Here is a 72,089-nt window from a genome sequence, read left to right as displayed (position 1 = left end):
CTGAGCAATGAAATAGGTATAATTCTCTAATATCTAGAACTACCTCTCCTTGCAGGTACCGTGATGTTAATGCTATGAATAGACTAGGAATAGATGAACATGTGATTAGGTTGTTGAATAGACTTCATAACCTTGTGCTTAGGTACCTTGAAAGAGTTTTGACTTGCACCATATGGGGTAGAAAAGAGGTAGGAATGATGAGGACTGTTGAGCTGTTTATGTTTGGGATATGCTTTATAACCACCATGGTAAAATTTGCTATTATTTGCTTTTATTATCTTGTTTCAATTGCTATAAAGAAACCGGATATGAAGGTGATGTAGTGGTAGGTGGAATCATCACTTTCATTGTTAGGAAATTTGAGGTAAATATGAACAAAGGGATAAATAGGATTGAGGGAAACTACTATCTAGACTTAGATACCCTCACTACCATGTTTTTTTTCTTAGAATCCATGCCCTTCTCACAATTACCAATATGAGTGGAGAGTCAATAATGCTAATTGCTTGATTATTCTACCTAATTCGGATATTACTAATCCGGTGGTGGTAGAAAACTTTCTTCGCCTGTTTTGGTGTTTTCTACAATGTAAGAGGCCCCTTGAATCTTCAATCTTCGTCTTCCCAAGGACCACATAAATTTTCGAATGTCTTACTTTGCCGATTTGCATGATCTTTTCGTGAATTACATCAAGAACACCCTAAAATTGCCATGTTTCAGGAAAACTCTGATTACAGACTCAAATATAGAAAACATTACAAATTTCCCAAAATCATAGGTAAATTCTCTAATACTCCTCTGTTTTGCTGGTAAAAGCTACTAAAAAAAATTCAAAAACATGCTAAGAATAACGTAAGATGACCTGTCGTCATAAACCCCTTTTTATTGGCAAGGTAATGAAATCTTTTGGACAAATAAGCCATCTCTTTAGCACCTAAATGCTTGTCATAACCTCCGTAAAAAGTTTCTTGTTTTGACTTAGTAGCTTGAAGAGCTTTAACTTATTTTCCCATAGAAGTCAAAGCAATGGACTTAGAATTCTTAGCAGGTTCATCTCAAACAAGCTCAATCTCATGACTCTTGAGAGAGCTTATCATATTCTCGAAGGTCATCTTATTCAAATCCTTTTCTTCCTTAATGGTTGTAACCTTTACTCTGAATTTGGCAGGAAGACTCCTAAGAATCTTCTTGGCATGTCATGAACATTATATATTTTTCTCTGAACCTGAAGGCTTGATACAAGAGTCTGAAACTTTGAATACATGGTTTCAATATCTTCATCTTCCTTCGTTTTAAAAAGCTCAAACTAATGTACCAGATGGTTAGCATTAGCCTCCTTTACTTGTTGGTTTCCCTTATAGGTAAAGCATTGAGACTCAGTTATGGCTTTATCAGTGGACTTATCCAATATCATGTTATATTTTGAATGAAGCAGAGCATCTACCAGAATCCCTCATACTATGTGATGCTTCCTGTATATTTTCCTTTCAGCCTAAATCAGACCCTTTCTATCTACCATAATTTCTTCTGTGTCAACAATAAATTTGATACCTTCTTTAAAGATGTCCCACAATTCATCATCAACACCTATGATGTTACTGTACATCTTTCTATTCGACCATGAGAAATGAATAGCATCTCCACTGAAGGATGGAGGTCTCACATAAAAATTGTGCTTTTCAGTAATGGAAGTATTATAATCATTGATGACATCAACATTGTTGTTTTTTGCCTTAAATAGTGAGTCCAATATCACTCTCATCAACATACATATTTTTCTCTCTGGATCTTTAAATATGGCACGATTAAATGATCAAAGATCGTGCTATGATACCAATTAAGGGTGAGAAAAATACAAGAAGGCGGGCTTGATTATGTTGTCTTTTTTTTATTTTTCTAAGTGTTTTAGCACTTGTCAGAGTCTGATGAGCTGAGAGTCTGACACATAGTATGATAGTAGCTGATATAATCAAACACACACACACACATAGAGGGAGAGAGAGATAGAGAGAGAGAGAGAGAGAGAAGGAGAGAGATAGAGAGATAGAGAGAGAGAAACTAGCAAATTAATTGCTCTAATACTCCTCTTTGTTGCTGGTAAAACCTACTGAAAAACATGCTAAGACTAACATAAAAAGACCTGTCATCACAACCCCAAACTTAAACGGTTGCTTGTCCTCAAGTAACAAAAGAAAAACATAAGTTATTCATTGCATTTTTTTCCAGGAAAACATAACTTTTCAGGAATTGTGCTAAGGACGTCTTTCATCACATCTATAACTGAGCAGCAACTAACTTACCACGTTACATTTGATGACATGTCATCTTACATTATTCTTAGCATGTTTTTAAGTTTATTTTAGTAGGATTTAGCAGCAAAAAGGAGGAGTATTAAAATGATTGCCTATGATTTCGGGACTCTTTTAATGTTTTCTATATTTTAGTCTGTAATTCTAGTTTTTCCGAAACATAGAAATTTTAGGGGATTTTTGAAGTAATTCACGAAGAAATCATGCAAATCGGAAAATCAAGAACATCCGAAGAATTGTGAAGATTCAAGAAACAAGAATAAAGATCCAAGAGGCCTTAATAGACTTAAAAATGGGAGGAATTTTGTTCCCAAAGTATTGAGGCAAGTTATTTGAAGACGAAGACCTTAAAAACGACGGAAAATCGGAGATTGGGCCCGAAAGGAAGACATAATGTGCCTAAGGAATTTGAAAAATGCTTAGGGAATGAATTGACAAGCCATGCTCATAGGGCATTTCCTATGAGCCTAGAACATGCTTTTGGCTTGTCTCTCATGCGCTTAGGGCATTTCATATGCACCCCGTGCATGCAAAAAGTCGGGGCACAACTTTTAGCCCAAACTCAGGTAGAAACTCTCACTATAAATACCAGCCTTCCTCATTCAGAACTGTGGCAGTTCAAGAAGAAGGCGACTTTGGAGCTTCGGGAGAGTTTCTATATTATACTTGATTTTCTAGGTTATGTTTTTATGATTTTCTAGGTTATGTTTTTATCTTTAGTAATTTGTTTTTAGTTACCATATGTAACTAAACCTTTTTAGGTTAGAGTTCTAAGATGAACCTTTGTATATTTTTGTTGGATATTTATTTAATTTAATATGCCGTTTATTTTATTTTATTTATTCTTTTGTTCGCTATTAAGTTTTATTAGGAAGTAGCTTTATTTCTGTGAGAGGTGCAACCCTAGATTAGGTACTTAGGTTGTGATAAGGCCTAATATTGTTATCACTAACTGGATGCTTATATCTTGATATTTATATCCTTTTACTGATAACTATTAGTCTAGGAATTAAGTGATTATTAATTAGCCAAAGATGCTATAAGAATTGTTGACCTTAGGTGTAGGTACTTAGTGGATAGATCCCATTAAGTCGGGTGGTGCCTTACCCAACCTAGGAATTAATTGGTTAGTAATTAGGGAAACAAGCACTTAGATGTCCGATTTAAGTTAAAATCTAACAAGACCATTCTCTTTAAACCCTTTGTAAGGTAGACATAGATTAGGGCTGTCTGTTTGTAGAACTACTAAGAAAGTGTAGAGATAGTGTGCTATGAGTGTCCTAAGATTCATAGATGGGCAGACTTAAGGGAACCTTGGCTTTTATTTTCTTGGGAAACACTAGAAAGCCAATATAAAGTTTATGTTTCAATTACCTTTGAATTATAAAGACCCCGCACGTAAGGATCATTGTGCGATTAATAGGCCCAGTTAGCCATCGGAGGGAAAACCCTAACTAGGTACTCAGTGTTAAATCCCATTTGGTCAAGTGTTGTCTTACCTAATTAGGAACATCACAACGGCCTCATCACTTGTATAGTCTACCTAAGATAAATAAATGGGACATATCCTTTGCTTATTATCCAACGATGAATATATAGAGGGGATTTGAAGAATCCTAACAGCTGCTTACTTTTCTGCAACCAAAACAGGTAAACTTGCTCTGTTGCAAATATATAAAAATGGCAAGTCTTTTTAACCGTTAACTTTAATACCATCAACTTAATAAAATTAAGTAACGCGAATTTTTTGGACGAAAGGACAATCCCTTAGGATATGATACTCTACTAATCACTTTATTACTTGGTCAACGATTGGTACACTTGTCATTTTGCAACTACATCATACGTTTGAGCATCAACCACACATAGGAGTTTGACATCACATCATTACCCAAAGTCTTAAGGAAATAGGTTTATGAATCACCTCACTTATATGTTTCTCAACATCTTTATCCAATTTTGAACTTTAACTAACACTTGATACATCATGATATTCTCTCTTGGAAGCATGAACAAATTTTGGCTCGTGCTTGGCACTGGGTACATATTAGTTATAAATAAAACACTTCCTTATTTTATTTCATTGTCATCATATTAGACTACATAATTATAACTTCATGGTGCATAAAATTAAGGTAAAAATACAATTGTTTGGTGCATAAACAAAAACTAAATGATGACTTATGGAATATTCTAACATAAGGTATATTGTACAATTATTTTTCTAGCGCAAGAACTCATTAGTTTCACTAAAAATGTTTGAACTCTACACAAAAGCCTTTACGACATGTAACACTAAAACCTTTTCTTCGTGTACAATCTTTATCTGTCAGACAAGGAAAAGGCGTGGGGGAATAATTAGAACCATATGACATCAAGACAAGAAGTATGGAAAGAAATAGAATCGGAACATTAACATATTTCATAATTTTAGCCATGATTTTAACTCTTTTCATGTAATTGATATTATATGATTTTATCTCTTTATAGTAAAAAACAAAATAAGCTCTCATCAAAATAATTAATTGGTTTAAGAATTTCTGAAGTTTCAAAAACCATTCATAAAATTATAATAATCAATAAATGACTCTAAAATATGCCAGTGGGTTGTGTTTGTTCCTTCACAATTAGAAAGGGAGTAATATCATAAACTTGATAATCATAATAATATTTGAATATTACTTAACTAACTTATCATTGCTTTTTTCTTTTCAAATCATTATTTTTTTGACCCTTTGTGATAGTAAAACGCAAAATATATATATATTTTTGGACATTTTTAAAGTTTGTTAGAACCATGTCGATTCAAAAAAAGATATTCCCATTGATGACAGGTTATCTTACGTAATTCTTAGCATGTTTTTCAGTCATTTTTAGTAGGTTTACCAGCAAAGAAGAGGAGAATTAGATCAATTGCCTATGATTTCAGGAAATTTGTAATGTTTTCTTTATTCGAGTCGGTAATTACATTCTTCCCGAAACATACCAATTCTAGGATGTGTTTTTGATGTAATTCACGAAGAAATCATGCAAATTGGCAAAGCAAGAACATCCGAAGATTAGTGAAGACCTTCAGAAGATCAAGAATGAAGATTCAAGAAACCTCAATAGAATTTACAGAGGGAGGAATTTTGTTCCTAGGTCTCAAGACATCTTATATGGAAGCAAACACACAAAATGACAGAAAAATTGAAAATTAGAGCCTAAAAAGCACACTCATGCGCCTAGGGCATAAGCAATTCGCCTAGGGCATGGTTTGTGCTACACTCACATGCACCTAGGGTATCGAGTGTGCGCACCATGCACTCAAAAAGTGCGGGGCCAAAATGAATATATGTTGCATTCGTCATTCACAATTTCTCGTTCAGAACTAGAGCAATTCCAGAGGAAGGCGATTCTAAGAGCTTCATGAGGTGTTTCTCTCTCTTCCTTTTTGTAATTTGTCTTTATTTACCATGTGTAACTAAATCTTTTTAGGCTAGGGTTCTAAAATGAACCTCTATTTTACTTTGTTGGATATTTATTTAATTTAAAATCTTTATTTAGTTTTTATTTAATTTAAAGTCCTTACTTAGGTAATGACATGGCCGAATATTAATATTTATATCTTGATATTTGTATATGTTTATCTAGGAAGTAATTAATTATTAACTAGGAGAAACAAACTGAAAGTAAGTGTCCACAGATAGTAAGTACTCATGAGGTGACATAACTAAGATTGAGTAACATCTACTGAAATCAGGAAATAAGTAGTTAGTAATTAAGGAAAATAAGACTTCAGAACTTAAATCAGCCCAATAACTCCATTCTTTCCCTTAGTTAGGTAGACGCGGATAGGGTTGTCTGTTTGTAGAACTATTAAGAGAAATATTGTGATATGTACTTCTAAGATTCAGAGATAAGAGAACCTTCAGGAACACTAGCCTTCATACCTTTGGAAATCTAGGAACTCTACCCTAAGTTTATGTTGCAATTACGCTTGAGTGAGATAAACCCCACACGTAAGGATCACCTTGTGATCAACAGGTACAACTCAACATGTGGAGGAATAGACCTAAATCGACCGAGATAGTATGGATCCCGCATGTAATGATCATCGTGCGATCAACATGTGCAACTTGACAACTGATTAGGATTTCATGTCCCAAAAACTCATCACTTAAATAGCCCTTATGTGAATTAACTTGAATAAGACTTAACTGTTATGTAAATTCGATAAATGAATAGAGGGGATTTAAAGAATCTTAACCGCTGCTTACATTTTCTACAACCAAAACAGGTAACTCGATTTGTTGCAAACAGATAAAAAAGGCAATCTCTAACCCTCAACTCCTTTATTTTATTTTATTGTTTAAAAATAAGTAACGTGAATTATTTAGACGAAAAGACAATTCCTATGGATACGATACTCTAGTTATCACTTTATTACTTTTTAAAGAATTTGATACACTTGCCTAATCCAACCATCAACAACTGGTTACTTTTCTTTTTTATTAGTCTGATTCTCACTATATTTCAGCCTTAGAATCTCATGTTCATGTTCCTTAAGCTTTCCAAAGAAACATTAAAAATAAAGGTGGTTCGACAAATCTTTTACATACGGTTTGAATAACTATTTTCTCTCGCTCTGGTACTTCGAGTGTTGTAGAATTTCTATAAGTGATTTACGACTTGTTTTCCCTATGGAAAATTACTATTTATACATAGCAAAATTACTGAACAAGCATAATCCCACGATCAGAAATCCTTCCATGTAAACAACCGCTTTTCTCCCACGTTTCCATTGAGGAAACCGCTTCTCTTTGAGATACGAAATCTTCCTGCCTCAATAGGAATTGCTTGGCTTTGACGACATTGCATCTGTGATTCACATCTTGTCGAACTCTAAGGTTTTTAGACCTGTTTATGCTAACTCCATATCTTATCGAACTCCTCAAGTTTAAAGGAAAAGACTTCGATTCCTGCAAAGATAAAAGTCAACTAATGTTGACCACATTAAATGAGCCTTTTGGAAATATAGGCTAACAAATTGCCTCCCAAAAATGTCATTTTCGACTGAATACATTCGAAGGAGATAATTGGTAATTTTGAAAAACTATAAGTATTTCAAAGCATGATGTCATATTAATCATGACTTTCAAGGGTAGTCTTTTCAGGTTTTCTTTCACTACACGATCTCAAGATTTTGTGGGCCACTACTTCTGAAATTGAAAAGTTAATGCAACCTTTCCATTCCCCCCAAAACGCCACGCGTCCTTCGCTATCTTTTCATCTTCATTTTCACATATTTTCCCATCTTTCTCATCATTATTGCGCCCCCATCTTGTCGATCGGTTGCTCTCGAGATTCTCAGCTTTTCCACTAAGTCAAGAAAATAACTTCACGTTCAAGACACGCGCCAGTTTTTGAACAAAGAGATGAAGAGCATCAATGTCTCAATTACTTCCATTATCTATAAGAACCCTCTTTCTTGACATAAAAAACCATTCCACTATTGTCCTTCAGACTTTATTACCGTAAAGATAGCTGTTTTTTGGGGTCTGAGATCTCTTCACCTTCAAAGAAACGTCTCGTTGTCATCGCCGACTTGTCGACAAGAAAACAACATTCAGATTGCTTCGAACAAATTATCTGAGGTTTTTAGCTCATGATTATCCTAGTGCAACAAAGGACATGTTCATGCAAAGGCTAGCCTACAACGGACATGCATCAATCTGTGTGGCATTGGCGGCTTGCTTAATTTTCCAACCTCAACCTAAGATGGAAATTATCAGAAATATTTTGGCGAAGGCAGTGAAGCATAAATCCGATGGGACCAAGTTCCTTGAGATTATGCTAGAAGTGTAAGCCACTAAGGGATTTTTTTAAGACATAGTTTTCTCAGCCTTTTATGACCTTTTCTCTCGCAAGCAACTTGCTAACTACAGGTGTACCATTATGAATCCAGATGGCCTTCATTTTCCTCGTGAGGATCTTCAGTTAAGGTCCATGCCCTTTGGTTGAGTGTACAAGTTTACTTGTTCTTCTGTCGTCACTTGTAATGGAAGTCGAAGATTTAGGAACACTACCTCGCCACTTCATGGTGTAGATGAAGATTATCCTCTAGACAACTTATGTCTCTCTTGTTGCCTCAACATTGAAATCGCTTGGTTCATTTTTGTAATGTGTCGAAAGGAACACACTTTAGTTAATCATCAAGCCTTCAACTTAATGTATTTTGGCCCAGTAGCTGGATTTTTGTTTTAATCAATGCTATTTCGGCTACTTTTATTTGGCATTTGTCTTTAATCTAATTTTGATCCAATTTTTGTACGTGATGACTTCATAAAAGCATAATTCCATTGAAAGACATTGACTAAAAAACAAAAAAAAAAAAATTTTGTTTCCAACGAAAATAAACGGACTCGTATGGAATAACCTGAACAAGTAAGTGCGATTTAATTATGACTTCTGATTGTTCCACTTTCTCCATTATCTCCCATCATGGGGCACATGGCACATTTTTAGAGGGTACAAACTTGAAAAGTTTCCTTGGCCTTTTCCCATTCCAGGTATTAAAAAAATACAACTTACTTAGAAATGGATTTTACATCCTCTAAGATCTGTTTTCAGATCATCTCAAAAACCCTCCTTCGTATCATGCCCTCAGTCCCACCCTTATGCATTTTCATGAGTAATGAAAAAAAAATTGGAACTGAAAGCTAAAGATCGTCCTATGGCCTTGAGGCTCATTATAGAGATTAACATACCTTCCTCTTTTCCTTCTTCGGCAAATGTCCAGGATAAAAACAATTAAGATACAAAAAGATGTTGTAAAATCTCCAGGATAAAAATAATTAAGATACAAAAAGGGCTCACTCAGATTTGAATTTAATTCTCCTTTTGCCCCCACAAGTTTTGGTATTAACCATTTTGTCGAAGGGCATCTAGTAGGAACCAATTTATCTTTGATCTCTATTGATTCTTGCAATCTCCATTTGGAAATCATACACCCTGAAACGACTTGCGCTGAAACATCGATAATGCAATCAAGTTTTTTGCTTGTTCCCATTATTTCTTTTGGTTTGTCACCAATTGTTTCGATTACATCCTTTTTAATGGTTCCTATGACCATCTTTTGTCATAATTTAGACTCTAAGGCTGTATTGATATTATTTTCGGCCAAGTAAGTTGTAATCTTGTTCCAAGCATCTTGGTCAAACATGATGCTCGTTTAATCATTCCGCCTAGATGGGGGAATTGCATCTTTTGCTAATGATTTTGTGTTAGGAATCTCCTTTTCCCACATGAAGCCATGGGTTAGATCGAGCCTTACATACTTCACATATATTTGGTCATTACAACCATCTTCAACAAAACATCATGGTGCTATTTTGCCAAGCTTTTCTCAAAGGTTTTTCTAGTGACGTGAGTAACTTCAGCAAGAAAGTAACTTTGATCTGCCTCGACATTTTCAACTGAGTCGTCATCCCTCCAGATTACAACTATCTGGTGCATAGGTGAAGGAACAAAACCTATTTCATGTATCCATTCTCTTCTTAAGATCACGTTGAAGTTTGTTTTGATGGTACCACCATGAACAATGTCGGTCTGCAACAGATTCACTTGGAGAGCACCAAGAGAAAAACCCAGATTTCCGCTCATAGTTTGACAGAACTATGTTGTGAGGTTTCAAATTTGTACCACATTTCCTAACCTTCTTAAGTAGAGATTGATGCATTAGATTAACATCAGCAATTTATCTACCAACACCTTGTTGACCCAAACATTATCAACTTTGGCTTGAATGAATAATGGTTTAAGATGGCCTTTCATAGAACCATTAGGTTTTTCAAATATGGCTTTTTGTTGATCACAACAGCCATAATCTGTTACGTATCAACACATGGATTTATATTTCTCCATGTCCTCTAGATTGTAATCATCTTCTGATTCTTCAACTTCAGACACTACGTCATATTCCACGGGAAAAATGGAAACCACATTGCATACAACATTGAAGTCTAGTTCTAATCCAAGAAGTCTAAATTCATTTCATCATCTCCAGCAGGGTTTTCCTCGATAAAAGGAAGACACAACCTTTCGTTCACTGGTCTTCTAACTAATTCGACCAGTTTTTCTTTTCCTTTAGGGTCAACCGCTTTATTATCAGATCTTGCAGCGATGCCCTTTTTGGACCTTTGATACCTTCTCCACTGAGATCGAGTCATAGGATATTGGCCATTGTAATTACTATGATAGGCGTACTTATTTGACTCATTTGGGCTTTCAGTATCAATAGTTACATTTTTAGTAACAGTGTTACTAGTACTGCCATTCACCACATTGTTCTTCCCATACTGAACATTCTTATGGGTCGAATGAACCCATTTCCGCACAGGTACCTTAGCATGCGGAACAAAAGTTTTCCCTTGACCATTCTTATTAACATAATTAGTGGTCGAATAGTTATTGATGAAAAAAATATAACTCTTAGTAAAAGAGAATTTGGGTCTATGATCAGCATACCATTTTCCTCTTTTCTTGGATTTTGAAATAAAACCCTCAAAGCTTTTGGTAGCCTCTTTGTCGAACACGAAGCTATACTTGGGGCACAAAATGATCTCCGAATTTTTTAACCTGCACCGATTGAGAAAATCGACTAGTTCCTCTTCAGCCATGGGATCGACCACTTTCTCCTTCTCATGAAATTGAGTTTATGAGATGACTTCGTAGGCACTTTTGGGGTCTCCAGAAGCTTCTACCATCTGGCATTCAGTGTAACAGCCCGTTTTTCGCTATAGATGTTTTAATTATTTATTATGTGTGTTTATATGCGCTTGTATGTGATTATTTATCTTTAAGTGTATTTTATTTAGGATTAGTGAATTTTTGGTCTAGAAGGGTATTTTAGTCATTATATTAGTAGGGTTATTTTTGGTGTAATAAATGGGAATAATTATTTTTACTAAGCTACCAGTGAGTTGGGGAAATTATTTAGAGACGGTAACTATTCATTATTTGACAGTTTAAATGAGTAATAACTTTTGAGAATTAGTTGGTAATAATCTTAAGCCGATTATGAAAATTAGAAAACCTAGACCAATTAGAAGGTGGTATATAAACATAACTCTTGTGAGAATTAGGTTAAGCCTTCATTTTTTTTCATTTCACAGAAACATAAGAGGTAGAGAGAAAGTGGATCAAGAGGATAAAAGAGGAAGCTAGAGAGAGAGTTTGGGGTTGAAGAGCTAGGAGCTAAAGTGAAGTCAAAGTTAGGATTCTTGAAGACTAGAGGTAAGGGGGATGGTTTCCTTTTCATAGTTAAGCTATAATCTCTTATTTTAAATTATGAGTTTAAGTGTTTTTGTGTTAATTCTGACTTTTGTGATTTTTGAATGATGAAATTTGTGCTCTCAATTCAAGTGATATTGTTGGTATGATAAACTTCATGAAATTGCAGTGTTTTGTGCTTAAACTTCATAGTTGTTATTGTTTATAAGTTGTTTTAATGACTTATGATTAATTGAGTGTAAATCATGAATTGGCGAGTGATTGTTGTTGAAACATGTTTGAATTCACTTCATGAATGTTTGTATGTTGATGGAGTTCGAATTGTTGTGGTTGTTGTGAGTTTTGGTGTTGTTGTTGATGGAGTTCGAATTGATATTATGATTCCATGTTTGTTGTTGTTTTGATGTAATATAAACTAATGTATAAGTTTTGGTGACGAATTTGGGTCAAAGGGGATCAAAAATAGGGATTTTGGATAAAAAGTTGGATCAGTTCCCAAGAGGAACCCAAAATCTGGGTTTCCCTGTACTGGTGAACTCGTTGTGGCGAGTTGCTCATTACTGCAACCCATGATTTTGGCGTTCCGGGTACTTCGGGGCCGATCCGGACTTTCCTAAATGATTCTTTTGATATAGTCAAGCTTTCTAAATCTTTGCAAACATCAAATGAATTGGATTGAGCTTGATTTTGTGAGTCGACTCTATAATTTTTGAAAAATATTCAAGAACTCATATTTTTCCGAAACTCATTTTTCTCAGGGGAAAAGGGTAAGGTTAGAGTTGTTTATTGTAACCTTGATTTATAAAAATGTTTTGGATGATATTGATGAGCTTTAACTTGGTTTTGTTTTGAAAATGGAATTCTTTTGAAAAATGATAAAATGAAACAAACTTAGGTGAATTTTGGAATTAATCAGAATTGGCCTATGATACGTATATGTATATGCTACTGCACTCATATGTGAATTGTGTATGTACTTAGTTGAGGCCTTTGAACTTGGTAGCTTTGATTTTGGTTGAATAATCGGAAAATGCTAGTTTTTATAAACATATACGAACTTTGTCAAATTAATACTTTATTGTCGGATAACTTGTAAAAGATTTTGAATTCATGTTAGTATGATAGATTGTGAATTAATTGATGATGAATATGATAAATTTCATTGTATGGATAGTTATCCGTCATTATGTGAAAGGTGACTTGAAACTTGTTGTTTTCCATAAGGTAATTGTGATTGATGATAATTACGATGATGATTTTCATGTTGGTGATTTATTATTGGTGATGAATTCTTACATGCAAATTGGTGATAATTTTGGTGGTGAATTCATGTAAGAGAAATGTTGGTGTTTATGTTGGTGATTCACTGTATGACCATATGCATTGTTGATTCATATGGTCATGCCTTCATAAGTGTCTAGAAGAGATGTTTAGAATACTTTGTATTCAAGAGACGATGTTTATGATACATTTGTATCTTGAGGTGATGACCTTGACGATGACCGATACCACATGAATATAGAGTCGTGTCTAGGCGCATTGCATAACTTGACAGGTGTCGTACTTGCTTACGTGTTTGGTGAATAATTGCATTGGTGAATTGTAAACTTGGTGAATTGTATACTTGGTGAAAATTGGTGAATATAAGATGTGCAAATGTACTTGCGTATTATTATACTTGTGTGTTTGATGATTATTATTGTTGTTGAGTTGCTTAATCATTTGAAATTAAATTATGTCGTTTATTTTCACTTGATTATGTTTTGATTATGAAATGTGAACTAACTGAAGGAAAATCGATTTTTAAAACAGAATAAGCAGCGGAAATAATTCGATTTTCTTTCCTTGGATCATTACGAATTACACATGAATCAGTGATTCGATTGTTACCTCGAAGTGTGAAACTGAAAACTGAAAGCTGGAACTGGAAACTGGAATCACGATCACAGCAAAGCCTCTAGCAAGTCCACACGAACAGTGCTCCTCCAAAACTCGGTGCTAGCCAAGGAATCAGAAGTCTCAGAGAGCTAGGGTTTCTTCAAAACGCGTAACCTCAAACTTTAGCGTTATAGAACTCCTTGTGTGCTATGCAAGTCAGAAGTCACTATTGGACTTCACTAAGCCCAATAACGAGTTTAGTAATTTTGCTAACTAATTAGCGTTATTTACTAAACGCACCCCTTATATAAGTCGTACTTATATATTTCTCTTTTGACTGTTCTTTGTGTGTGACCCTATAGGTTCTAGTCACGTTGGCAATAATATTAAATCTGATATTTATATTATAAACAATGAGCGGTATCTAGCAACACATCATTGCTACCCAAGTGACAAGAATGTCAAGTGATCTGACGAAACCTTTCATGATAATATTTATGTGTACAAGTACTCCTTTGTCTCGATACCTTTTATTGATCTCAAGGCATAGGTATTGTCACCCTTGTATAGATAAAAAATCATATTTCTTGATTCCGAAATATACTGAATAACGAATAAGTCCAATATCTCATATTGACTTAGTTCGGCATGGCCATGCAGTTTTACAGTCATATTTCATCAAGAGGCCAAAAGATATATCTCCTGTTTATGAGGAGGGACAAATCCCATCTAGGACACTCATGCCCCTTAGCATGATTCATCAAGTAGCCATCAACCAACGTTATGATTATCCTTTTATAGACAACGTTAGAATGGCAACAAAGCACTTGAGTCCACATCTAGGGATCATAGTGGTTTCAGGTCTAAGAGCGATATACATTATTATCATTGTGAGAATATCTTATGACAATTTCATAACTTACTATGTAGTATTCTCACGGTGGGTCAATCCAATAAAAATATTACTCCCAATATTTATATCTATGTATAGACTTGATATATCATATCTATGACCCATGAGATGCGGTCATCAGTCTACATACATAATAGTCTCGACGCTTTATTATTATCCTTTATTCATATTAAAGCTTTGACTACGGATACATTTAAGAATAGCGTTCTTTAAGATAATGTAATCTCATGATTAAGTCACACTTAATATATTATTACACGAACTGTCTATTCTAAGGACTTTATTAACATTATCTAAATATAATAAAGAGTGCCATATATTATTCAAAAATAAAAGTCATGATACATAAGATAGGTTTAACATAAACTATTGGCCTCTAGGGCTTACACCAACACTAACCCCTAGTGTTCGTTTGATTTACCGCCTACCTTATTCGTATGGATGGGTAGACGATGTATAGGAGTAGTTTTTCTTTGTTTGGTGAGTTGTTGGAGGATAGCTTTGGAGCTACCTCGTCTTTTATCTTGAGATTCTTAGTGTGTCGGCTCTGATTAGGGTGTTTATCTATCTACATTCTATGACTATTTGATAGTATATCATTCAGTTTGTTGAGATAAGATTTTATATTTGGTGATGTAGTATGATTATGTGACATGGCTACTTGGAGATATTTATTTAGCTATTAATGTGATGATATTATTATTCCACTACGATGTTTTGAGAAAATTATTTATGCATGTTGAACTTATAGAAGAAGTAGCATCTAAATCCTTTGCATGATTTGTATTATTTGCGTAATTTATTGTTTTAAGGGCTTAGGGTGTTACATTAAGCAATATCAAGTTTTGCTTCAACAGATATATTTTCGACAGCGTCCACAATCGCTTCCACTACGTTACAAGTTGCAACTTCAGTGTACATTGGATTGACGTCCTTTAAGGGATCTACATCCACTTGCATTTGAGGCTTTGTTTTATCTCTAAACTCCAGCTTGCCTTCATTCAGAACTCTTTGCACCAAGTCCCGAGAAAGTACACAATGTGAGGTCTTATGTCCTAAAACGTTATGATACTTACAAAACCCCATCTTTTTACGCTGCTCTAGTGGTGGAATTTTTAATCCAATAGGTACCGCCACTTGACCATCAGCAACTAAGAGATCAAAAATCTCATCTAATTTGGTTACGTTGAACGTATAAATTTTTGGAGTGTACTTATTATTTTGTGTCTCGATGGGATCTTTCCCATCTGACGGCCTCAATAGTTTGCATGTTTAAGGAGGTCTAGGTTTCTATTCAACAACATTAACCTCACCATCTTCGACGTCTTCATAAGCTATGTCGAATTCTTACTCGCTTTCATTTGTTTCCATGAAAGCAACCTTTTCTCTTATATATTTATGAGTTCTAGCCTTTTCATCCATCAGTCTTTCGACCTGTAAACTCTGTCGGCCAATTGGGAAATATCTCTCAAGTATTGAGTGTCTAATTTCTTCCTGATGGAATAATCTAGGCTACCAGCGGCCATTTCGGCTAACTCATGTTCACAGACTTAAGTAAAACATCTAACCTTTAACAATCTAAATCTGTTCAAATAATCATCAATAGATTCGGTAATTCCTTTAAACTTATCTTAGATTGGCCCATGTAAAATTGTTCATGAAATAGCCTATCTAATTGAGTCCAATGTTGAATGGAATGCGGTATAAGCGTGGTGAACCGCGTAAAGACATTCTTTGTTAGAGAATCTGTAAAGAGTTTTAATCTCAAATTTGAAGGTGAGAAAAACACAAGAAGGGGGGGGGGGGGGGGGGGGGGGGGTTGAGTTGTGTTTTCTTTTTCTCAATAAATTCTTCTTCTGGTATCACTTCAGAAACTGGTTGGGAATGCTTCTGATGTGATGTTCATAATCAGATATGCAGCGGAATAAAAACAGAGCAGAGAAAAGAAAGAGAGACACAAGCAATTATCCTCGTTCCTTCCACAAACCGGAAGTAGTCCAGTCCCCCTTGCACTTCCAAGGAGATTTCCACTAAGAAATAATCACACAGATTACAACTGCTCAATACTATCTAGTATGAGACTTCTCAAATGCTCAAGCACGCAGGCGAGAGACTTCCAATGCTCAAGCACTAAAGCAGGAGACTTCTAATGCTCAAGCACGCAGGCGAGAGACTTCTAATCAAACAGAATTACAGAAAATTGTTTGACTTGAACACTTGATATACAATCAGTGGTGTTCACAATACAATGCAATAAAGACTCTAGACTTAAGAATTTCTAAGATATATCAAATCAGTGCAGAAATTCAAAGTGCTTTTTAGAATCAAATTTGGCAGAGTTTTGGCGCTTTTAACTTGTGTTGATATCTCTTGCCAATCTTCAAGTCTTCACTCCTTTATATAGAGGTGAGTAGAGAGACGTTGAGATTTATAGCACGTCTAAAGAGTCGTTGAGTTCCTTTGATCATCCATCAGTAATCTTTTGCCTGATTTGAGTGTAGTCCTATAAAGGATCAAATTCAAATTCATTCCTATCTTGAAGGAACAATTCTGCAGGCAGAGCTGTTATATTGTCTTGTAGCGAGGACATGCTCAGGGTCGTGGAGGTAGTGGTTGTACACTTGTACTTTGTCAACTCTTCAATGAGGTACAAGCACTCAGTGCTTTTCAAATGAGCGTTGGCACTTCCCTTTTGATCCTTTGCTTTCGTAGACGAGGTTAACGTAAAGAATCAGCTCTTTGTGATTTCAGATTGAATCCTCTGATCAACTGTAGCTTCTGATGAAATCTTGCTTCTGATGGACTTCTGCTTCTGATAGACTTCTGCTTCTGATGACGTCATCACTTCAGATGCACTTGTTACTTCAGAAGCACTTCATAGCTTCAGACGCAGTTTTCTTCAGATGCTTTAGATTCCTTTGCTCTCTATTGTTCTTCCAAGACCTATTGAATTGATTAACTTTGCCTATGGTCCTGTACACTTGAACAATTATTAGCAATAACCAATTGACAATTTTTAATACCTTGTTATCATCAAAACTCATTAAGGTTTATTGTAAAACATATTTTGTTCCAACAAAATTCTCATTGTTTGCTATATCTCCAGCCTCAGTCAAATATTGTGTTATATCTTCGACCGTAGATTCACTGGTATCACCAACAAACGTTGTGAACTTAGGAATTTCACAAGCCCTGGGAAGTTCAGTTTGTAGAACATATTTTAACAGACGAGGTACAAAGTTTTCCCTATGTAAACCCATGTTTAAGCCATTCTGAGCCATAATATTTTCAACCAAATTGACTATGTTATTAAGTGCTATGATATTTTGTTATTGGAAGTTCCTAACAACTTTATCTGCATCGTTATTTCTCTTTACCAAAATTACCTCTGGCTCTGCTTGTATCATTGGTTCAACCGGTTAAGGTTGTGGCACATGTTGTTGTCCTTGATCCAAAGGGTCGAAAATTTTCAAATGTTGAGTATTTTGGATTTGTGGGATATTTTGGATCTAAGGGATCCGTTGATAGACAGTTTATGGAGGGACGAAGGAATATGTTATTCTCCCCATTTGAGTGGCTAAAGCTTGGTAACTTTGATTCATACTTTAAATCAAATGATTAAACACAATACCAATATGTTGTGTTAACAAATTAATGATCTCATGATTGCTCTCGTCCATTTGTTGCCTAAACAATATCATAGATTCTGTAGTTAAGGTTGCTGGACCATTTCTGCCAAAAAGGCAAGAACTTAAAGGACTATGCATATTTAACGGTTTAAATGGATTTGCATGTTATGTGAATTCAGGATTGTTATGCAAATTTTCCATCATTGAAGTTGGCATACCATACGGTTAGTCCTTAGAGAAGTTCTACATATTTACGACCCTATCATCAAATCTAGCCCTAACTTGAGGGTTAGGAGAGTCAGGGATACTTGTAGACACGGGTACACCAACGGTAAATGGTGACAGAAAGGTCACCATTTCTAGTTGCGTCCATGTAGCGGTTATAGTTGGAGCGGTTATGGAATCGGTACTCCTATTTCCGTCGAAACTGGCATGGCCATGGTTGCCCCCATGGTCTTTGATACACTAGCACCCACTAACAGGGCGGATGCCCATGTAAATTGTGCTTGTGAAGAGGATTATAATGATTGTAATGACATAGAAGCTCTAGTATTGGCGGATTTATTCATTATCTTCAAAGCTTTACCACTTCTTAAATGCATGCACAAAAATGCGAAAGATTCTTTAGAAAAAGTTTGCTACAGATTGTTGCTAATTTTCATAAAACTGTTTTCACCAAAAAGGTTTTTTTTTTTTTTTATAGAAAATTTTGGAAATTTCTTCCAAATGGTTTTTTGAATTTTTAAAAAAAAAATGATGCACAAACAAGGTCCGACCGGGCGTGCCAATTTGTTTACCGGTGTTTCTGGTAAACAATACAAGCTGGTTTCGATTATTACAAACATGATCAAACCAGAAATCCTAGGACATGTTGTGCATTTATTTTAAAAAAAGAGAGTTCACGTTCATCATGTTCATAGGTTGCTTAATTAATAGGACAAGACCGTATGGCGTCTTTCGACAGAAAAAAGTTTTAAAGCAAAAAGAAATGCAAGATAAAAGGCTGAAAGTTAAAATTGCAGAATTTAAAGGAAAGATAAACTACATTGCATTAAAAATAAAGGTGGTTCAGCAGATCCTTTACATACATTTTTTATAACTCTTTTCTCTTGCGACGGTACTTCGATTGTTATAGAAATTCCATAAGTGATTTGCGACCCGTTTCCTCTATGGAAAATTACTATTTATCAAAATAACTGGAAAAAGCATAATCTCACGATCAACACTTCTTCCATGTAGACAACCGCTTGTTTTCCACGTTTCAACTGAGGAAACCGCTTCTCTTTGAAATTCGAAATCTTCCCACCTCAAGAGGAATTTCTTGGCTTCGACGACATTGCATCCTTGATTCACGTCTTGTCAAACTCTAAGGTTTTAGACCTTTTTATGCTAAGTCCGCATCTCGTCGAACTACTCAAGTTTAAAGGAAAAGACTTCGATTCCTGCAAAGATAAAAGTCAACTAATGTTGATCGTATTAAATTAGCCTTTTGAAAATACAGGCTAACAGTCCCATACATCCATGTCAACCGATTAAATATGAACGCTCATTCATTCTTTCCAATAGTCAAAGTTTTTGCCGTCGAAAATAGGTTCTCTATTGTAAGCCCCTTTTATCTCCTTATTTGCCATATCAATCAACTCTTCCGGTAGTTAACCGTTAGCGAAGAGACAAGGATCTTGATGCCACTTGTTGGTCTATATGGTGAATATGGATACGTGCTAGAGGAATGGGTGAATAGTGTTTAAAAAAAATTATCGAGTTTTTAGCGAAAGCAATTTAGAAAACAATTGACTAATTTGATTTCTTTTAAATTGGTTGGGTTCATCTTGCATAGCAAGAGTCCAACATTCGTCAATTATTGCTTACTTTATGGTTTTAGGCTCAATTTGTGAGACGAAAACGGTAAAACCACATAAGTTACTTACGTGAGACCTAGTACTTACTCCCTTTCTAATGTCAGCAAGAATGTTCTCCAAGGGGTGGTCTCTCGCAGTGATCCAATCATGTGGAAGCAATGGTAAGGTTTCTTGTTTTTCTTCCTCTTGGAAATCTCCCTCAAATTCCTTTTCCTTGTTGTCCTCATCTTTCGGAGAAGTTTCTTGTTGGTCATCATCCATGACAATATCCTCGGTATCTATTCATGCAACATCAAAACCTGAAATACCTTTCCAAACCACTTGGGGAGGTGTCTCATCAAAAGCAACATGAGGGTATGCCTATTGTAAACTCTATATGTCTTTTTATTAGATGAGTATCCTATAAAGATACCATCATCAGCTTTTGCATCAAATTTTCCAACTTATCTTTTTCATTATTTAAAATAAAGCATTGGCAACCGAAAACTCTCATATATGATAAGTTTGGCTTTTTTCCTTTAAGTATTTCATAGGGTGTCTTATCTTGGATAGGTCTAATGACAATCCTATGTAAGACATGTCATGCGGTATAAATCACATCCGCTCAAACATACTTAGGAAGATTCATTTCATTTATCATGGTCCTAGCTAACTCTATCAAAAATCTATTCTTTCTTTCAACAACTCTGTTTTGTTGAGGAGTTCTAGGACATGAGAAATTATGTGAAATGCCAAACTCGTCACAAAATTCTTCAAAACGCTGATTAACAAACTCACCACCATGATCACTTATAAGAGATATGATTAACAAACTCAGCACAAAACACTCGCACCCTGCAACCATGCCCGAAATGCCCCTGCGCTAGTTTACTAGCGCAAGTTAAGTGGCGCAAAGTGGCTACTTTTTATTTATTTATTCTAAAATATTTTATTTACTTTATTCTAAATTATTTGATCACTTTATTATAAATTATTTTATCACTTTATTCTAAATTATTTATTTGCTATATTTGATTTTATTTATTCAATATTTATTTATTCAATACATAATCATAAACATAAAATAAATGCAAAAATAAATACAAATAAAAAATAAAATTAATTAACTCTCATTTTATTAATATCATTCAAAAATTACAATAATTAACACATATTTTACCCTCTTCAGTGTATACCAATAGCTCTTGGGAAAAATAGTGATCCGTCCTGTTGGGGAAAACGACATCAAAATCCCTTGAGTTAAATTTAAATTTGGTTCCTTTTATACCCCCATGATGATCTTTTTACCCACAGTAAAAAAAATTGGGAGTAAAAGGAAGCAAACCTAATTTTACCTCAAAGGATGATGTCTTTTTCCCCAAACAAACGGAACGGACCACTACTTCCCCCAAAAGCCACTGGTATTTATCTAAAGGGGTATAAAAAGCCTAGAGACTATAGAAGCAAAAAAGAAGAAGAGAAAGAGGGGGAGAGAGTGGGAGGAGATAATGTGAGGAAAAGAGAAACTATGTAAGAGTATTTATACGTGGTTTAAGGTAGCATAACACTTAATGAGATCCAAAAACGTGAGAAAAACTTAAAAAAAAACGTGTAAGAACCAATAAAAAGCAATGACCACCGTCCAAAAAACGTATATTCTTCAGTTTTTACCACCGGCTAACTTGCGCAAGTTAACTCGTGTAGAGGCTCAATGGTGCGTGACTTAAGTCACGTAGAGCTTGTGAGGTGCGTGACTTAAGTCACGCTGCGCGACTTAACTCACGTAGGGTTATATTTAGAAAACATGTTGGGCGCGAGTGTTTTGTGCTGGGGGAAGAGCAGAATTCGAAAGTGAATGATATAGGTAAAACAAAGCTTCCAAAAAGCCCAAGATTTGAAACTTTGCATCAGCTTAATCACTTGCAGATTTGGCACATCAATCTCTGGGTGATTAGCCAAATTGAAATCCTTCTTTGCATACAAAACTTCCTCTTGGAAAAGGTGTTTGCAGATCTCTCTACGGTTTTTCTCAGTAATGATCATGATTGCAATGTAGAGACAGCACATCAGAAACTTCAGAGGCGAACAAACACTCCTTTCTAATCCCTTCACGCTGCCAGAGATTTCATGAAATTAAAGATGAGGGAGAACAAGTATTTGTGTTGATACGGAGAATCTGATCGACCGGCATCAACTGTCAATCCATTTCTCAGCAACTTAGAAAACTTGTGAGTAAAAATTGAATCTAAACCATGTCTTATATTATTTGTTTAAACTCCTTCTCCATTTGATGTAGAAAATAATGCTTATAAATGTGAAGACAATGCATTTTCAATGAACACAGGGTGGTTGAATTAGCATGATTGGCTGCAAATGATCAATATGAATCAGAATATGAAGGTCAAACTTATACTTTTGTGTTTTAGCTTTCGTTTAAGGTAATATAAAATTTAGGGTTAATAGGTCTTTAACCCCTGTAATATAGGTCATTTCCGGTTTTTTCCCCTGTAAAATATTTTTTTTGATTTACCCCCTGTAATTTTTTTTTATAGGCCAAACAAAAACGAAAAATTCTTGAAAAAAAAAAATCGTATTTGTTTGGCCTATTAGGGGGGTAAATCAAAACAAAAAAACATTACAGGGGTAAAGACATATTAACCCTAAAATTTACAATAATATATCTTTTCTTGGTTTGTTGAATTTAGAAGAATAAAGTTTGTGATAAGAATTATTAGTACAACTTGTAAAATAAAAAAAAAGAGAAGATGTAATTGTATTCAAGAAATTTGAGTACCATGGTAGTAGTAGAGAAATTTGTATGGTAGTTTTATGCTCCTTGAGAAGTTTGTCTAAATTATATTGTGTAGTTGATACTACACAGTTATGAAACTATGTAGACTGTTATCAATGTTTGAAAGGTGTCACTAAATTTGGGCCGGTGTGAGTTGTTTTTTTTATTATAGTGTGAAAACTTTTAAGCTATATGAGACTATTCAAATTAGAGTACATACTAACTTTAATTATCAATTAGGAATTATGTTATGTTTAAGACAGAATCAAATAGAAGACGTTGGGATAGGACTTTTTAGTTATGTAAACACTGAAGAAATACCTTTGAGGTAGAGCTTGCCATCATGTGAGAGGGTAAACTTGAGGTTATGTATATTTTTCTACTCATGATCTAAGTTTATGGTTTCAAGTTACAAGAGAATTTGACATTTGGTTTCTCTTAGTTAATGTTTTTTCCCTTGATTAAAGTATGAGAAAAATAATTATGAAATATAGGAATGAACCTTTTTAGCATAAAATTCAGACTTTATAGTTTTGTTTACATCTTCTTGCTGATAAAGATCATAGTGAGGAATTAATTTTGTACATGAATGTTGGAAGTGAAAAAAAAAGATATTCTAATATAGATTTTGGAAGGCTTTTCAATATAGTTTAGGAACTAGGTTAGATCTTAGCACAACCTCTCATCCACAAACCACTACTAGAAAAAGCAAAATTAGCAAGGGAAATTAGTGATGGAAAAAATGAAATTCCTCACAAATTCTTTGATCGCAAAATTTAGTGACGGAATTAGAGAGCGATTTTACGTTTTCCCTCACTAAATTTCCCTCACTAATTTTTGTTTTTTTAGTAGTGAACCGACGGATAAATAGAGCAAACTATTCAAATTCTGGAAGATATATTGAGAGCTTGTGTAATGGATTTCGGAGGTAGTTGGGATAAACATCTTCCCTTGGTATAGTTTGCTTATAATAATAGCTATCAAGCAAGTATTCAGATGGTACCCTTTTCAGCACTTTATGGAAGACAATGTAGATCGCTGATTGGTTGGTTCGAATTATGTTAGGCGAAGTTAGAAAAGGCGACGATGATTCGAGATAGGTTATTGGTCGCTCAGAGTAGACAAAAATCATATGTTGATCGACGTCGCCAAGAGTTAGAGTTAATGGTAGGGCAACTTTGGCTAAAGATTTATTTTATGAATAAGAGCCTTTGGTTATTGTTGATCGGCAAGTCAAGAAATTTCGAAATAAGGAAATTGGAAATTAGAGGACGCAATGCGAGATAAATATCCACACTTGTTTGAAACTCAAGGTATCACGTTTAAATTCGGGGACCCTATTATAGTTTTGTATAATTATTAGTACTCGAGTTAAACTCTAGGAGTTGGTGTTATACATTTATTTGATAAATTGTCAATTTTATATGGAAATAATTTTCTTTGTTTTTAATATTAATGTGTCTTGTTGGTTATATTTCTCATTATTATCTCACTTGTGACTCACATTGTCTCTCTATTATATTTCAGATGATTAGCTTTGTATCAGTTGAATGTATCCTCTATGTATCGATCGTAGGGGTTTCATGAGGCTCTTATGTATAAAAAAAAGTGTTAACATTGATATTGAGTGTAATAATTTTCCTGGCATTCATGTATAGTAATTTCCTTTGCCTCTAGTGTATACTTGTAGTTCTTATGTAAGACATGTTTGTCTCATATGTTTCTAATTTGTAATGAAAAATATTAAAAAGTTAGTTTCTTCAAAATAATCGACTATTTGTTTTTCGAACTTGGCTATATATTGATCAAGGCTTGCCAAACTAGGCTAAAAGTTTGGCACCGGTCATGATCTTTAAAATTGGATCGTGATAATTACCGCTTAGACTTTTTGTTTTTGAGGCCAAAAAGATCAAGGTGTAGAAACTCTAGAGATTTTGAAGTAGAAACAACATTTTTGAGTTTAAAAAAATTCTATTTTGCTTCCCCTTTTGACAAGAATCACATAATTTGTCCTTTTCAAAATTAATTTTAGGTAAGCCAATCACTCAATCTTTGAAGAATACTTTGTTTAGCAAATCAAAGTGGACATGACTAAGTCGTCTAATCTTCATTCATAACCATGATACACTTAGATCAACTTGATGATACATCATCTAAGTCAAGAACATATACATTATCAACACGCAAACCCTTAAACAAAACTTCCTTGTCACTATTATGTTCAATGATGCAACATTGGGCGTTAATGTGATTGTCAACCCATTATTGACAAGAAATTCAGCTAGCCTCTCATACCAAACCCTAGTGCTTGCTTCAAACCATAAAGAGCTTTTCTTAAATTGTACACATGATCTAGAAAGCTGGAATCAATTAAACCCTTAGGTTGTTCAACATATACTTCCTCATTCAAGTACCCATTTAAGAAAACACTTTTCACATCCATCTGAAATAATTTGAATTTTAACTTGCAAGCAACTCCTAATTGTAATCTGATTGATTCAAGACGGGCAACAGGAGCAAAAGTATTTAAAGAGATCAAAAGTACATAATTTTTCTTTGATAAAGTTTACCCACGTAAATTTGAAAAAATCATCAACAATCACAAAAGCGTACCTCTTCCCACCAAGGCTCTCAAGTAGCATAGGTCCCATTAAATCCATTTGAAGAAGTTCAAGAACTTTAGAAGTAGTCAGATATTGTAACTTCAGGTGCGAAATCTTGGTTTGCTTTCCAATTTGACACTCACCGCAAACTATCCCTTCCTCAATTCTGAGCTTTGGTAATCCTTTGATGGCTTCTTCAGATATGATATTCTTCATCCCTTTTAGATTAAGATGCCCAAACTTTTTGTGGGGCTTGACTTCATCTTTTTTGGACATTAAACAAATGGAAGAATAATTTGTTTCTTGAAATACCCACTGAAGGTGAGAAAAACACAAAAAGAGGGGGTTGAATTGTGTTAGCTTTTTCTTCTTTTAAAATTAAGTCCAGTGTTCAGAGTCTGATAGAGTTCAGACCCTTGAACAAAGTTCAGAATCTTATTCAGCGGATAATGTAAAGAGATAGAGAGAAGAGAAAGACACAAAGCAATTATACAGGTTCCTTCCACAATCGGAAGTAGTCATGTCCCCCTTGCACTTCCAAGGAGAGTTCACTAAAATCAATATTTGATTACATTTTTTCTCAAGCACAAAAGCTAGAGGTTTCCTATGCTCAAGCACACCAGACATGTTTTTCTCATATCTTTTTCTGTTACACTGTTAAGTGTTTTGACAACAGACCAAGCCTCTAGATACCAATTGAAGGTGAGAAAAACACAAGAGAGGGGGGGGGGGGGGGGGGGGGGGGGTTGAATTGTGTTGGCTTTTTCTTCTTTTTCTCCTAACCTGAAAACATTGATCAGAATCAGATAGAGTTCTACTTCTGAAGTGATGTTCAGGACTAGATGCAGCGGATAAAAACAGAGAGAGAGAGAGAGAGAGAGACACAAAGCAATTATACAGGTTCCTTCCACAAACCGGAAGTCAGTCATGTCCCCCTTGCACTTCCAAGGAGAGTTCACTATGTAATATCTTATTACAATTGCTCACTGCTAAAACTAGCAAGAGACTTCAAATGCTCAAGCACAACTGCAAGAGACTTTCTATGCTCTTGAACACAATCAAGAGACTTCTAATGCTCAAGCACAACTGCAAGAGACTTCTTAATTCAAACAGAATTACTAGAAAAATGTTTGAGGTTGAACACTTGATATACAATCAGTGGTCCCAATACAAATCAGATACAGACTCTTAAGACTCTAGAATTTCTAAGATATGAACTTTGATAAGAAATTATAAGTGAACTTTTGAATGCAGAACAATTTCAGAGCTTTGACACTTTGTAAATTGTTGTTGAGTCTTTTTTCATGCATTGACATTCTCTAAGTCTTCACTCCTTTTTATAGAGGTGTGAAAGAGACGTTGTGAATTGCTAGCATATCAAAATAGAGTCGTTTGAAGCTTTGATCAATCACCCATTATCTTTTGCCTGATATGGTTATTGTCCTATGAATGATCAATTTCAAATCCATTCCCATTGTGAAGGAACATCATTGCAGGCAGAGTTGTTTTTCTTGTCTTGTAGCAGAGACAAAAACAGAGTAGTGGAGATAGTGGTTGTACACTTCGTACAATTGTACTTTGTCAACGCTCTTTGAAGAACAAGCATCCAATGCCTTCAAATCCTTTCAAAATAGTCGTTGTTTTACTCTTCCAGTCTTCTGCAATGCTTAGACAAGATTAAATCCATTGAACAGCCTTTGAAGCTTTAAGTCTTGCATCTCCTGATGAACTAGAGCTTCTGGTGATCTTTAGCTTCTGATGAGATGCTTCTGATAAACTTGCTTCTGATGATGTCATCACTTCAGGAGCACTTTTGTCTTCAGGAGCGCTTCTCTTCAGATGCTTCAAGCTTCCTTTTTGTTGATTCATTTGCTCTCTTTTGTTCTTCCAAAACCTTTTTAAGATGTCAAATTTTTGTCTATGGTCCTGTACACTTGAATAAGTATTAGCATATCCAATTGACAATTTTTTAATACCTTGTTATCATCAAAACTTTCAAAGGGTAATGTTAAACACATTTTGTTTCAACAAAAGTGGGATACAGCTGTACAATACTTTGCATTCTTTTTTTTTTTCCTTTCTTTTTTTATCACAGTTCTTTTTACTATTTATATACAGCTTGTGTCAGTTGCAGTTCTTTTTATCACAGTACATAGATACTTAATATTAAATATATTACTTAATAATAAATATATTACTTATATTACTTAATATTAATATACAGCTTGTGTCTAATTGCAGTTCTTTTTTTATTCAATTCAAAAATATTTATGGTATTTTAGTATATTTTTTGTATATTATGGTATTTTAATATTAAATATATTAGTGTCCGCATTATGTAAAAGCTCCCGCTACGCGCTCGCATTTCGCGCCGTGCCAATTTTTGAGGTGGCCGCGCCGCGCCGCTTTTTTGCTTTGACAACAGAACTAATTGTTGTTTATATATAAACATATTTCAGATTATATAATAGAAACCGTGTTTGAATTGTAGAATTTAAACCTTGTTCAGATTATATAATCCGAACAACGAGCTTAATTTTGAAAAATGCAATAGGGTGAGTGAGAAGATTATAAGGTGAGAAGAAAAAAAAATTGTAGATATATCAAAAGATACAAGTCTTTGTTTTTTTTTTACCAAAATATGTCACGACTTTTGTTTTCGGGGTACAAATCACGATTTTTTTTATATGATAATATTATTATTATTATTATTACTATTATTATTATTAAATTACCAAACGTATATATACATCATTGTTCTTCAATCCATTCGTACGATTATAGTTTCGATTCGATGGCTCTCAATTCTTCTTCAAGTAAGGATTTCAAATTCACACTCAAAGATCATGAACTTCTCCGATTCCTCTACAACAAAATCCATAACAAATCTCTTCCCAATTATATCACCATTCTTGAATACGATTTATTTGGTACCCTAAAGAATCCTTGGGATATTTGGGAAGAATTTGGAGCTTCTTGCTCATATTGTGAAAAAGACCTATATTTCTTCACTACCACTAACTCAAAAGTAGTTCGTTCTATTGGAATTGGTGCATGGGAAGGTGAAGAAGACACTGGAAAAATTATAGTTGCAAAAAACAAGAACCAACTCATTGGTGTGAAAAAATGTTTTCGATTTGAGAATAGTGGCACTTACCATGATGGTGAATGGATCTTGCATGAATATAGCCTTGACAAATCTTTGATAAGAAATTCTTTGGTAAGCAATGTGATACATTTACATTATTGATTTTTCTTGTTTTTTAAGCATATAGTTAATTTGATTTTGTATCTTTTTTTTTTTTGTAGGCCAACAATTATGTTCTATGCAGATTTAGAAAGAATATTGTTGCACAAGATAAAGAAAGAAAGACCATTGTTCCTGGACATGCAGAAACCACCATATCTGTAAGTTACTTGAATAATTATGTTGCTTGATTGATTATTAATTTGTTTTTAGATAATTGATTAGTTATTAATTTTTTTGGTGCTGATTATTACCAAGTGATGTGAATTACGCTTTCAAGATTTAATGGATTTAGTTGTTTTTCTCCTTAACATTGTTCTTTTGCATTCTTGATTTGATATGTAGGGAAATAAAAATTTGTTGACAAAGTATATAATTTATAAAGAACCAAGAAACGAATCAAATGGTGGACACAATAGCACAAATATGGTTAATACAAAGTCTCATTATAAGGAAGAAGAAAAAGATGTGAGAAATATTTGGCCAAGAGAGACAACTATTCTTGGACTCGAAGCAGCCAAGAAATTTGTAAGTCTTACATTTGTTGTTGCATAATATTTAATAGCAATTGATCATATGTAATGTAAGGGTTTATTAGAGTTTCTAGTACTACATTTTTTAGAGACACTGTTCTATATAAATTATGTATTTTTTAAAACTTATTAATACAATTATCTGGTCAATTTTTATTAAAGAAATCATTGTGAATTTTTAAAATTTAGATCAATTACCAGTTAGTATGTTACTATAATTTTTAAGTATTCAACAATGGATTTTCCTATTTTTATCTTATTTTTGGGTTAAATATATTTTTTTCATTTCTATAATAGTGTGTTTTTAGTCATCGAAAAATTAGATTCGTTATTTTTGCAAATTTTAAAAACTACAGACAAATAAAATTTAAATAAGAACCAAAAATAAAGTTCACCAATTCTATTTAGATGAAAACATATGAATCCTATTTTATGAAAAACATTTTAATCCTTAACTTTTTTCATGTTCAATAGGTAAAAAAAAAAACAAATATAGTCGAACTTCACATTTTATTTCTGGGTCAAATATTATACTTGTTTGAAGTTAAATATATTTTTAATCACATCTATGTCAAAGGATTAAACTATGAATTTTTACAATACTTGCAACAATAGAGTAAATCAGACCAACTCATTTTGCATTTTAATTGTATTGAGCATTCAATCCCTTATTGTGCTCTTGCATTCTCATTTTTTAGGAGAGTATTGACCAAAATCCAATAGCTCAACCTGACAATGAAGATGATGATGATGGTGAATGCATTGTGGACAAAGAAGATGATGATGAATGCATTGAAGACAAAGAAGAAGATGATGATGATGATGGTATGACTTGGCCTGAGATTTTTGCAAAGGAGCTGATAGAGATGAATGAAGGATGCTTGTTAGAAGAGGAAGAGGTTCAAATGATTCCCAATAAGTTTCATGAAGAGTTATTATTGGATAATACTAACATAAAATAAATAGTAGCAAATATTGCTGTAGTTGTATCTGGAGATAGCACAAGTTTTTTGTATTTTTTAGATATAATGATTGGATAAGATTTGAGAGGGACACACAAAGTTTGTGTTCAACCATCAATTGTTTTCTTTTGTATTTGACCTTATTCATTTATTTTCCTTTGGACATAATTGATACAATGAGGCAGGGCAAATTTTGCCTCTTTATCCCCAACTCGTTTCCTATCGGAGGGGTGGACAGGTCTCCTACCCGCCCCTAAACCGATTAGGAACAACAGTCTAAAATGCTACATATCAACCAATTCGTCCATATCCTGCAATAGGGTAGAGCATTTTGTACCTCTGCTTAAAGATCAAGCAATCAGCGAGCTGAATTGTTATCAGAGACGACTTCAGTCTCAGCATAGATAAATCGCTTGTATTGACACATTGTTGCACACTAGTTGGGAGGCTTAATCATCTACCACATGTGAGCTTATCCATCTTCATCGCAATATGCATTTACATCTAACAGTACTTGCTTGACAAAAAGAGCAACCGAGATAATTTCTGCCGTACACATAAGAGACTTTAAATTTAGTGGTCATCTTCATTGATTCCAGGGCAGTTATCCAAAAGTGCAGAACTTGATTCATACTGGAGAAATATGGACAGAAAAAACCAAATGTCAACTGTATCGAATTTCCATCGTAGTTTCATCGTTTAAAAATATATGGAAACATTTTTTAGTTTATATTAAATGATAGAGATAAAGCACGTGGTTACTCACTTTGCATCCACAGAAGAGGCAGTAATTGAACTCATCCCTCAGTTTCATTAATACATCGAGCAAGTCCTGCATCCATTTCACCTCCATAGTCAAATTCGCAACCAATTCAAATATGGATTACCAAGTTCAATAATAACAGTGAGTTAACAAGTTTAAAATAAAAACGAAATGCAATAATATCTTTTTCTTTTTTTAATTAAAAATTGCAATAATTTCTGAATGCAGTAAACAAGGACATGGTAGTCAAATCGGGATAAGTATCGTTCGACCATTTTTTTTTTAATCCTATGGAAAGTTGTAAGGAGACCCTGTAATGAATTGTGGCTTTCGAGAAAAGTTCCAGTTTAATTGGAAGGTCTCAAAACAAAACTGTAAAAAAAGCCCTAGAATACAAAGAAGTGGTGCAACCCTGTCATTTCTGATGGTTCACACGAACCTGACACAATTCCAGTACTGACCCGCGTAAAAAACGTGAAAAACTGGATTTCTGACAGGTCGTGCAACCTGACCCAGTATCTGCAGGTAAAACGCGCAAGTTGCAGAAACCGTACGATACTGAAATGAATCGTGATACATGTGATACTCCAGCGATACAAGCTCATTTGCAATACATACCATCATATGTATCGGCCATGGCTATTTGCGTACGTATCGTGGGAATTGAGATACTTACTACCATGAATAAGGAAAAACCTAGCAACTATGATTAAGAGTAGAGAAAGCTTGTGTGTGATTTTTGGATTGTCTTTGAGCAGAGCTAAAACGAGGTTGAAAAAAAACTGAATTTGATATGTATGGTTAAGTTACACACCTCTTCTGTTATTTCTTCCTCTTCTTGATCTTCACCCTCAGCATCATCCTCGTTCTTCGTTGGTTCCACAATTTCCCGATTCTCCAATTGGTCAAGGGTAGCCTTTGCCTTGTTGAAATTAACAATAACTCTCCTACTCTGCCATCGTGACTTCTGCCTTGACCCGAATTCTTCCATCAGAGCCTGCTCATTCTTCCTTTTCCTGTCGATCGTGATTTCCTCCCTTTTCTTCTTCTCCTTGTGGGGATCCTCTAGGCCTATACCTGCTCGTGACCTTCGAATTTCAATTCCGACTGGTTCAGCCCTGCCCGATCCCTGCTTGCCAAGGGCAGAACCTGGTGTATAACCCATCTGTTTGAGAAGCTTAAAACCAATGTTTGATTGTGGTATTGGAGCTTCCACTTTTGCTAATGTTTGTTCATCCTCTTGTATTTGCTTTCTTTCTCTTTCAATTTTTCGCCGTTCTTGCCAGTTAAGAGCTTTCAATTGGCTCTTGGAAGAGTTGATTGAAGGATCTTTCTTGTCAGAAATCTGCATATTAACAAGCGAGTTACAACATAACACTTTTTAAATCCTTAGAGGCAATTCAAGCTTCTTATAATGTTCCAACACCCTCTTCTTTTTCATTTATTGGGAATATTCATTAAACTTTGATACTTTCATGAGCAATAATACTTCATGCTTTTGGGATTTTACAGAGTTCATGTTTTAAGAACGGCCCCTTTTAGAAGAAATAAGAATTGCATTAGAATACATCAAGGTGAACCAAAGACAGTCTTCGATAGAGATTTTTGGTTGACAATCTTGTCTTCCGATGAAATTTTTCTAAAAAAGTGGTTGGTCTTGAAATATTGCTAGACAATGTTATACTAGATATTTAGAGTTTCAGATGAAGTCCAATAAAAGTTACCTTATCCTCTGCATGTTTTAGAAATATTGAGGCAACATGTTAGTCTAAAGTCTACAGCATGTGCATGTACTGATCAACTCTTTTGGAATGATTAATTTGTACAAATACAAATACATAGGAATGCTAATTTGATGAATTGTAGTAAGTTTCTAAATATAAACATCGTATAATCACATTACATATTTACAAGAGAAGGCAACAGTCGAAAGAATTTGGTAACCAGAAATGATTGGTACAATGTTTTAAAAACCTAACCAAATCAAACGTTTCAAAATTGTAGACAATGTTTGTTCAAATGCTAAACATGAGGAATCTAGCAACGATGCTCATGATGTTCTGAATAAAAACTCAAATTTAGTCTAACAAAGATACATAGCACATGCAATAAAAAAAAAAAAAGATACATGGCACATTAAGTTGGCCCTCAAAGATTTTCGACATCAATTTGATCAAAATTGTTGAAAACAAACACTGTTTAGTCCCTAGCTAATAGCTATATCAGATATCTTGGGACATTAATCAATCAATTAAATGTAGATAAAACTAATATTCAAATCATTGAAAAACTGACTTAATGTGTGGTGCATCTTTTGAGAACTAATTTTGAGTTTTGCACCCTTAATTTTTAAGAAACGGAATCGCTACCTATCAATCGCTGACCCTTCAGATTGAAGACATGTGCAATATCTGACATGTGCCAGGTTGTCGGCACAACACCAGCAAATGTGGTTACATTAGGGTCTATTTGGCAAGACACGATTTTGCGCTTATATCTTATATCATTTATCCTATGACCTCATTTTATTAAAAAAGACCAGTTTGGTAACCGTCACTTTCTCACGAGCCTGTAGCTTATTTTTATCAGCTTATAGCAGTTTTTCGATAAGCTAATTCAAGTAGCTTATAGCTTATCATTTTTTATCCTAATTTTACCCCACTAATCTTAATTGAAGAAAATTAAATATTAATTAAATATATATTTTTTATGTCATTTCATATTTATAAGCTAGTCGAACTGCTAATTTTATCAAACACTATAAATTCCGTTTGGATTAGGCTTAATTGAAGCTTATGCAAATAAATAAATTTTTATGTATTATTCATAAGCTTGTAAATGCAGTTTACGAAAAATCACTTTATAAAGATACAATTTTTGTTAGTGAGAACTTATAAATTAACATAAAAGCTTATTTATTTGCATAAGCTGTTTTGCATAAGCTCCAGATAAGCTTAATCCAAGCACACATTAGCTTACACCTTATCAGTTATAAGCTAGCTAGATTATCAGTTATCCGCTATAAGCTAGTTTATTAGCTATACACTACTTTTTTTTTTACCAAACAGAACCTTAATAACTTCTATTCTCTGAAACTATACGGTGTATGTATTGGATATTGGCATTTATTATGAATAATGATGCAAGATTTCAACTAACCTAACCACAGATTTCTACTACAGATTCCACACAGTTAAAATAAATAAATAAATATTTATTTAAAAGCATGATTGGGAACCTAATCACAACTTTAAAGGACAAATTGTAAAATCAATTGAAGAAAATGAAAGTTACCCTTTTTGATGGAATTGAAGGATGAATAATGGCATCATCGGAAGGAAGAAACTTAGAAAGGTCAGCCATGTAGTCATCGTTATCATCATCGCTTTGCCTGTTAGATGTTGTTGATTCAGCCATCATCGCTTTCCACTGCCCAATTTCGTATGTTTTGTACTGAGCAGACCACCAAATTGTTCAGTTTAAACTATTCTCAAATGTTAATATTTCAACTTATTTTATTTTTGACAAAAGTTGTTTAATTAGGTCTTTGTTATGTTTTCTCATGTGTTAGATTTTTTTCTAAGTTTATTTTTAAATGAAGAACATTAAATTTAATTCAATTATCTCGTCAGTTTAGCTCAGTTGGTAGGGATGTTGCATATAAATATTATATGCAGAGACCGGGGTTTGAACTCCGGACACCCCACTTCTCCATATTTAATATGTGTGAGTTCTAACCACTAGACTACCTTATAAAAAAAAAAAAAAATTTAATTCAATTTATTAAATATTATTATTTATATAATTTTCGAATAATATTAGCATCGAAAGAGCATTGATATTAAAACATCTAAAATCTTACGACTTATAAAACCGAGTGATAATTTGATTAAAGAAAAATTATTATAAAAATATCCCCGGTCACTTTCGGTTTTTCCCATGTAAATTTTTTTTGTCAGATTTCATCCTTGTAAATTTTTTGTTTTTTTTTTAGAATACCCCCCTAAGCATGCTGACTATGCATTTTTGCTTATGTGGCATGTTGTGTCACCTCTTTCTAATGATGTAGCGCGCTGACTATATAATTATTATTATTTTTTTATTAGGTACACGTGGAATTTGTGAATTTTTTAAATAAAAATAAAAAAAGTTCTTAAAAAAAATTTAAAAACGAAAAAAAAATCATAAAAATCTGGAAATTTTATGAAAAAATACCGGAAAAATTTAAAAAATTTGGTAAAAAAAAATAATGCAGGAAAAATTAATAAAAAAATCTGGAAAAGATTAATATATATTCAAAATTTTCTAAAAATTAATATATTTAGAAAAAAAAAATCAAATTTCCAGATTTTTTTCAATACCGGTAAAATTAAAAAATTATGAAAAAAATTCTTTTTTTTTTCAAAAGTAACAAGTTTTATTTAAATCTTTTTCCATAATTTTTTTAAATATGATTAATATTTTTTCGAAAATTTTGTTTTTTTAAAAATGATTAATTTTTTAAATATGTTATTCTGGAAAATAAAATTCGAAAATTTCAATATATATTAATCTTTTCCACAATTTTTTTTAAATGTTTCCAGATTGTTTTTATAATTTTTATTAATTTTTCCATATTTTTTTCATTATTTTTCATTTTACGAGATTTATTTAATCATTATTAATTTTTCCATATTTTTCGGTATTTTTTTATTTTCTATAGTTTTTTAAGTTTTATTCGTTTTTTAAATTTTTTTAATAAATTTTTTTATTTTTATTTAAAGAAAATCACAAATGCCATGTGTAACTAATAAAAAATAAAAATAATTATACAGTCAGCGCGCCACGTCATCAGAAAAAGGTGACGCATCATGCCACATTAGCAAAAATGCACAGTCAGCATGCCTGTGGGGTATTTTAAAACAAAAACAAAAATTACAAGGATGAAATCTGACAAAAAAAATTATACAGGGGAAAACCAAAAGTGACCTATATTACAAGGGGTAAAGGCCTATTAACCCTAAAAATTTCATTATTTGTTTTGAGTGTGGTTTTATAAGTTGTCTCAACTCCCAAAGGTTATCTAATTTTAGATGTTATCAATGCTCTTAATAAAACAAAGGGTTATTTTACTTTGAACCATAGTTAGATTTTTGTCAACCGGTTCCTTCCTTAAATCCAATTGATTCCGTCAAGATGTAGTCATACTGCACTTAATGGCCGCTTAACCCACTTTCTGGGGTCGTAACTTGAAAGAGTTTGTTATACATTGTTGACGCTTCCATGGTGGTCGCTTCGTACACCTCTGTTCTAGTTGTTTAAATTAGGCTATGGTTCTTATTTTTGGTTCCTTAAATCATTCGGTTCTTGTCGAGTCTGTTCTCATCTTCGTCGTTACAAGCAAACGTTGATATATGCAAATCACTGATCATGGGTGTTATATGCTTCATTATACTAATGCCTTGTGTTCTACTTGGTTATGGTCCATTTGTTCCCCCGTGTCCTGACTTTTTCTGGAGGTGGGTTCCTGCTACTAGTAACCTTGCTTCGTGGTTGGTTACTCATGGGTTATTTAGTTTTTCTCGTGGTAGAAGATAGTTCCATGATGGCTTATGAATCCCTTAGTGTAGGTATTCTTTGCTTCTCATGAGGATTGTATTGCTTGTTGGTTAATATGTTAGGGTGGTTCTCTAATTGACTTTCTTGGTATCAAGTTCGTGTTCAAACTCTTCCATTATTTCTATATTTGTTAAAATTTACAAACCCTAAGCTAGTTGACTTTAAGGTTTAGGGTTGAAGTAGCCCTTAGTGTTAGGTTTGTTTTGATGATGTTTGATTGGGCTATATTCACTACAAGAAATATTGCATATTGCCAGGAAATAATGCCAGGAGCAAGAATCCCTGGCAAATTGAAATGGAACGCTTTTAGCAAAAACAGGGGTGTGCCCCTCGCAAATTGCAAGCAGCCCCTGGCTTATTATTTCCCCTTTATTTTATTTTTTTAACAAAACACCACACATTCTTTTATCTCTTCTTTTACACCAATTGTTATCACACATTCTCTCTCCAAAACAACAGCATCGTACGCTTCTCTTCTTCTTCTCCATGATAACCACCACCACCAACTTCCAGCCACAGCTACTTCTCCGTCCGACCTCCTTTGACAACCCCACCACAACCATTAAATTCCTTTCTTCTTCCTCTTCAATAACCACTAATTTATTTTTAGATTGGTGAGAGTTTGAAATACCCAAATCACCACCTTCTCTCTTACTTTCCGGCCACCATTGACCTCATTTGGATAAACAAAGCTGATAACCTTATTCTCTATTATGTCCACAACCAAAACCCCCAATTTATTTCGGGATTGGAGAACTTTGACCGGCGACCACCGCGTTGGAAACCTCAGCAGCCGTACCGGAATTCCTGCCGCCGTGTTAGAAAACTCATTTGTAGAATTTTATCCTTTTTCTTCATTTGGGTGAGTTCTATCGTTTTGCTCTTCTCTAAAAACAATTTAATATTTGTGAAATGAATATTGCATAGAAGAAATATTAGTATGGAAGAATAACTAGAAGTGGGGAACGTGTTTATGAATGTATGCAGGGCTGTCAATTTATAGAACAGAAAAGATGGTGGATCCATATGTATGATGGTATGAATTAATTTTTTTTATATGCTCATTGCTATGATTCCTTTAAATTGTAGAATGGAAACCAAGCTAACTAATGTCTTGTTTAGTCTAAAGTTAGATTTTATGGAGTGGTCTCTAAATATTGCTATCACTATTAGTTATTGCATTGCTATTAATGTTGACAATATGACCGAGTTCTTTCTGCAGGTAATTTCTGTAGCATTTGATTGATATAGGACAGTGGCTGCATTTATGTTAAATGGATTCAAATAGAACATATCTTTGAAGTCTTTCAGTAGCATTTGATTTTAGTGTTGACTCTGTTTGATTTTAGTGTTGACTATGTAGAGAAATGTGAATTTAGAACAAAACTTGTTGTAGGTAATTGTCTTTCATATCTTTGCTTCAAACACTTGGAACATTTAGATGCCAGTATAGTCATTTGTGAACTTAGCTAAGGATCCGTGAACCATCAGAGTTGAGAGGAACTTTGGTGTAGTTAGTAACAGGGTCACGAAAATTCAAGTATCATCATATTGTTAGAAGAATTGCAAAGTTGTAATTCTTAAATTTTCAAACTCTTATCTGATATGTTATCTTCAGATGGGAAACTACGTAAGGAAAAATGAATTGAAAAAGCGCAGAGAAAAGGATTTGATAGAAGACTTGCTACTATACAAGTAAGACTCAACGACATACATAATTGTTTTCCTTGGTTTCTTTCTATTTAATTTTCCTTCATTTATCTTGCCCTAGACATTTCATAATGGAGATATATTTTTCTTGTGTGTGTGTTTTTGGGAACTGAAAATGAATGATTTTCTATCTTGAAATCACTTTGTTATGGATCTATTGACTTGGTTTACTACCCAATTGGTTTTTGGGCTGGCCGGTATATTTGGCTCTGCAGTGTTTATGGGGTTTTCTCTGTTAGTGGAACTGCACTCTGGTTCTTCTTTAGTTTGGAGTAGCTTCTGTTATTGCCTTAGTCGCTTCAGGCCGCTGCTATTTCTTTGTAGCTGATGTTGTAGGTTGTTCAATTGTTTTTTTTTTTGTAGCATTTAGTTCTCTCTGGTCTCAAATGGGAGGGTAGTGGCTGTTCTCTAGTGTTGAGGTTTAGAGTTCCTTTGCTCTTGAACCTTTTAGAAACAATGTTTTAAGTTAAGCTATAATTCAATTTTTAGGACATAATGTTCTTAAATGGAGTGGAGAATGCAACACCCCCAATATTTATAACTTTTATTTGTTATTCATATAAATTGATTCATTTGTTTGTCTTTGATTTAACTAGAATAGTTGTAAAAGATGTAGTTATTTTTTCACCAGTAACATTTTTGAATTATATAGCATATTGAGGTTTAATGTCAGAAGGCATAGGGGTAATATTCAAGAGTAAGAGCTTATTGTTTTTCATATCTTTAACTCTTTAATATATGGCATTGATGCAAATGACGGAAAATATTCTAAGTGAGTTTGTAGTAGAATTCTTAGAATACTTTGATATTCATTATGTCTTTAATGGAATGATTTAGGTATCTTCGCATTTTTAACTTCTCAAGCTTGGACTGATACGGACATCTAATACTCAAGAGTTGAAGCCCTTGATTTGGTACACATCCAAAGGCAATGATTTTGAGTTAATATTTTCTTCCTTTTCTGTAGCTATTTCAATTAATAAATCAACTATGTTATTTACCAATGGAGTTCTATAGTCCCCATACATTTGTCTTGTTGCAATCATATATAAAAAAAAATTGACTATGTTTGATGTCTTCGTTGTCCATAATTTGTTTTATTGATAAATGAATGATGTTATACTATTGTTTATATCTTGTAATTTTGTAATATGTATTTAGGTTTGTGTTTTTGTTTTGTTGAAGTTAATTTGTATAATTTGTTGAAGTTAATTTTAAAATGTTTTTTTAAAATTATTTTAATTATTAAATTTTAATATTTTGATTTTTTAAACATTTAAAATACGTTTTTTTTTTTTAATTATTCGTACACATTTTGCCAGGGGTTAATCCCTGGCAATTTCCCTGGCATGGTTTGAAAAGGACTGATGTGACCAGAATGCGTCAGAAAAGCCTGCAATCATGCAGACACAATTTGCCAGGGGTTGAGCCAGGGCCTGTGCCAGGAGCGCATTTGCCAGGAGCTAAACCCCTGGCAGGATCATTTGCGATGAGCAGATTTGCTGGTGATTCTGCTCCTGGCAAAACTCCTGGCAAACGTCCATTTGCCAAGGCTTTTTGCATTTTGCCAGGGCTTCCGCCCCTGGCAAATTACCAGATTTCTTGTAGTGATTCTTGTTATTTTAGATTATGTTTATTGTTTACTTGTTTATAGTAGTTAACTTATGTTAAAGCACCTGTCAATCCATGATCCTAGTTTCCTATGAAGTGTCTTGGGTGTCAAGTTTTAATTCAAACTTCTTTTTAAACTATATGAATCGAATCATGATTCGATTCGTTGGTGTTCTCTATTATGTTCTTGGTTTTTTGTGACTTTTTTAATTGGTTCATATACAACAAGATTCATACATTTTGATTCGAAACAAAATATTTTGAAAATCCTTGAATTGATTCATTTGTGGTCTCTACCCTTATGTTTGATGTGGTTGATATGTATTAGTGTTCTTTGATTTTATTCAATCTTCGTATGAGCTTCAATGATTCGATTCATTCCCTTGCATATACAGTCTTTGAATCGTATCACTCTTCACATCTTTAGATATTCCTATTTTCACGTGTCTGAATCAATTTATACTTAATATGATTCAAACCATGTCATTATTTTTTCCACTAAAATTGCACTTATCACTCATGCCTATATATATATATATCTTCTCAGACACACCTTCTAACTTATTGAATCAAAATGCAAATATCACTCTTGAGTCGACAACCCTCTCTCTACTTATTCTTGAGATTAAACACTTTTTCTAAGATCTTTGTAGAATTTGAGGCATAGATTGGTACGGTGCTATAAGAGTTGTACATCGGTTTCTTTCAAGGAACTTGATTGAGGATCAAGGGTCTAAAGGGAAAAAGGATCTCTTTTCACCGTCAAGGAGAACTGTGGGGTACTTGTTTCTAATCTTCTTAAAGGTTCAAGGAGATCCAAGCTTCACACATAGCAAAGATCAATTTGTGGTGATCCAATTTCAAGAGGACAAAAAGATTGTTGGTAGTGTGGTCTCTTAGGATTAAAGATTAGGGAATCGAAGGAATCTTTTGTAATCATAATAATTTGTAAACATTTTCCAACATAGTGGAAGTATTTGCTAGAGACTTTTTCTATCAAGAAGAGTGGATGTACCCTTAGTGAGGACGAGTAAGGGGGGCCACTGTAAATCGCGGTGTTCTTCTTCTCCCTACCCTTTTAAATTTCTCCATTTTAATTACATATGAATTATTTGTTGAAGACATGTTAAATTGATTGTGAACTTTCATTTTTACATCACTTAATCTCAATTACTTCAATTAATATTCTCACAATCTAGTTTAAAGTCAGCTTCAAACAAAGTAATTCATATGCCTTGTGTTCATTAGTTGTTGGTGTGATTTGTTATTAATAAGTTTGGTTTGAGATTGTTTAGTTTTTAAATTTGTATGTATGTGTATTAATTATTGATTTACTCCATAAGATTCATTATTTGAAGCTCTCAATTCAACTTTGAATCTTATTTGGTATTCATTGTCTAAATTTTGTTTTCATATAACGCACAAATTCAATATTCAAACATATGTTAATCCACGCTTTAGCAAAACCTTATGAAAAATGAAAAACGTTATTCACCCCCTTTAGCGCACTTCCTAGTTTGTCATATAGACTAACAGGGGTTTCACGTTAGTGTCGTTTTAATAAATGTGGCATTCCTTGCGAATGATTTAGGACTAGTTTGATATCTTCGTCATCTATGTTTGAAGATGGACGGTTTGGTCCGAAATAGTCATTTTGCTTATTGTCATTCGTTTTAGGGAGTTGTTGTTTCTTGGATCGTTCCATGTTAAAGGTCGATCCATACATCAACCTTTTAGGCCTCTGGTTAGTGCTCCAAGCATTTGTGCATCATCTTTTTTGGAACTTGGTTTTAGGCCCGTGCGCAAGTGTGCTAGGTTGTGCTCGTTTTTTTTTGTTTTTTTTTTATGATCAATTAGTGTTGGATCCACTTATGTTGTTTTAATTGACTTTTTCAGCCGTTAAGGTTGACGTACACTTTTGTGAGGACTTGTTGGATTAGGTTTTATGTACCCTGGACTTTTGCACTCTTTTGTTTTTTATTAACCTAATTTTTCGTTTGCTTAAAAAATATATTCGAATTTTAATTTCAAAAGCTTTAGAAATGTATATATTTTCCAATGATAACTAAACTTGTTAGCTAACTAAGGATCAAATTATGATGGTGATGGCTTGGCACCTTGGAGTGTACTCCTCTCAATGTCTTAAGTTTGATTCTTCCTGATGTCAATTTCGGTGTGTTTACAAATTCTTCTGTAGTTTTACATTTCAGAAAATGCTCTTAGTCTTACATTATCAACTCTCAGAAAATTTAGCCGACCATTTTATATTCAACAGCACTAATCAACGTCTTATAATTAATATTTGGTCAAAATTTGATTAGGGAATTACAAAATTTAAAATGGGTAAAGTAACGGGTCAAAATTGCATATTTGAAACTTATGAGGTTAAAATCGTACAATTGAAAAATTTGAGGGGCCAAAACTACAATTAAACTTGCATATTTTAGTAGACAAAGTATATACTGTTAGTTTTTTTTTAAAAGGTTTCATAATTTTAAATTTCAATATAACTCAACTAAAATGAGGGATACATACGTTTTAAAATTATTAATCATAGTGTTATATATAAAGATTGATGTAAACAAAAAAAGTAAGGTAATGTTTACTTTGTAAAAATATTTTGGCTAAATTATATTTTTGGTCCCTTAACTAATTAGGTAGTATCGTTTTGGTCCCTTAATTAAAATTCGATTTATTTTGGTCCCTTAACTTCTCTCTGTTACACATTTTGGTCATTTCCGTTAGTTTTAATTAAAAAAATGTTAGATTTTTTTCATCTTCTTCTCCTCTTTTTCATCTTCATATCATCTCCGTCAACCTTCAACAACAAGAATCCCAGAAAAATTTCAAAAGAAAATGAAGAAAACCTAACGTTTTTGATTTAAAACTAACGGAAAGGACCAAAATGTGTAACAGAGAGAAGTTAAGGGACCAAAATAAATCGAATTTTAATTAAGGGACCAATGTGATACTACCTAAATAGTTAAGAGACAAAAAATGCAATATAGCCAAATATTTTCTATTTTATTTTTTAAATTGTTTGTTCATTTGAACATGTTTGAAAAAATATGTGATACTTTTGAAATGAATAATTGTGCTAAAGTAAGGAGAAGTAGGGAGTTTAATGTTGCCTTATTGGAGACGTGGTGTTGGAGGTTGTTGGTGGATAGGGAGAGTTTGTGGTTTAGGGTGTTGTCGGCACAGTATGGTGTGGAGGGAGGGAAGGTGTTGGATGGTGCCAGAGATGTCTCTACTTGGTGGCGTGATATAGCTGCCTTGTGTAGAGAAGGTTAGTTTGGTGATAATGTTAGTCGTTCGATTGGAAACGGTATTGGTACCTTTTTTTCGTCGAATGTCTGTGCTGGTGGTGTGTCGCTTAGGAACAAGTTTAGCAGATTATTTGATTTATCGGTGTTTAAGGGCGTGACTGTGTTTGAGATGTGTCAGCTTGGGTGGGGGGTTGAGGGAGGTGCTTGGAGTTGGAGGAGGCGTATGTTGACGTGGGAGGATGAGTTGGTGGGGGAACTTACATTATTACTTCAAAATGTAAATTTCCAGGTTGACAAAGAGGATAGGTGGCTTTGGAATTTGGATACTTCTCACTTTTTTCTGTTTGTAGTGCATATCATTTTTTGACGGCTCAAACTTACATTACTTCACCGGTGGCATCGACATCGCTTTGGCATAAGGATATTCCTCTGAAGGTTGTGCTTTTTGCTTGACGTCTGTTTCGAGATAGGTTTCATACAAAGGATAACTTATTTCGCAGTGACGTTATTGATAATACTTCTCATATGTGTGTTGCTGGATGCGGTTCCTTGGAAACTTCATCTCATTTATTATTGCATTGTAGCAGCTTTGGTTCTGTTTGGCATTTTATTTATAGGTGGTTGCGTATCTCTACGGTTACTCCTTGTTATGTAGCGGATCATTTTAATCAATTCAACTATGCTGGTGGTGGTGCTAAGGCACGACGATCAATTATGCAGGTGCTTTGGTTTGCTATCATGTGGGAAATTTGGAAGGAAAGAAACAACAAAATATTCAATGATAAAGAATGCTCGATGTTACAGGTGGTAGATAAGATGAAGTCACTTTCCTTCATGTGGTTGAAGGCGAAATTTGCCTCTCTTCCCTTAAACTAGTATAGATGGTGGCTTAGTCCATTTACTATGTTGGGCATTTGCTAGTAGTTTTTACTTTCTTTTCTTTGGTGCTTTTTTCGAATTTTCCATGTAAATATTTTTTTTGAACAATTTTTCCATGTAAATATTGTTATGGCTCTTTTGTTCTTTCTTGGTACACTTTGTGCTAGGAAGAACATTTTGATTTTGTAATATATTCCATTTTAGCCTCTTTAAAAAAAAAATTGTGCTAAAAAGAAGATGATTTTTTTTTTTTTTTAAAAAGATGAAATGTTAGATAGTGGTGATTCCTTTATTTTTTTTTTTTTTTTTTGTGGCTAGGGTTTGAACCCCGCAAACTCTGGACCGTGCATATATTATAACCTATTCATACCAACTGAGTTAAGTTCACGATAACCTTTATTGAAAAATAATTAAAATAACTTTTAAAGTTTTCATTATTTTTAAAAAATGCAAACAATGGTTCAATTTAAATTTATTACCTTTTATTAGGAAATAAAATTAATACAGATTCTTTGATGTCAGGTGTAACCTAATAAAATTTACACCAATTTTCAATCGTAAAATCTAAAGAATTGAGCAGCTAATTACTATTTTTCATTTGTCTATTTGATAAAATAAAAAGATTGCTTAGTCACTAATATATCTTTCAAAAAAATAAATATGTGTGTGTTTGTGTGTGGGGGATATTCTAAATTCTAATATACACCAACTTGTTTTTTAGAATGAATATTTTAGCAAGATATGCGTTCAAACTTTTCTTTTATCATTTATTTAATTAATTTAAAGGTAAAACAGTAAATTAATTTTAAAACCCCTTCCTTTCTCTTGTGAACCAAACATATTTTTAATTAAAAAAAAAAAATCCCTTCCATATATTTAATTAAATTACATCTCCTCCCCTTCCATCTATTGAAGCGAACATACCCTAATTGAACCTTGATCGAGAAATTTGTTTTTTAGCTAATATGTGATGTTTTCATTCAATGTGTTAGTCCACTGTATCATGATATTGCCTACATGTTATGTAAACGAATTAAGGGACACTACAGTTTCTACTAATAATTGAAAAGAGATAATTTAGTCCCTATATCTGATCAAAATACCTAAGTTTTAACTTCTTCCTCAAAACACACAATCCTCCACTAAAGTATATATTTATTTAATCTTAAATTAGAACCATCGACTTTGAGATTAATTGATTTTTTTTTTTAACGATGATTGAAATATATGTTGTATATAACCTCCTCCATCATAAACAGTGGCTTTACCAGGACCCAGGGTCAGGAGGTTCAAAATTTTAAACTTTAATTTATAATAAATATAATAATATATATTCAAAAAATTACATTGTATTCAATTTACAATGTACTCAAAAAACTTCATCCATTCTTTACAAATGTCCCCTACGCGGTGCCATCTTCTGAAATCGTTGAATAATCAACTCATCATCAATTTTGTCCGCCACATCTCTCTCAATATAAGTCACGAGACAATCATTCATCCCATCATCTCCCATTCGATTACGCAATCTAGACTTCACAATCTTCATAGCAGAAAAGGCTCGTTCAACGGTTGATGTGGCAACGGGCAAAATCATTGCTAACTTCAAAAGTCCATAGACTAAAGGATAATCAATATGTTTTTTGAGTGCAACCATTTTTTTTGAAAGATCACTTATTCCTTTCAAAGATGCAAATTCAACACTCCTACGCATATCAAAGATGTAAGTCTCAAGTTGACTATCAAGCAACACCAATGAAGTTGGAGAAAATTCAATTGGATAAAACTTTGCAAATTCAATCAACTTTGCTTTGTCAAATTTAGAGAACGAGTTGTTTGGGCACAAACACTCCATACAAACACTCCATACAAATAAAAACATTATCACAATACTTTGATTGAACAGTTTTTTTTCTTATATACATTGTAGATACCTCATACCCTTGTAAATAAGATTGAGAAAATAACAAAAGAACTAACATAGCAAGAAAGGAGATACACATACACAATCCATTATACACTTTTGGAAGAATATATTTCATTGAAATGATTTATATAGAAAAGGACAGTAAGTTGCTAACCATCCATTCCAATTCTCAGTTCGCATTGTCACTTTAAACTAATTCTCCAATCAATTTAACAACACAAACATATCATTAGGACCCTCAATTGCATATTCAATCAAACAATTTATCACAATTGAAGTTATGTAAAAAAATCCCAAATTTAAAAACCCTAAACCAAAGATTTATAATTGATTACCTTGGTGGTAGATTCAATGTCTTTGAAGGCTTTTGAATGTCCCTTTGTGGTTGCACGACGGCAGAGGACGACGAAATAAGGCGGAGAAAGTGGCGGTTCGCGTTGCAACAGATTTTTGAGATAGAGAGGGAGAGAGAGAGAGAACTCAATCGAGAATCCGAGACTGTAGATGGTTGGAGGGTAGACTCGCGAGACTAAAGGTGGAAGGGTTGGGTTGTGGGCGCGGCGGAGTTTGGTGGTTCTGCCGCCAGAGTGGTGGTAGTGGAGGAACAAAGGTTCTCTAAGTTAGGAGAACATATAGTTAGAGAGAGGTTAAAATGTGTAAGTGAGTAAAGTGAAAGTGGTTTGGGTATAGTGCAGCTGGTGTTTAAAAAAAAAATGAGCAGGTTCAAAGTGCAAAAAACATAGGGGTATATGTGAAAAAATTAAAATTTGAGGGTTGGCAAGTGCATCCCCTGAGGACTATGTGCACCCGCCACTGATCATAAAGATATTTTCTTTATTGAAAAGTTGGTCAAATGAATATCAACAATTTTGGGATTGAAGTCTCATCAAGAACATATTCTCAAGAATGTATTTCAAGTGTTCCATATATTTATAAACAAGTGCTACAAAGCTTCTTTCAAAGAACAAATCATATAGCCTAACAATATTCAATTGATCAGAGTAGGGATGACAATGGGTATCCTATGGGTAGGGTACTACAATGCCCGTCCCAATACCCGTGTTTGTAAAAAATACCCGTACCCGAGTCCGTATCCCCGTGGACAATAATTTTAGTGCCTTTTCCCATATCCTATGGGTACCTTAGTGCCCATACCCGCACCAATTATCCGCAATTTAACTATGAAAATATAATATCACAATTGAAATAAAACTATGGTTCAAAAAATTTCAAATCAACTCATAATATAGTACGAATCGTAGTATTTAACAAAATAAAAAACAATTAAACTTAGGCTTATTAAATAGCTAAATAAAAAATTAATTATACACCAAAAATTAATAAATTATTTATCATATAATATAAATATGTATATGCGGGTTGCGGGGCTGGGCAGTATAGTACCCATACCCATTTAAATTTGCGAGTAATACCCGGACCCATGAAAGTGGTGGGGTTTTACCCTACCCATTGTGGGTATTTTTTACGGATACCCGTGGGTCTGAGTCCAATTGCCATCACTAAATGACAGGGCTTAAATGGAGGTCCACGTGTTTGACGAAGAAGATTAAGGATTTAGATAAGGTATATGGACTAACTCGTCTCTTAATTCAATCACATAACACATATATGATATCATGGTACATTTGATCAAAACATTACATGTGAAAAAAAATTAGATGGAGGTTCAATTACTTTGTTAATGACTAAAAGATGTATTAATTTATATTTCGAGGCATCAAAATTGGTCTAAAAGTTTTTGTCAAAGATCAAAATGAGTCTTCACTCTTAAATTATTTACTCTCAATTATTTTATTAATAACTTATCAACTTTTTATGTACAATGGTGAGATTTTATTTGATGAAACTCAATGATGATATTGATAATATATGAGAGACATGAGAGAAAAAAATTATATATGAGAGGATTCATTCTTATCCAACGTCCCTAAAAGTTAATTATATGGAGGATGTGTTCCTATCCAACTGCCATAAATTTTTTGGTAAAAAAGTTAATTGTAATTAATAAATATTATTTATTTATTTATGAAAATCAGGTAAGAGTTGATTATATATTGATCAAAAATATATATTATTTTATTTTTATAGAATAAATAAGAATATGGGAAGTATTTTTGACCAAACGTAAAATAAGATTAAGAGAGAAATTTTGTCATAAAATACTAAGAGAGAATGAAATTGATTTTGTTTTTCAAATGAAAAAAGAGATTGAAGTTTGACAATCTTTCAAAAAAAAAAAAGTTGAAGTTTTATGAAAGAAAAAGAAAAGAAAAGAAAATGATGATGTCTGCGGACCTCATATATTTCTACACTCACTCAATGAGTACGGATTTGCTTCATCTATTTAAGCTCCATATACTATTCATTTATGGGAGAGATGGACATGAGTTTGATAGACTAGTGAGCCTCATTTTAATAAAAACTCTACTAATAGGTTATACTAATCTTTCATTCATTTTTTTTATTGACAAATGTTAGCATGCTATTTTTTTTTTATTGATATGACTTGAACCTTGAACCTCAAACAATCTTAATCTTAATCTTAAACAAGTTAAATTACCGAACCTCAATCTTCCATTTATGTATATCTATATCATTCATAAATTTTTTTTGCAAGAAATATAAATAAATATTAAATTGAAGATAAATAAATGAAGAAAATTCATATTCTCCTTCATTCAATATTAAATATAAATTATAGATAAATAAATGAAGAAAGCATTTCATAAGTATCATTCATCAATTGAAATTGGTAGCATATACTCATAAAAATGGGCTTGGAGATCCGTTCTTTAGACGTTTAAATTGTATGATTGATATATACTTATGAGACCATACCTTATAAACTCTAGTTTTGGTTATGAGACCATGTCTTATAAACTCTATTTTGGGAATCAATAATCTTGTATGTTGAGATATTGATTTGCATCAAGCCAACACATTACTATATATAAGTCCTCTCCTTAATCTATCATTGGTTTTAGGTTAACAACCTAATATTTCTCATCTAAGTGGATTGTGGATGTGTTGTGTATATCACAGTTGCTCCAATATAATGCACTAAGATAAATTTTGAAAGAATAATGAGAAGATATATTTGATACGAATCTCCCTCTATCATTAATTGTACTGAGCCAACTTGTTTACAACCCAGTAGGATGATTATCAATTAATGGATTAGTTTTCCCAATATTAGGGGGAGATAATAAGCAGCTAAAAATGTGAACATAAAGTTCAAATAAATTATTTGAAAGGAAATAGTATTGCCTCGTCTTGATCCTCAAGATATAACTCATTTGCAAATGTAAACAAATCAAATATCAGCTGCTAATGCTCCAAACGAAATATATGTCCATGTCGGATAATCTAATACTGCAAATGAGTCTCAATCGTTCTTGAGCAGGATAGATCAATCGATTCAAAATATAAAAAGCCTTGAATAAGAAAGTGAGCTTAAAGGAAAGATAACTCAAATGAGGATATAGAAACTCTAAAAGAATTTTCTAACATAATTGATTTTTTAGTTTCAGAACAACTAATTAGGTACCTGAAACTTATGAAATATTGATAAATTATGTCAAGAATAAAATATCTCAATGGAATGAGATGAAACTGAAATGAAGTCAATGTTGGCGTGTTTTTGCATATAATATAGCGCTATATGCGATAAGTAATAATGAAGATCATGAGTTAAAGTATATTAAAGATTATAGATAAATAAAATATCTACAAATGGAAAGAGACAATTCCAATGAAATCAAACTCGCTTCATAAAGCAGAATTTGTTTGGACTTATAGTCTGCATACTTGAAAGAGACGTGTTTTTGCATACATACATACATACATACATATATATATATATATATATATATATATATATATATATATATAATGTTTAGAGACATATTCAACTGAAGTGAATTCAAGAACTTTTTCATACTTGAATAAGTTCAGTGGCACATGAAAGACTCAAATTGTATGAAAGATGTGCAACAATTTATTTGTATGGCTCAATTGATAGTGATGGTTATATGAAAGTCCCTAAAGGATTTCATTTGCATAAGACATACAATCAAAACTATTGAAGAGATGACATCATTTGTCCATTTTAAGGATATGGAAATAAATTTCTTATAATCGATTCAATGATAATCGTATATATATTATTAGAACTCCTGAAGAGATTTTAAAGTTTGTTATATAAATGTTGATATGGACAAATCTAATTGATTATGTACTAGAATGATTGTAAGATGCACTTGACGTGAGTAAAGATCATGCCCTCAAGAACATTATAAACAACTTGAATCGGTCAAATGAGGACACTAATGTATTTTGCTTATTATATATATTGTGGTATTTTATTTTTGTCAATATTAGTAAATACAGATATTGCAGCAATGTCAAGCATACAATTTGTACCTTAGAGAAGGAACAAGATCACTCAATCGTTTGAAAATGCTAACACCACATCAAGGAAGTAGAGAATGTTCTTTATTAAGGATTATGAGTTTAAATGTACAAGAAACTTATGGTTTTCTAATTTTAAAAGGAGGTTCTTTCAACAACTCATTATAAAGATATCTCAAGAGCTGCTAATTTGGAGAAGAGTATGAAGATATATCATATCTTTCTACAGAGTCACCGCCAAATAAAGATTTTGAGTAACTAATATAAAAGATTGTTTGAACTTCTTCGTCTCAATAATTCTATTACTCATATGCCTAGGTTGCTGGACAAAGTAAAATACTTTTCTTTAGGCTGGCTGAAAGATAAAAAAGCCACCTTTTCGTTTGGTTCTGATAGGGGGTGGTCAAGCCCTTTTCAATGTTTGGGCATTGGCTAATTGATTTTTGTTGTTGTACATAGGGATGGGCAAAAAAACCAAAAATGGTATCAAACTGTTGAACTGAATCAATCTGAACTGGTATTGAACTGAATCCGTACATAAAAAATCTGAACTGATCCATACTTAGAGGTTCAGTTATTAACTAAACCGTTTTTGAAAAAACAAAACAAAACTAAAGTTAACCCAAAGTTATGCTGACAGCAATAAACAAACATGGTTTTATCCCACTGGATTTTCCTAATAAGGTTTTTAATGAGACAGATTATGACACAAAAGGACGTTGTACTCTTTTTCCTTCACTAGAATTTTTTCTCATTGGGTTTTTCTCTAGTAAGATTTTAATGAGGCATATCCTTGATGGAAATCCAAGGGGAAGTATTATGAATATAATAAGTGGATGTCCAGAAACCCTTGTACTTATTTCTTAAGTGACGTCTATTTATACTTATCCCTTAAGTACTTAACTCTTAAGTCATATCATTGTACTTCTCTATAAATAGAGACCACATGTAACATAATTGAACACTACAAGAGAATAATATAATCATCTATGTTTCTCTCTTCTTCTCTACTTCTTTTTATTCTTGTTCATATTCTAATAGTTTCATAACATATACCTTACTTTCATCATATTTTTTAACTAATATATAAATACAAATGTTAGCATGTAAGATGTTGTTTGATTTCTTTCGATGACTATTTTCAAAATATCAAATTTTTATAATTTTTTATTATATATACTTAAAGATATTAATGGTCAAAATTGTGTATTGGCATATGTGTGATGGTTGACTGCGACATGTATTTTGAAACGAATGGAGTATTAATTTATATTCCGAGGGACCAAAATCAGTCTAATTTTTTTTTGTTAGAGATCAAAATAGTCTTAACTCTTAAATTACTTACTCTCAATTATTTTATTAATAACTTATCTCAACTTTTTTTGTTCAATGGTGAGATTTTATTTGATGAAACTCAATGATGACATTGATGACATATGAGAGACATCAGAGAAAAAAACTTATATATGAGAGGATCTATTCTTATCCAACATCCCTAAAAGTTAATTATATGAGAGGATGCGTTCCTATCCAACTGTCATACGTGTTTTGATAAAATAATTAATTGTAATTAATAAAGTACTATTTATTTATTTATAAAAATCAGGTAAAAGTTGATTATATATTGACCGAAAATGTGTATTATTTTATTTTTATAGAATAAATAAGAATATGGGAAGTTTTTTTGACCAAACGGAAAATAAGATTCAGAGAGAAATTTTGTCATAAAATACTAAGAGAGAAGTTGATTTTGTTTTTCAAATAAAGAAAGAGATTGAATAGAGAAGTTGATTTTGTTTTTCAAATAAAAAAAAGGAAGAAGTTTGATGATCTTTAAAAAAAAAAAAGTTGAAGTTTGGTGAAAGAAAAAGAAAATAAAAAACAATGATGATATGTTTCTACTTAATGAATGTGGATATGTTTCATCTATCTAACCTTCAATCCTCCAAATACTATTATTCATTTAATGGAGACTAGTTTTTAATAAAAACTACTAATATGTTATACTAATTTTTCATTCACTTTTTTTTATTGACAAATGTGAGGATGTTAATTTTTTTTATTGATATGACTTGAACCTTAAACTTCAAACGATCTTAATCTTTATCTCAAACCAGTTAAACTACCCAATATATCTATATCATACATAAATATTTTTTGAAAGCAATATAAATAAATATTAAATTGAAGATAAATAAATGAATGAAAATTGAGATTCTCATTCATTCAATTTTAAATATTAAATTGAACATGATCTCATCTCTTTACGCTCAAGATTTATACACGTGTCACACATTTTCCAATAAAAAAAACCCTAGTTTGTTTTTTCTCGAAACCAATGCAAAACTCCTATTAATAAGCGATACAAACCCTGTCAATTCATTTTCCCTTCACTCACCTTCACACCCACACTCTGCGGCACTGAATCAGTGTTTCTTTTGCTTCCAAACCCTTTCAATTCTATTGCATTAATACTTTGATCATCAAGATGAAGCATTTTTTTTCTTCTGCTTCTTCTTCTTCTTCTTCATCTCACTCTCATCCTAAACAAAAAAGGAGTGTTGTTTATCATGGTGCAAAACTTCACAAATGTGATTTGTGTGGCAGAGAATTCACCACTGGTAACGCCCTCGGCGGCCACAAAGCATTCCATAACGGCAACAACTTTCTTCTAGGGAAAATAAACAAACAAAAACATGCTGATGGTATTAAGATCGAAACCAGCCATTCATGTGTTCGTTGCAGCAAGACTTTTTCATGTGTCAATGCTCTGAACGGACATATGAAATTGCACAGCCAGTATGGTTCGACTTCGAAGAAGGGTAGTAAGAATTATGATCAAGATCAATTTCCACCAATTGATTTGAGAAAGTATTTGCCACCGATGAGGTATGTGACCAAGAAACGGAGCTGGAATTATGTTAATGACGTTGAAGCTGATGTTGCTGAAGCAATGTTGGACATGTCAGAGCGATCACCTAACAGCCTTGATGGGAATCACCGTGTCAGGAGAAGGATCAAACTTCGCCGCAATGTGGATAAGAATGGGAAGATCAAAGAACAAGGTGGTGTGCTGGTAAAACATTGTGTTGATGAAACAATTGTGAGAGATCAAAAGAACAAGGTGGTGGCGAGGTTAAAGATTCCGAATGGCCTAGTCATTCAAAATTCACAAGCTTCCAATCAACCTGCCTCCAATGATGATAATGAAGAGAACAACAACACTGGTGAAGATGATGAAACAGATAAGAACAACAACCTGCCTCATGAATTAGGGTTAAATGTTGTTCGAGATTTCGATTTGAATGAGCTGCCAGTGGAAGATGATGCAGATGAAACCGCCCATTAGTGTTTCTTTTTGTTTTTAATGTTGAATGAGAATGATATTTTGCTTTTTCTGATGGATAGAGTTGAAGTTGTCATGTAATTTGTTTTATTGAACATTTTGCTTGTAAGATATGAAATAAATTTTAGATTTTTCTTAGTGATTTTCATCTTTTGGATCTGTCTAAATCTTCTAGTATTGATTTGTATGAAACTTGCACTAAATGTGATATAAGATTTCAAATACAGAAGATTATGTCCATGAATAATAAATATGAGGGTTAAGTTTACTATCCTATTTAATTCCGTAATAACTATAGTCTCTTTATGAATTGAATTGAATCTAGAGGATTTTATCTTATTATTATAACTATTTTTTTTGTTTGGAACTTCAGTAGTAGAATCTAATTTGTCAATAAAAATATAATTCAAACACTTGATATTTTGACTTGAAAAGATTTAAGGTCTTAAGGATTAACGCAAAGCATGTGGCATAAAAATCCAGCGTGTTTCAATACTGCCCCATCAGATTCGTCATCATTAATCTTCAATCTTCACCCATTCTTCCCCAAATTGAAAACCCTAACCCCATTAACAACCAATTTGAAGCTTTTTGAAGAAAATCATGGCTTCAAATCGTCCCAATTCTTTGAAGTCTCGTAATATTCTTTTCATTCCAGTGGTAGGCGCGAGGATCCAGAGTGTTGATGTAATGAACGATGTGTTCTTCGCACAATATCAAAATTGGGGCCAAAAAGATGACGAAAAGAAAACTAGAAGCACAAACCCAGTCTGAAACTTTAGAAACTTAAAGGACCTATCTGATACAAAAGTGAAACTTAAAGAATTCATGGGAGGTATTTGACCTATAATTAACTATACTCATAAAGTATCACTCTTTCATTATTGCCCTTCATATTTTTTGGTTTCCATGTTGACTAATTCCCTCCCAACTGAATTTTATCAATTCTTAAGAGTCAGAGATCGAACCTTTCACCACTTGCTTAAGGGATCTAAATCCCTTTCAACTGAAATTAATTCATTGTTGATCCTAATTTCCTTCGTTTTGTACATCAAATTAATTTGATGCACACATATATTGTCTCTGGTTTTGATATTGTCTTTCTTATCTAGTTTCATTAGTAATAACTTTTCTTTTTGGTACAAAATTCTTTGTCCTAGTATCAGGGCCGTCCTCGACAATTCGAAGCCCCGTTATAATTTTGACAATTTTTCATTTTAAAAATAATTGAAAAAAATTCTAACTCCACTTATAGTTATAGAAAACTAAGTTGTAGTTAAATATGGGTAATGGTTTAAATATGATTTTTACCGACAGACAAAGCATTTACCTATGGATAATGCATAATTAACAGTAAAATTGATGTCTTTTAGACTTTAACCTACAGAAAAATGACATTTAGTGATGGATTTTAACGGTAGGTACAAATGTTTTTTCGTTTTTTTCAAATTTTAAGGCCCCTCCAAATTTAAGGCCCTGTGTCAAGGGTCTTGATGCACTTGCAGAGGGCCGGCCCTGCCTATTAATAAATTCATGCACAGGTTCATAATTTGATGAACACTTTGCAAATGCAAGCAAGATTTGGACAATATGTATAAACAACTAAATCTTACATACTATCAAATATTAAAAATTCACATTGAATGGAAATAAGAGCTTATCATGTACCGTAAACATTCATACTTTTTAACCAACTTCATGTATCACTAATTATCATACCCTAGCCGTCAAATGCACTTTTAGGTTTTTGGATGAATTCTTTAGATTTTCATAAAGAGCTTCTCTTTTTGCAAATCGACATCGAATTTATCACTTCATTGACTTGAGAGATCAAAGCATTGCTATTATGAAAAATGTATTGATTAATTTGTAGAATCACTGTATATTACCATCCATCGAAATTCCATTGCCGGATATTTATTTTACACTTTTTACGATAATTCTTTCGCATTTGAGTGTCTATGTTTGAATGTTATTCATCCATGGCTTGCATTGGTTTTCTACAAATTATTAGTCGTATTTTCATACACATAAGACACGTTGTTTGGCACTCTGAGCCTTTTCAAGCAACCATTCGTATTATGTTATCCATTGCTAACCCACTTTGAGTTTCCATGCGATTTTCTTTGTTTTTTGTGACAAACCATGTCACAAGTTTTGAACCCACAATATTTTATCTGTTTAATTTATTTGGAGTTAGATAGAATCTTAAGTATATGATATTGGTTTGAAACTAAGTTTGGCGTCGCTCATTAGAATTAGCAACATTTTAAATTTGAGTTGGGGTACTAGTAGAACTTAGTTATCTTAAAAATGAAAAAAAAAATAAAAAAAATTGTAGATTAAACCATAAAAAATTGATCTACACAAAAAAAAAGTTAAACAAGAGTCAAGAAATTAAAAATTTGGTCACATCAAAAACAAAAATTAATAAATAGTTACTAGTAGTACCCATGTTGTTTTTGCAAGAAGATGGAAGATTGATAGTACTTTTAATGTTTAGGGATCAATAGTTTGTATCTAACTTCAATTCTTTTTGTAACTGTCATACCCCAAATTTTGACCTAAGGTCCCACTGACACACGTCTCCGAACTCGGATCAGACTCACATTTCAGTGAAAAATTCGGCAGGGAGGTATTTTGAAATACCTCATAAAGTTCCGAATCGGGCCCTCTTCTCTCAATCTTTAATTATTTATTTCCATCTTTTATTTTTTTTTATTTATTTATTTTATTTTAGAATTCTAATTTTAATTTTAGTCCAAGATTAGATTAAATTTTTCTTTTTTATTTATTTTATTTAAAACCAAAAAATATAGATATTATCCTTTTATTATTAGTTTTTCTTTTTTTATTAAATCCCAAAATTGTCCAAAGTCCCAAAAATGTCCATGAGTCCCAAGAACAGTCCAGGTTCATGCGTAACAAATCACAAACCATCATCCTCATCCTCATCCAGTCTGTTACGCGCCTATCTCCGTCTCAATCTCCTAAAATCTGCAATTTTTGTAACAAATCCTTGTCCCCAAACAGCACTATAAATACATAACCTGCATAAAAAAGACAGCAGAACACAACAACAGAACACAACAACAGAACACAACAATAGCGGGACAGCAGCGCGCACAGAAAACAGCAGAACACAGCAAAACACGAGGAACAACAGAGGAAACATAATCGCAACACGGCATCGCACAAACACCCACACACGGCATCGCAACACGGCACAGGCGCACAACACACACACGTACACGCACGTACACACACACGTACGCAACACGGCATCGCAGCACAGTTTCGGGCTATTACACAACAGGTTTCGTCAAACAGATCGCAAACCTCACTCAAAGCGGCCGATCCAGAAACAAACATCACAGAACCAAACGAATAAAGGTAGTAGTATCTCTTTCTTTTAGATCTAGGGTTGTTGGTTTTGATTCTGGAAATTTCAAATTCGTAAACGAATAGAGGAGAGAGAGTCGAGTGAAAATAGCAAAAAATAGGAGCTTCTAGCTCCGGCGCGGCAGCGCCGCCGCCTAGGCCGGCCCACCGCCGCGCCGGCCGCCCCTCACCTTCGCCGGAGAAGAAGAGAGAGAGGAGAGCTAGAGAGAGAAAGAGAACGGAAGAGAGAGAAGGAGGGAGAAGAAAATGAGAGATTTAGGGTTTACAACCCTTATATATCCCCCAAACGGGTCAACCCATGATCCATGACCCGCGACCCGGTTCGTTTCCTTAAGCCCAATTCTTTTTTTCTGCTTTCTGCACACCCCTGTTTACCACTGCACCCCACCATGTGTTTGGACTTTTTTTTTATTTCTTTTTCGTATTTATTTATTTTTCTTAGCATTTTAATTTTATTGCAGACCTTAGAATGTAAATAGGCTTTTTATGTAATAGTCATAGATTTTATATTTCTAATTTAGGGTGGCCGCGCTTTTATTCTTTATGCTCCGTTAGTTTATATGTTTATTCAAAAATCACAAAAACATGCAAATAACCAAAAAATCACAAAAAAATATTTTTCCATAATAAACCTTGATCCTAAATCAAGTGATCGTCCTTTTTTTTCTCAATCAAATATCAATCAATTTAATCATGCTTCGAGTTATCTTTTTTTTAATAAAAAACACAAACAAATTCTTATTTGCCACTTGGCTTTTATTTTTAAAACCTTTTTCAAAAACTAATAAAAAACACAAAACCAATCAAACGTCGTTTTCTACCCCGAACTACGAGGTTTTGATCCTTCACGGGTACGTAGGCAGAGGACCATGTCCTTTCAAACAATAAAAAATGTAGATAAATTAGGTCTCACTCTATTTTCCTTTTCATCACATTAATTCCTTCTTTTCAAAAGCAAGCAAGTTATAGCACATTAAATTAAATAAAACCAAGAGGTTCCCGTAGAGTACTACGGACATAAAGGGTGCTAACACCTTCCCTTTATGTAACTAACCCCCGAACCCAAAATCTTTTCAATATGGGGTTGTTTGAACTTTTTCCCCTTTTCATAATAAGATTAAATGTTCAGTCGTGAAATAATTAGTGAGTCAAAAGCTAATTAAATAGCCTTGATCTCCGAAAAATGACGCGACAGAAATGGCGACTTCACTGGGGACCCCCCTAAGAGGGTTGAGCCTAACTTGGCTTTATTTAATTCTTTGTGCTATAACTTGCTTAAAACAAAAAAACAAAAAATAATAAAGATGGAAATAAATTGTATATATCTTTTATCTTCTCTCTTTCTTCCTTTCTTTTCAAATATGAGTGGTGAGATAAAGCCCTACACCCGGGCTTGAGAGAAACATAAGATAGGACGGTGGTATAACCAAAGTGCCTTTCCGAGAGTCAAGTCTCGTGTTTGGGTTCATGTGGTACAACCCCACTCAATGGAGGGATCTTGGAAGTAATTTATGTCGGCATGAGTAGTCGTGTTGGCATCGTATTTTCAAGTGACCGTCAAAGTTGAGGACCTTTAGTTACCTTAAACCCATCTTGGCCTTTTAGGACGTAGTGCGGTGGCTAATCAAGAGTAGTCTTGAACTAGTTGATACGCGATACTACACTCAAACGAAACTTTCCTACGAATCTTATTGGATCAAGAGTAGTCTTGTAACTCGATAATATTCGGAAGTGGTTAATGACTTTGGGAACTTGGTAGAACCCGTGATACAGGTACATCTGAAACCATAGTCCCTACCAATTGGCATTGTTACCCTTGACTCCAACATTGTGGACTTAACCTCACCATGCATTCCATGTTCTTTAGCATAATCATGCATACATGCATTCATTCATAAAAACTTCTTTTTTCTCTCACTAATATCGAAGGACTTAGATAAGTTCTTGTAAACATCCAAGATATGGACCTTGTAAGAAGGAACACCAAGAAATACAACTTCAAAAACCTTAACTAAGCTTTAGCTTTTGTTAAGAACTTTTTTTCCTTGGTTTCGTTCTTACTTTTGGAAAAGGGAACCAATTGCAACATTTTCACAAATTGCAAAAAAACAATGTTCTTTATCAAGTCTACAATTACTTTGACAAGTCCTTCAAATAAAAAATGTCTATTTTTTATCATGCATCATTTTGCATTCATAATTTCAAGTCTGAGTCTTACACTGTGTCTCTTCTACTAAAGGTCAATCCATCTCAAAAGAGTCATGGCGTCCTCGTCTGGAACCCACTCGCATTTACAACACTCGAACAATCATGAGGAAAAGACGGAGTTTCTCGAACAAGAAAATCAATTGCTTCGCGAGGAAGTGGCAGTCATGCGAACTAAGATGGATGAAATGACTGAATTGATGAAAGCATTGACGGCTGCACATAATCAACCGCCACCTCCTCCTCCTATCAGCACTCAGGCCGAAGCAACTGTCTCTATTGTCCCTGAATGGACGATACCTGTCAGTACTCCACCAAATTCAATGCCAGAAGGTCGTCCTTGGGGTGTCCCTATTTGTCTCAGTGAAGTATTCTGCCCTATTGCTTCTGAAACTCAGATGCCTACTCATCAATATGCAGCTCATGTTCCTCCGCTTCCTGTAAGAGCTCCTCCAGTTGTCATGAATTATTCAACACCTATGATGCATACCGTTCCACAAAATGAAGAACCCATCTTCCATTCAGGGAACATGGAGCCCGACGATAGAGTAAATGACTTGCGGGAAAAATATGATGAAATGCATCGAGAAGTGAGGGCTCTCCTCGGGAAAGAAAAATTTGGAAAGACCGCTTATGATTTCTGTTTGGTGCCGAATGTCCAGATACCTCACAAGTTCAAGATTCCAGATTTTGAGAAGTATAAAGGGAACTCCTGCCCTGAGGAACATCTGAAAATGTATGTAAGAAGGATGTATGCATATGCTCGGGACGATCAGGTCCTAATTTTCTACTTCCAAGAAAGCTTGACTGGCCCCGCCTCAAAATGGTACACGAATCTAGACAAAGCAAAAATCCAAACTTTTCGGGATCTATGTGAAGCTTTTGTGGAACAATACAGTTATAATGTGGATATGGCTCCAGACCGAAGCGATCTTCAGGCAATGACTCAGGGAGACCAGGAAACATTCAAGGAGTATGCCCAGCGATGGAGGGATACCGCTGCCCAAGTCATCCCGCGTGTAGAAGAGAAAGAAATGACCAAGCTCTTCTTAAAAACTCTCAATCAGTTCTACTACAAGAAGATGGTCGGAAGTACGCCCAAGAATTTTGCTGAGATGGTTGGTATGGGTGTACAGTTGGAAGAAGGGATCCGAGAAGGACGATTGGTCAATGAAAGTGTCCCCGCAGGCAGTTCAAAAAAGAAAGACCAAGAAGTGAATATGGCGAAAGGTCATCCTCGACGACAGGCTCATCCGCAATTAAATCCACCTCATCAGGCTCAGAAAACACCGCAGTATGATCCGATTCCTATGAAATATGCGGAGCTGCTTCCTTCATTGCTTGAAAGAAACCTTGTCCAGACCAGACCACCTCCGCCGATACCTAAGAAATTACCGGCTAGGTGGAGACCTGACCTCTTTTGTGCCTTCCATCAAGGGGCACAAGGTCATGACGTTGAGCATTGTTTCTCCTTGAAGATTGAAGTCCAGAAACTGATTGACGATAATGTCTTGCCTTTCAAGAATTTGAATCCGAGTGTGTAACTGCAATTGGGTTGATGTTTATGTCTTCTCCTGCTACTCAACTTGTTTCCGGTAATATGTTTGTTTGTTTACTATCTTTTCAAAAAAACATCCTTTCGTCCCGCCCGAGATGAAAGTGAACTGGTGTAGGGCTTTTTGCTTTGAGAAATTGTCATCATTAATAAAAAGGTCGTTTTGATCCCGACTTTGCTTTTATTTTGTGCTTTTTCTTGGAAAATGGTAATACAAAAAACCAAAAAATCTTTCTTTAATCATTCTCAAATATCTGCATAATCATAACTTATACTTACTTGTCAAAATCAATAATCAAATCATGCATTAAAAAACCCGTTGAAAACAATAACCATGTACTCTCTACCAACTTTGAGTTCCTTGTATCCGAAGCTGAAGAAGAGGAAAGTGAAGAGGCTCCCGATGAGATCTCTCGCATACTGGGGCATCATAAGCCGTCAAAGCTACAAAAAAATCATGAAGATAGTTCAGAGGATGGCAATCGCTTACAAAGATTAGCTCGAGGTGCTATCATTTTCTTTGCTCAGATATCCTGCTTCAGTACACATTTCAACAGGGGCATCCCCCCTCCTTCGCTCAAGTATACAACATGAAGGTCGTGCTTCTCGCGGAGGTCGAAGTCCCAACAATAGGAGTTCTGCTGAAATCCAAGTTTGAAAGAACTTAAAATCACAAGAGGTTGAAACAAACTTCCAACAATAAGGTTTGTCCCCGTGACTTTCAAGAAGAAGACTTTGTGCCCGAAAAGGTACTACATTTCCAACTAGACTCCAGGGGCAAGTGGACGCCTAACCATGAAGGCTCATGTGCAAGGACTTTTACAACTATGGATGGTGACAAACTTGCACTTCCTATGAATGCCGGTACAGTCAAGAAATACTCTGTCAAACATAAAAGCTCGATAAGTCGTAAACCTGAAAAAGTACGGCTTAGGCAAAAATGAGCGTCTCGGTGGACTGAAAACCCAAAAGGGCGGTCCGGGCAAAAGTTAGAGACATGAACAAAAACGATTATCCTGATAGACTGAAAACCCGAAAGGGCGATCTATGCAAAAGTTAAGGATCAAAAAGACAAAGTAACTACATCCGGTCAAGCACAATCCACTTGGGGCATCCAGCTATCAAAAGACCTCCGACTCGAAGCATCTGCAGATCAAAGACTCGGAACAGGGGCATTCAAAGTTGTTAGGGAGAACAATGGTTACTGTGTTCAATGTACCCTCCCCATTACATTTACCATTTTTCCAAAATTTTCAAAAAAAATCCGTGGAGCCATGCCCTTGGCAGGTCACCACTCAATTCATCAAACTTGAGCCTGTGCCCATTTATTTGGAACTCTCATTTATTCTATTTGCATAATTTCTTCTTAAAGCAAAAAAATTTTAAAATACAAAACTTTTTTTACATCTCTTGAAAAGTGTGAACAACAAACACATTCTCTTTGAACTCGTGAGTAGGTGAAGTATACATCAGCATCCGCCTCGATAACGGTTACACTCCGGAAAAGAAACATGACTAAGCACTATGGAGAGATCCTATACTTTGAACAAAATGCTGTCACAGTAAAAAAAAATACAAAAAAAATAATACAAAGAAGCTCGTTAAGTTGAAAACCTGAAAAGGCGACTTAGGCAACAGAGAGCGTCCCGGTGGACTGAAAACCCGAAAGGGCGGTCCAGGCAAAATTAGGGGCAAAACAAAAAAATATTCCCGGTGGACTGAAAACCCGAAAGGGCGGTCCAGGCAAAAATTAGGGATTTTTCAATAAAACAAAAGGCATGACTGCTGAAGCATACCAATGGAAGGACACTCTGTGCCGGTTTACAAATGGCGACTTCTTCCAGACTTCTTTCATGAACAATGGGCTCACCCCCCAGGAGGCATCGGTGGCTACCTAGTGCCAGGTTCTTACACCATCAACGGCTCGATTTGCTCACAATAATATCATCTCCAAGGAAGGTTGCCGAGTGTTTGTAATGCAATGTCGGTCCACCTCCCATCTTACCTGTCTTGTCTCGGTTCATCGAGTCATCTGGCATATATGGTCTATACAGTCATGTAGTCACACATCCATACAATCACGCATTCATCAATCTTCTCACATATTCATACGTTTATACGTACATAGCATATGCACAACATCAATTCACACATAATTGCATCAATCATCCAAAATTTCGTTTTGGTCGTGTCTCTTCAGTTCGGTCTTAACTTACCATTTTGTCAAGCCGAAAGTTTCTACAAATGAACATCTTCTATTTACCTTCTTATCATCAAAGTGTCATCCCCAGCGTAGCTGTTCCAGAGATGTCACCAATCAAACATTTCGAGTGGCAAGTCCCAACCAACGGACAACTTGCATCTCACTTTTACCTTATTTCAAGTGGCAAGTCCCAACAAACGAACAGCTTGCATTTATCTCTTTACCTTATAACAAGTCACAAAGTCCACCAACGGACCGCTTGAGGTTACCCTTTTATCTTGTTTTTTCCATTTGTCTTCGTACGACTATCTTACGGATAGTAGACAACGTCTGGTTTCGTCTTACCTTTTTACGACTACCATACGAGTAGTAGGTAATCTATGTCATTTGTCTTCCTACGACTATTTTACGGATAGTAGACAATGTCTTGTTTCGTCTTACCTTCATACGACTACCATACGGGTAGTAGGTAATCTATGTCATTTGTCTTCCTACGACTATCTTACGGATAGTAGACAATGTCTTGTTTCGTCTTACCTTCATACGACTACCATACGGGTAGTAGGTAATCTATGTCATTTGTCTTCATACGACTATGTTACGGATAGTAGACAATGTCTTCTGTGTCTTACCTTCATACGACTATCTTACGGGTGGTAGGTAATCTCATTTATTCGTCTTTATACGGCTATCTTACAGATAGTGGACAATGTTTTCTTTCATCTTGCCTTCATACAACTATCATACGGGTAGTAAGGTAATACAACTCTTGTCTTCTTACATCTACCATACAGATAGTAGACAACCTTTTTCCCCCAGTAAAACTACAATATTCCCCTAGCAGAGTCGGATCCCTTTCTCAAAGAATTTGGATATCCGTTGTCATTTCTCATTCGAGTCAAATTATCTTGCATTCATCACATCAACGCTTCCATGCACTCATACAACCACAAACTCATAACAATCATGCATTTACTGATAATCATGCATTCGTGCGTACACAACATGTGCACGACATCAATTCATACATAAACTCATCAATCGATTCGGTCATGTCACTTCGGTTCAGTCTTAGTTTACCATGGCGTCAAGCCGCAAGTTTCTACGAGTAAAGCGTCTTCCATTTCAAATTTCAAAGGTGTCATGCCCGGTGAAAAACCGTGCTAGGTCATGTCGCTAATCAACGTCAATTTCAACTTTAGTTTCGAAGTGTCATCCCCGGCGGAAAGCCGTACTAGTCATGGCGCTAGTTAATCTCAATGTCAACTTCAACTTTAGGTATCATCCCCAGCATAGCTGTTCCAGAGATGTCACCAATCCAACTTTTCGAGCAACTAGTTCCAACAAACGAACAAATCATGTCAATCTTTTATCTTTATGCCCAGCGACCGATTCCAACAAACGAATAGCCTATGTTTTTTCTTTCGAGCAACTAGTTTCAACAAACGAACAACTCGTGTCAATCTTTTATCTTTATGACCAGCGACCAGTTCCAACCAACGAACAGCCTGTGACAAGTGGCCAATTTCAACCAACAAAAAGCTTGTATCCTTCTATTATTTCATTTTCAAAACCAAGTCCACAAATGGACATTGGAGTCCGAACCATTGCACTTTGTTTCGAGATATCGAGACGATGAGGAACAACCATTTTCCCCAGTGAAACCAGATTCCCCAGTAAAGTCGGATCCCTTTCTTCGAAGAATTTGGGTATCCCAGTGTCTTTTCATTCCAGTCAAGCCGTCTTTGTCATCATGCATTCATAATTAAATCATAAGCATTCATAAACATCTTAGGTCAAAATTGGTGCACTTTTTGTATTTAAGTCTCTTCGGCTCGTCGAGTCAAAGATTTTACCTTCAAATCTCTGAGCGAAGAAACTTAAATAGGGGCATCTGTCATACCCCAAATTTTGACCTAAGGTCCCACTGACACACGTCTCCGAACTCGGATCAGACTCACATTTCAGTGAAAAATTCGGCAGGGAGGTATTTTGAAATACCTCATAAAGTTCCGAATCGGGCCCTCTTCTCTCAATCTTTAATTATTTATTTCCATCTTTTATTTTTTTTATTTATTTATTTTATTTTAGAATTCTAATTTTAATTTTAGTCCAAGATTAGATTAAATTTTTCTTTTTTATTTATTTTATTTAAAACCAAAAAATATAGATATTATCCTTTTATTATTAGTTTTTCTTTTTTTATTAAATCCCAAAATTGTCCAAAGTCCCAAAAATGTCCATGAGTCCCAAGAACAGTCCAGGTTCATGCGTAACAAATCACAAACCATCATCCTCATCCTCATCCAGTCTGTTACGCGCCTATCTCCGTCTCAATCTCCTAAAATCTGCAATTTTTGTAACAAATCCTTGTCCCCAAACAGCACTATAAATACATAACCTGCATAAAAAAGACAACAGAACACAACAACAGAACACAACAACAGAACACAACAACAGCGGGACAGCAGCGCGCACAGAAAACAGCAGAACACAGCAAAACACGAGGAACAACAGAGGAAACATAATCGCAACACGGCATCGCACAAACACCCACACACGGCATCGCAACACGGCACAGGCGCACAACACACACACGTACACGCACGTACACACACACGTACGCAACACGGCATCGCAGCACAGTTTCGGGCTATTACACAACAGGTTTCGTCAAACAGATCGCAAACCTCACTCAAAGCGGCCGATCTAGAAACAAACATCACAGAACCAAACGAATAAAGGTAGTAGTATCTCTTTCTTTTAGATCTAGGGTTGTTGGTTTTGATTCTGGAAATTTCAAATTCGTAAACGAATAGAGGAGAGAGAGTCGAGTGAAAATAGCAAAAAATAGGAGCTTCTAGCTCCGGCGCGGCAGCGCCGCCGCCTAGGCCGGCCCACCGCCGCGCCGGCCGCCCCTCACCTTCGCCGGAGAAGAAGAGAGAGAGGAGAGCTAGAGAGAGAAAGAGAACGGAAGAGAGAGAAGGAGGGAGAAGAAAATGAGAGATTTAGGGTTTACAACCCTTATATATCCCCCAAACGGGTCAACCCATGACCCATGACCCGCGACCCGGTTCGTTTCCTTAAGCCCAATTCTTTTTTTCTGCTTTCTGCACACCCCTGTTTACCACTGCACCCCACCATGTGTTTGGACTTTTTTTTTATTTCTTTTTCGTATTTATTTATTTTTCTTAGCATTTTAATTTTATTGCAGACCTTAGAATGTAAATAGGCTTTTTATGTAATAGTCATAGATTTTATATTTCTAATTTAGGGTGGCCGCGCTTTTATTCTTTATGCTCCGTTAGTTTATATGTTTATTCAAAAATCACAAAAACATGCAAATAACCAAAAAATCACAAAAAAATATTTTTCCATAATAAACCTTGATCCTAAATCAAGTGATCGTCCTTTTTTTTCTCAATCAAATATCAATCAATTTAATCATGCTTCGAGTTATCTTTTTTTTAATAAAAAACACAAACAAATTCTTATTTGCCACTTGGCTTTTATTTTTAAAACCTTTTTCAAAAACTAATAAAAAACACAAAACCAATCAAACGTCGTTTTCTACCCCGAACTACGAGGTTTTGATCCTTCACGGGTACGTAGGCAGAGGACCATGTCCTTTCAAACAATAAAAATGTAGATAAATTAGGTCTCACTCTATTTTCCTTTTCATCACATTAATTCCTTCTTTTCAAAAGCAAGCAAGTTATAGCACATTAAATTAAATAAAACCAAGAGGTTCCCGTAGAGTACTACGGACATAAAGGGTGCTAACACCTTCCCTTTATGTAACTAACCCCCGAACCCAAAATCTTTTCAATATGGGGTTGTTTGAACTTTTTCCCCTTTTCATAATAAGATTAAATGTTCAGTCGTGAAATAATTAGTGAGTCAAAAGCTAATTAAATAGCCTTGATCTCCGAAAAATGACGCGACAGTAACAAAAAAAAAACTTCAATTCTTTTATCAGCCTACTTTCTTAAATGTACACCACTTTAACCTAAGACATATTTTAACTTCGTAAGACATTTAAAGTGAGAGTGATTTTACATGACTTTGAACAACTGTTTAGAATTTCTTCAAACTCATAGCAAAACGCTTTAATATGTCGATTGGATCAGAAAAATGTCATGACCAACACTACTTCATAAGATTATTTTGTGAGAAAGAGAATTAGGAATATAGTATGGTTGAAAGCATGGGCTATCTTCTATAAGTATGTCCCGCTTGAGCAAAAATGCTAAGTTAGTCAAAGTTGAAAGTGGAACATAATGATTATTTGAGTACCCTCACATCTAAAGGTATGTCATTATTACATTTGTGCAAATTCTTACTTTTGGTCATTTCGTTACTTGAGGACAACAATAGTTTAAGTTTGAAGTTGTGAGGACACTTCATCATACGATGTTTTTAGCAATGTTTTGGAGTATTTTGTTATGCATTTAAAGACAATATAGAGGTTTTAGAGTAAGTTGCTCATGGTTTGGAGATGTTTTGTAATGTTGTGGTTTGAGTTGTTGTAATTCTATTTCTTCCCTAACCATAAAACCCCATGTGTTTTGAGTCGTATATGATTCAAATCATGTAATTCGGCTAAGTAAGACACCTCAACAAAGGTTTGGAGAAAACAATTTGGGGAAATTCTTCCCCAAGTCCCAATATCATATAAAGGTTGAAAAGCACTTGAAGAATGGCTATAATAAGGAAAAAATCATGAAGACGATGCACCCGCAAACAGTCATATGTGCCACGCATTGGGATGCTAAGGGGGAAATTTTACTCCCTACCTAATGTGCACCAGGCATAAGGTCAAGCGGCCCGCACTTGGAAAAAAAAACATTTTGCTATTTAGGGGCCATGCGTCCTGCACATACTTCCACACCAGAGTATCAAAGATACGTGTTTGGAACAGCGTTTAAAGGCCATTTCTCGCAGCCCGAGGCAACTTTAAAATGAAAATATAGAAGCTACAAAAGACAACTTCACACAAAACGTGGTTTTCTTTGCTTTCTACCGCTTCAACAAACACACTGGTAATGTACGTTCTTTTTTCTTTTACCTTTGATTATGTGTTCAATTACATGAGTAGCTAAACACCTAAGATTATGAATTAGATGAACCTCTATTATATCTTGGATTCTTTTACGAGTGCATGATAATATCCTTTATTAATAGTATCTAAATTATACTTATTTTACATGTATCGGTCTTAATGCTTTTTAACTCCTTTCGTTTTTCTAATCAAAATCGTTATACTACCTCCGTCCCTATATATAAGACCCTTTTGTTAAAATTACGGAAATTAAGAAAGTGGATATTTGTATTATTTTTGTTTGTAATCACTATTGTTTTTACAATTTTATTATTAAGAGAGAGAGTTAATTTATGTTTTCCATATGCTATTTATTGTTGATTGAAGAAAAAGATGTATTATAAATATGGACATGTATGTAAGGAAATAATTAATATAGTTGGAAATAGCAAAAGAGTCTTGTAAAAAGGGACAACTTTTTTTCTTCTCAAAAGGATCTTATAATTAGGGACGGAGGTAGTATATAATTTACTTTAACCATTCACTAAGAGAATAGGAATTCATCTTGTATGACTATAGGTCTAACGTTCTTAAACGCTCATGCCAGTATAAGTCCATACTAACCTTAGAGTAGTAATACGAATGGTCCTATTACCTAAGATGGAGTAAGCCTTACTTTGTTAGCCTAACTTGAAAATGTATTAAAAATATAAATTTTCTAACAAACTATATAAAAAAGAAAAGTTTGTGAGAGACACAGGATGTCTCAATAGTGTCCCAAATATTGTGTGTAAATAACACATTTAAGAAATAATCATCAAAACTTTTCCTTTCAAATTTCTGAGATGGTAATGAACATCGTGATGAGCGAGAAATAAGAGAGATGAGTGAAAAAAAATTGAGAGGATCCATTCTCATCCAACGTCCTTATTTGTTAAGTCAAATGTCATAAATTTTTGCTCAAAAATATAAATTGTCATAAATGTTATTACAATTTTAATTATTAATTGCAATTAATAAATACTATTTATATATTTATGAAAATCAAGTAATAGTTGATTATTCAAAAAAAAAAAAAATAGAAACATTATTTTAATAGAATAAATGAGAATAAGGGAATTTTTTTAAACCAAACAGGAAATAATATTTAAAAGAGAGAATTTCTCATAAATTATTAAGATGGAGAAGTTGATTTTTTGACCAACCAAAAAAAAGAGAAGTTGATATTTTTTTTAAATAAAGTTAATATTATTATATGAAGAGGCAATGATAGGCGAGTGTCGACAGTTACTTGATAATTTTGTTTTGCAGACTGATGTTTCTGACAGGTGGCAGTGGCTCCTTGACATTGAGGGGGGCTATACCGTGCGTGGAGCATATCAGATTCTAACAACCCAGGCGCAACATACAGGTGACGGCATAGGAGATCTTGTTTGGCATAAACAGATACCTTTGAAGGTCTCTATTCTAGCTTGGAGGTTGCTGCGGGACAGGTTACCAACTAAAACTAATCTGCTCCGGCGTGGCATGATTCAACCCACGTCCAAGTATTGTGTGTCGGGGTGCGGAAACGATGAAACAACTCTACATATGTTTATTCATTGCAATATTTTTGGTGATTTATGGCAGCATATTCGCTATTGGATTAGTGTTTATGGAGCTGATCCGTACAGTGTCCATGATCATTTCTTGCAGTTCACAAATGCTTTAGGGTCGTCGCGGTCTCGTAGATCTTTCTTGCAACTACTTTGGTTATTGGGAGTGTGGATTTTATGGAACGAACGAAACAACAGGCTATTTAATAACGTTCAAAATTCCACTTTAGGCTTGCTGGAAAAGGTCAAATTTTATTCGTTGCTGTGGCTTAAAGCTAATAACGTTAATTTTGTTTTAGGTTCTCAAAGATGGTGGTCAGACCCGTTACTTTGTTTGGGTATCGGCTGACTTTTGTTTTTGTTTTTGTAACAATTGACAGTTTGTTTGTTTGGGGTGTCCCTTTGAGTACACCTTGTGCTTAAAGGGAAACGTCGCCGTTGCGAATATAATTCATTTTTGTTTCTTAAAAAAAAAAATTATTATATGAAGAGAGAAATTGAAGTTTGATAAAAGAAAATAAAAAAAAATACGTTACAGCTCATATTCTGCAACACTGGGCTTGAACTCACTTCAATCTATCTAACCTTGTACCCATTTACGAGGGAGTAAACACAGATGATATAGATTAGTGAGACTTATTTTAATAACGACGCTTTTAATGGATTTATTAATCTTTTATTTTTTCTTTTAGAAAAAAACTTTTATATTTGTATAACTCTCTATTAAATGAATATTAAATGGTGGAAAAATAAATACCTTAATTCATCTAAATCTCTCTTTCTATCATATTACCAAATTAAATTATTACGTCATTTATTAGGTCATATTTTCTTATCTTTTTTACGTGTTATACACGCCTACATCAAACATTTTCCAATTCCATCAAAAAATCAAACATTTTCCAATTAAAAAAAAGGTTATGTTAATCGGTGTCCCGGAGCACTGATTAAATAAACTAAAAAAAGAAAGTTTTAAATTAAAAGAAATATTTTTTAGACATTTAATGAGGTGACTGCATAAGTTCCAATGTAATCTAACTATATTTGCATCCTTAACCGGTGCCCGGGACACCGGTTAACATTGCCCTTAAAAAAAACCCTATTAATAAATGATACCCGATATCTTTCTTTTATGTTTCCCTCCAACCACACTCTGCAGCACAGAATCAGTGTTTCTTTTGCTTACAAACCCTTTCAATTTCATTGCACTAATACTCGATCATAATGATGAAGAATTCTTTTTCTTCTTCTCATCATTCTATTCATCATAAGCCAAAAAACAATGTTGTTGATCGTGAAAATGAGAAACTGCATCAAGGTGCAAGACTTTACAAAGCATACCATAACTCCAACAACCTCCTTAAACCTAAAATACAGAAACACGAGCATCCTCAAGGTATTAATATCGATACCTTGAAGATCAACCATTCATGTGTTCTTTGCAGCAAGGCTTTTTCATCGATAGAAGCTTTGAATGGACACATGAAATGGCACAAACAAAATGGTTCGAAGAAGGGTAGTAACAATTGCGACCTAGATCAGTTTCCACCCATTGATTTAACAAAGTATTTGCCACCAATAAGGTACGAGACCAAGAAACGGAGCTGGGATTATTTTCTTGATGTTGAAACTGTTAACGTTGCTGAAATAATGGTGGATATGTCTCAGCAATCATCTGCCAATCTTAATGTGAATCACCGTGACAATAAAAGAATGAAACTTTGCAGCAGTGTCGATGATGATGAGAAGATCAATGAACAAGGTGGTGTGATGCAAACAAGTGGTAAAAACAATGAAAAGAACAGGTTGGTTTTTCGGTTAAAAATTGCTAAAGGCCTAAACATTCAAACATCTCAAGCTAGCAATCAACCTGCCTCCGATGATGACGATGTAGAGAACAACACTGATGAAGGTGATGAATCGGACGGGGAATCAGATCTTGAATTCGAGTCAAACATTTTCGGGATTTTAATTTGAATGAAACCACGATTTAGTGTTTAATTTTGATTTTAAGTGAAGGAACAGTGTTATTTATATTTTTTTATGTTTATGTTGAAGAGAGTGATATTTAGCTTTTTCTGATGGATAAACCTGAAGTTGCCATGTAAATTGTCTTATTGAGTATATGTCTAGTTATAATTTCTAGATGGATTATTGAATATTCTACTTACAATATTTATTTTTTTTTGAACAATTCTACTTACAATATTTAAATTAAATTTTAGATTTTGTTTATTAATTTTCACCTTTTGGGTCTGTCTTAATCTTCTAATTTCATTTTTATGTGCAACAAAATAGGTTATTTGCACTAAGTGTGATTTATGATTTCAAATTAGTATGAAAATATGGAGTTGAGAAGTTGAAGTTCTGGAGATGAGGCCTAGTTGAAAAATATAGGATTGAGTGTCATAGAGTGATTTCATGAGGAAAATATGCATAATAAATTTTAGGGTTAACTTTACCTAGCCTATTTTTTTTTTTTGTCAAGTAGCCTAGTGGCTAGAGCTCACACAATTAAATTGTGGAGAAGTGGAGTGTCCGGGGTTCGAACCCCGGCCCCTGCATATAATATGCAATA

The 72,089-nt window shown here is 34.1% G+C and overlaps 2 protein-coding genes and 1 long non-coding RNA gene across 4 annotated transcripts; 1 reads left to right on the top strand and 2 right to left on the bottom strand.

Moving 5' to 3' along the window:
* Positions 1 to 29,923: 29,923 nt before the first annotated feature.
* LOC25483485 (G patch domain-containing protein 11) lies at positions 29,924 to 34,232 on the bottom strand. The gene is made up of 4 exons (XM_013612181.3): positions 34,034 to 34,232; positions 31,554 to 32,084; positions 30,743 to 30,808; positions 29,924 to 30,609 (listed from the first exon to the last, which is right to left on the bottom strand). The coding sequence occupies exons 1-4, from the start codon at positions 34,157 to 34,159 to the stop codon at positions 30,550 to 30,552; spliced, it is 783 nt and encodes a 260-aa protein (XP_013467635.1). The 5' UTR covers positions 34,160 to 34,232; the 3' UTR covers positions 29,924 to 30,549.
* Positions 34,233 to 35,886: 1,654 nt separating this feature from the next.
* On the top strand, positions 35,887 to 40,643 carry LOC112419307 (uncharacterized). 2 transcript variants are annotated; one of them, XR_003009540.2, is made up of 4 exons: positions 35,887 to 37,199; positions 37,325 to 37,373; positions 37,560 to 38,032; positions 38,885 to 40,643. It is a non-coding gene; the product is annotated as an uncharacterized lncRNA (long non-coding RNA). The 2 variants fall into 2 exon arrangements; XR_005642112.1 differs by lacking the exon at positions 37,325 to 37,373 and having other exon boundaries at positions 35,936 to 37,199; positions 37,956 to 38,032; positions 38,885 to 39,179.
* A 4,553-nt stretch (positions 40,644 to 45,196) lies between these two features.
* LOC120578199 (uncharacterized) lies at positions 45,197 to 45,661 on the bottom strand. Its single transcript, XM_039830573.1, has one exon. The coding sequence runs from the start codon at positions 45,659 to 45,661 to the stop codon at positions 45,197 to 45,199; it is 465 nt and encodes a 154-aa protein (XP_039686507.1).
* Between the last annotated feature and the right edge of the window lie 26,428 nt (positions 45,662 to 72,089).

The sequence above is a fragment of the Medicago truncatula genome, chromosome 1 (assembly GCF_003473485.1).
Source record: "Medicago truncatula cultivar Jemalong A17 chromosome 1, MtrunA17r5.0-ANR, whole genome shotgun sequence".
Taxonomy (NCBI): Eukaryota; Viridiplantae; Streptophyta; class Magnoliopsida; order Fabales; family Fabaceae; genus Medicago; species Medicago truncatula.
This window is presented reverse-complemented; position numbering and strand designations above follow the sequence as displayed.

Bases quoted from the DNA above. Each gene is read 5' to 3' on its own strand.
- LOC25483485 (XM_013612181.3), bottom strand. From the start codon at position 34,159: ATGATGGCTGAATCAACAACATCTAACAGGCAAAGCGATGATGATAAC. The intron at 32,085-34,033 runs GTAACTTTCATT...GTTAATATGCAG, and splicing joins CTTCAATTCCATCAAAAAGG to ATTTCTGACAAGAAAGATCC. The intron at 30,809-31,553 runs GTGTGTAACTTA...AAATGGATGCAG, and splicing joins AGGAAGAAATAACAGAAGAG to GACTTGCTCGATGTATTAAT.
- LOC120578199 (XM_039830573.1), bottom strand. From the start codon at position 45,661: ATGGAGTGTTTGTGCCCAAACAACTCGTTCTCTAAATTTGACAAAGCA.